The sequence below is a fragment of the Vicia villosa genome, unplaced genomic scaffold (assembly GCF_029867415.1).
Source record: "Vicia villosa cultivar HV-30 ecotype Madison, WI unplaced genomic scaffold, Vvil1.0 ctg.000109F_1_1, whole genome shotgun sequence".
NCBI classification, from domain to species: domain Eukaryota; kingdom Viridiplantae; phylum Streptophyta; class Magnoliopsida; order Fabales; family Fabaceae; genus Vicia; species Vicia villosa.
The window spans coordinates 1,008,713-1,080,801 of NW_026705020.1; the positions used below are offsets into that span (position 1 = coordinate 1,008,713).

At 36.7% G+C, this 72,089-nt stretch overlaps 1 protein-coding gene across 1 annotated transcript; it reads right to left on the minus strand.

The window, feature by feature from the left end:
• Window positions 1–23,337: 23,337 nt before the first annotated feature.
• LOC131624239 (uncharacterized) lies at window positions 23,338–24,801 on the minus strand. The gene is made up of 3 exons (XM_058895192.1): window positions 24,315–24,801; window positions 23,942–24,160; window positions 23,338–23,858 (listed from the first exon to the last, which is right to left on the minus strand). Exons 1-3 carry the CDS (start codon window positions 24,799–24,801, stop codon window positions 23,338–23,340), a joined length of 1,227 nt encoding a protein of 408 aa, XP_058751175.1.
• Window positions 24,802–72,089: the final 47,288 nt, after the last annotated feature.

Consider the following 72,089-nt stretch of genomic DNA (forward strand, 5'->3'; position numbering starts at 1 on the left):
CATGCAGCGACACCTTAAATGATATTTCCAAAACTCCTCAAATGGTACACTTAATTCTAAAAATTGCTTCTCAACAAACCTTTTAATTATTCCTTCAATCCGTTCAACTCTGACACTGACATCCCGTGCCGTATCAACAAACAAGTCTAGTTCTAAGAGCACGCGTAACCGTAACTTCACCTCTTTCCAACATCATCCTGTCACAATTAAAAATGTTTCAACTACTGCAACCATTTTTATAACGAAGTTCATCTCTTTAGCTTTCCGACGCTTCAAACGGAACTTAAATCGGATGTCCAGAACTCCAGTTATGAATTTTCGAAGTTCTGCAGCTATTCAGCAATTTTCCTGCGTTTTGCTTACGAAAATTTCACTCCAAAACTCATTCTCTTCAACTCGATCATATTCCAAACGGCCCCTTATCATATCTCTTCACTTCCAAACATTCTTATAACTCGAGCAACACATCCCATCGCCGAAGTGCGATTTCTGAAACATTACGACAACAATCCTCTTTGCAAACTTGCAACTGAACCTCTTCCGAGACGCACGGCTACTCAACTGACAACTTCGCAGCCCATCAGCAGAGCTGATACATTACAACTTCTTAATTTCCCTCTCCTACAAATAATCATCAATTACCTCTAATCATTTTCCTTCTAGATGTTCCAACTTAACTACCAGTCAAGCCCTAATTCTAAATCACCTTCAATTCAGAAAACAACAAACTCCAACAACGCTTGCACTGTTGCCAACAACAGCCGACTGAACCAATCATCTTACAACTGAACATAACCGAGAAGCAAAGCTTCTCCTCCACTTCGCTCAAACCAACCCCTGCAACAAAACAAACAAGTACCGACAGTGATCCACTCACATGTCGCGTACCAAGGGCTAATACGCCGACAATATTCAACTGTCGTGCAACTCAACAGACTCAACAATTGGCCGAACGGACCGACCTGCTCTGATACCACTATTGTAACACCCTTCTAAAACCCCGTGAAAAATATAATAATGATCAGAGTAACTATACAACAAGGATGCTACAATTAATAAAATAAACAAAATACCAAGTCATTTGTCATGCTTTATTAGGAATAATCCAAAATTATCTAAACATATGTTCAGCACAGCGGAAATTTATTCAACAACATTATAAAACATCTCCAATAAAATCTACAATACATAATCCAATAATCGGCAAAACAGTGTATCACAAGTAACTCTAAGACTATCGATCCCAATGTTACAAATCAGAGCATGACCGAGACGACTCGACATAACCGGATAAACTCTATGAGTCATCCTCACCGATCTCTTAAGCCGCTACTTCAATCTGAAATCATCAAAGTAAGGGTGAGACTACATCATAATTAAATAGCATTATAAGTTATCAGATATAGAATTTCATAAGCAATTATCCACCCTACATAGCATATTCAGATCATCAATTCATACCAATCACAAGCACAAGTCAAAAGTATGCATCAATAACACCACACAATCATAACACCGGATTTCATCTTGACATGTCACAATTTATACAAAGACCATGCAGACTCTTATGCATGTGGTACCAAAATTCGTGAATCACATTCACAGGACTTCTCTCTTTGATACTGCCCTTTAGTCGCTCACACCCCACATGGGCACACGACTACTGCCTCATCGCTCACACCCCACATGGGCACACGATGACTGCCTGCTAATCTCCGCACAATGGGAATCAGCCTTCCAATGCAAATGATTTATGAATGAATGCACACATGTCACATACTTATATCATCATCAATCCGATGCTTAACATCGCTTTATCACATCTTACCAATAACGTCACAACAAGTATGTACATGTATCATACATCATTCAAAACAAATCAATCATCATCATTCATCAAAACACATGATAACAACATTTACCATGAATAACATCCATCTGCATCATCATTCATCAAAACACATGATAACCATATTTACCAAGAACAACATCCATTTGCATAACAAGCAAAAGCAATCAAATTATAACAACACACATCATTGCACATATTCAATTATGCAAACAACAATTCATTGCACCTCATCAACTATGCAAAACAAGAATAAACCACATTTGAAGAAAACGATGCTTTTCAAAATAAAATCAAGTTATTATTGTTTTCTTTATTTCATATGGTAAAGCATTCAATTTAAGGAACAACGCCAAAAACGGCATATAAAACGGACTTACGGTTTGAAAATTAGAAGCTTTTAAAGTTAGAACAGTTTTCAAAACGTGCTGCTGGAATTTGTACTGGAACCCGGTTCGTCCCACATGGGAACCGGTTCCTGGAACCAAAAATGCCATTTTTAACGTTCTAACACAGTGGAACCCGGTTCCTCCCACATGGGAACCGGTTCCCACGAACCTAGTAGCTGAAAAACATGATTTTTAAGACTTTTATGCATCCCAAACACATACCAATTCGTACCATTACGGAATTGATCATCGATAACATCAAAATACTCCAATTACATGATTCTAATACACAAACAACAAACCATAACACCATGTAACAATACTACATCATCAATTGCAAGCAATTCATCAAATCATACATGTCAGTGTTGGTATTTCACAAAACCTAACATCCCAAATAGAGATTCTAATTCCTTAATTCAATCCTATCATCATCAAAATCATAATACCATATAATTAGAGCAATCACCCCTTACCTTAGCCAAATTCTTGATTGGTCTTCTCCCTCTTTGTTCCTCTTCACGTATCAGCTTCCCAATCTCTCGTCTCTTCTGCTATACTTTTCACGTTCCTTTTTCCTTTCTTCCAATTCCTTATTATTTTATAAAAATAACATTAAATTAGTAATGGGCTTTACTAACTTAACACCTCCTTCTTACTAACATCACACATGGCCCAATAACTATTTTCCAATATTTCTCAATGTTCCTCATAAAATCAATTATTCCAATTAAATAATTTTCCTACTTAAATTAAATAATTAGAAATAATTTTCAGGGTGTTACATGAAATCAGAACCCGTATTGGAGAATGAAGATAATGCGGGAAACGACAAAGGAGGTTTGATCGGTGACAAGTCTGTAGAAGGGACTACAAAAGGGAACGTGAAACAGACCAGTCGAGGTGTTGCTGGTGGTGCTGGCCACAAAAGTTATCATGCGTCGGTGTATCGATCATCTTACCGTCCTCGTGAATCAAGAAGGTATTTATGTTGTGGTTTATACCAATAAGAACATGTATTTTACCTTAAAAGATACGGTAGAATATTTACCCAATAGGATTAACGTACTATGTTATTGATTGGACTATATGTAGGTGTAATCAACGTAACACAGATGCGGCAAAACAGAAGTCAAAGGCAGTAGGAGTGGATCACAATGATGATGCGGGAAGAAGGCGTGATGCCAGAAAAGGCCCCACTCGTGGAAAGGCTGTAGGGGTTGTCATGGGTGAATACATGGGACAAAGGCGCGAGAACCACAAGGGGAAACAAAAGGTCGCTGTACTGGAAGTTGGTGCTGCCTGGCGTAATCGTCGGGACCATGTTTACTTCCCAAAATATCCCGCAAGGTAATTGACATTCATGTTCTTGCATATGTGGTAATGTATTTCAACTTTGCGTAAAGGTTGGTGGATTTCTGTCATACCCCAAAATTTGCCCTCCTCTTTTCATCTTCAATGACTCAAGGTTCAAGGGTATTCTCAAGTCACTCTCTCCTATCCTAAATTAGGGTTTTTTATAGGAGAAAGTCAACCCATCTTTGACCGGTCATAACTCTCGCATGGTTTGTCAGAAATTCTCCAACCAAAGCCTATTCTCAAGGAAATTTCATCCTCTACAACTTTTATAATGGGCCCAAGATCAAGAAATACACCATTTGGGAGATATGGACAAAAACATTACAGGTCCTTTTAAAAGTCAATAAAAACACCATTAGAGTCAAAGAGCATAACTTGAGTATGGAAGCTTCAATTGAGATGAAACAAAAAGGGTCATTTAGAGGACACTCTGGGCTTTCTAAAATGATAAAGAACATCTTCATAGGACCAAAATTGAGAGAGATACACATGGTTGAAGTTGAGCAATTTTCAAGGGATGCATGAAATTCTAATTGACTAAAACTTGGTTTTTGGGCTAATGGGCCTAGAATTTTGATTCCAAACACACCCATGGCCCAATAAGAAACTATAACTCCATTCATTTATTTTTGTAACCTTTATTCATATTTATTTGGATTTTATCCAAATAAAAGCTAAATAAATTAATTAAAATTACAAAGCATATGAATTAATTTTCATGGCTTGGTTACTAATCCTATAAAGGCCCATATAATATCAAAAAATAGTCACAATTTCGTTTGCATGGTCCATGAGGTAGATTTTCCAAATTTGGAAAGGATTAAGTTGATTTTTCAATCAAATTTCACTCTCTCTAGAAACTTAATATCCAAGCCCAAAGAAACCCTAATGAGCCCATATATATTCTAAAAATATTCATTAAAGAGGGGGAGGACGAAAATAGGAGGCACAAGGGCTAAGGTTCAACAAGAGAAAAATCAAGAATACTAGTAATTCCATGCTTGAATTCTAGTCACTTGCAAGGCCAAATATCCATCCCACGTTGTCCCTGAGGTAAGAACAGGTGAGTTTGGTTCAATCTTGAGCTTCTATAACGCCCATAACGCGCATAATAAATTTCACATAAACATGTTGGTTTTTGATTTTCGATTTCGTTCATTCATGATGTCTACATGCGATTTAGCGATTGGGATAAGCTTGTGTGTTGATTTAGAACAGGTTTAACGTGCTAGACTGAAGCTTTGAGCCCTAAACAAGGATCCACCATTGTTAGGGCAAGTAGACTATCAAGCTTCGAAACCATGCTTACCGACTGTACCAGACCGTGAGAGCATTACCAGTGGACTCAGAATGTTATAATAAAGTGATCTGGGTTGTTAGTGTTTTGGTTTCGTTGTTGTTTGCAGGTGTAAGATCATGGCCATGGCTGGTTGCGAATTCAAGGAAAATCCGCAGGTATATGTGCAACAAAAATCGTGGTTGATTCCGCAGGTGCATGGGGTGGAAAAAGATGAATAGTGCCCATGGACGAGGGCTACGCGTGGAGCTTTCTATTTGGGTGGTCCACTTTTCCAATTATCTCTCTCCACTGCCATCACGCGTATCACGAATCTATTGGGGAGTCAACAATTAAACCCCTTCTCTCCCATTGCTATTGGTTCGTGCGTAAATTAATGGGTCCCACGTCTGTAATTCTTTGACTAATCCAACAATCCACCCAGGTTCCTTTTTTATTTTATTCAATGCATTGTTATAATGACTTAAATGTGCAGCCTGGTTGGTAAAAGGGATCTTCATGTCACTATTAAGACCTGGGTTCGATCCCTGGGTCCATATTATATTTTGGTCATTATTCCCTTCATGTTCCAGCGTGTTGCTTCAACACAAGACTGTGATACATCCTCAGCTATGCACCATTGGATCTCCTATGGTCCAAATCTAACGTACGCCAGCATGCATGTCCACCATGCACCTTCCAAAGCTCCCACACAGGATTGAAGCCAGGTTCTTCTATATTAGTTATCTATTTTATTTTTATATTTAGATTAAATATTAAATGTTAGTTTTTTTTAATTAATTTGCTTAAATTAGGATTAAGATAATAAAATAGGATTAGGCTAATGACTAGGGTTGAGGGTTTCTCCCGATTATTCAATTATTTCGACTATTCGATTTAATTGATTTAATTATTTTAATTACAAAAATCACAAAAAACCTAGAAAGGTTATATGCATTAGGGTTTGCCCAATCCACTGCCCATTTGGCGAAAACATTAACATTAATTCTCTCCTCGACCCGACTAAATCTATTAGTCGCAATGACGAGAGATAAAATAATAAAACGTAAATAATTGAATTCGTTGTCATGTACTAACCAAATCTATTGGTTACGAGAGGCAATGATGAACTCATAATTTAATTAACATTAAAACACTCTATTTGCTGCCCGCGGCGATCGAATCTATCGGTCAGAGTAACCAGCAATACATTACTTAATCCGTTAACTATAATGATCAAATTTATTGATCATCGCACCTAACGGTAACATATCCAAATCACGGTTGTACGCCATCTAAAACACACTAAACCACGGAACTACAAAGTTCATCTCTTCAACACTGCGATGTTCAAAACTACGATAAGGTAATTCAAAATACCTTCGAACTTCGCATTTCAAAAACTACGATAAGGCCATTCAAAAAGCCTTCAAACCATATCATATCAAATTCAAAGGCGTACAACCCTGTGCCCGAACTACGTTGACTCTGATTCTCCCTAAGGAGATACGTAGGCACTTGGTAACAAGGCGAGTCCCCTTCCCTAAAACCTCAATTCATCCAAATCTCACTTTTCGCCCTATTCATTTCCTTAGCTATTAAACCTGAATATTTTAGCCATAAACCGTTACCATAGAACAAACCTTAGGAAAGGGTTAAGGGTGCCTAACACCTTCCCTCGACCTGATTATAATAACTCACCCTGAATCTCTTAACTGCGTAAGGTTTCCTATTCACCTTGGTAGAATAGGTGGCGACTCTAAATTTAATTTTTAGGGCAGGTTGCTACAGCTGGCGACTCTGCTGGGGATAAGTGATAACAAAATTGTAAATTATTATGCTCCTATAGGTTTAGGCAAGGTTTAGGATTTTGGCAAACTTTTAGGTTTTTGGCGAACTTTTTTAGGGTTTGGCTAATTCGCCATTTTTGGGGTTTATTTATTTTTATAAATATTTAAATTTTTATTTTATTTATTTATTTATATTTTCATCTATTTACGTCAGTTTAAATAAATATCTATTTATTTGAATATTTGCTGTTAATGCATCTTCTGAATCATAAGCAGCCGGATTTTGAGGTTAGTTTTTTTAAATATTTAAATTTAATTTAATTTATTTATTTGCAGCCTTAAATTACCGCAACGTTTTTCCAGTAATTTAAATATTTATTTAATTGCTGTTTTACTGTATATTTGGGATATATAATTTGCTGTTAAGCCTAAGCGTGGGAATTATATTTAAGACCAGAGGGGAATTACATCGCCTACGAGTCTTATTATAATTCCACCCAGAGTGGGTTGAATATCCGGAAATGTCTGATACGAGGCTTGACCTTGTTGAGGGCAAGACTTGGTATTTGGCTGATCTCTCTGAGAATCTACCCCTAAAATTCAAACCTCATGGATAAAATGAGATGTTCTAAAAACCAAAGAGACAAAAAGTCTCGGCGGCTATGAACGACCCCATGAGACCTTCTAGAACTTACCAATGGGAAGGGTAGGCACCCTAAGCCGTTACGTCGAACCTATGAACCTAGGACTTATATGCTTATTGTAGCGGGGAAAATCTGAGATCTAAGCCATAGGATTGACTCGACTCAGTATTTCGTTTGAAATCGCCACCGTGCTTTATTGTTTCCAAAGGAAAAGGGAAAAGAACGTAAAACCCAAAGTTTGTTTTTTAAAACAAAAGAGAACTCAGGTTCGGGTGTTCATTATACAAGGGGAAGGTTTTAAGCACCCCTCATATCTGTGGTACTCCACAGGAACCGTTTTGAAAATCTGTGTCGTGTGTGCTAAAAAGGGTTTGTTTTATTTTTTAAAATAAACTCGGCAAGACATTAAACCTTGTGCCTACATACCTCCTCGGTGCAATGGAGAAGTCAGAGCTAATGTAGTTCCGCTTAAAGGGAAACATTTTAAAAAAACGAATAAACACTGTATCGTCGTCGGAGAGAAATACTCAGCCATTGATCTTGAGCATGAGAACAAATGAGTTCTTTGCATCGCAAATGAAAGAAGGGCTCCAACTCAGATAAAATCAACAAGTATGCCACTAGCTCTCTCACGCGGAAAAGATCTCATTATATCAATCAATTTCAAAATCGTGGGGTATAACCACTCGTTTCGACAATTAACAGTGTCTAAACTTTTGAAGAAAAGCCACTAAGGGCAAAAGATGTTTTAAAAGAAAAGGTTTTGAAAAGGTTGCAAACATAAGAAGGTTTTTGAAAAAGGAAGAAGATTTTGAAAATTTAAGAATGGGAGGAGATGAAGAGGCTATCCTATTGCGTAAAATAAAAGCTAAGGAAAGAAACGGTCTAACCGAAGAAGAAGCCAGCACTTGACATTATGAGTCAAGGTAGATTTCCCATCCTTTGGACTATTAATACCAACACATTACCACTTGGGGATCCAGATGAACTTATTATCTTAGCACCACTTTGCATTAAGCACATTAAAATTCTGACGAAAATCGGGCAGAGTAACGGCTGTTTTCGGGTAAAATCCTTATATCAATGCCTTGGAATTAACCATCAAGGACTTTCAAGGAAATACCTGCATACACAAACAGACAGCAGCCCAATGCCAGACAGACAGAATAACAACAGGGTAACAACAGAATAAGGGTCCAGAGGCACTAAGTCTATAAGTCCGAATCTCCAAAATGCTCGGGATAGTAACCAACAGTCCGAAAGAGAGCCTTAAGTGTTTTTTAGATTTTTTGTTGATTATTAGTGTTTTAGCATAAAAGTAAAGTATGGTCCAAGTGGACAAAAAGAAACCAGCGGAAACATAAACATAGCATCCAAATGGACAAAGAGAAAATAGCGAAATGTAAACGTCCAAATGGACAAAGAGAAAATGGCGGAAACATAAACATAATGAAATGATAAAAAAAGCAATAAAGCGAAAAATAAAGAGCGATATAATAAAATGCGGAAATTAAAGTCAATTGTTAGATGTTAAAGATAACCATCTTGAAACTTGTCAAGTATGTTATCAAAGTTAGTAATAAAGATCGATGGTGAGTGAAGGATGTTGTCGGATTTAAATTCAATGGACATTTATCAGAAGCTTGATAAAATCATAGCGACTACATGATAAACTTCCATAAGTCTTAAATCAACCGCATACAATTCTCTTCCATATTTGATCTTTTTGATTCGCGACACGAAATATTGCGCTATGTTAAGGAGATCGCCAAGTGATTTATGAAGAAATCACCCTACAACGAGGCCGGTCAAAACTTTATGTGCTAATGCATGCGAGAGAAGCGATATGTAGATCACTCTCCGAAAGCAATACCGCACGAAAAGAAAATAGGTAACGATCTAGTCTTTACCAAGAATCCATGAGAATTTTCAAGGTGTTAAGACTTTCATCGATCAAAAGAAAAAAGGAGAAGAAGAATAAAATCATAAAAGATAATCAACTCACACTATCATTAATATCATTCATCTAATATTATGGATTTGGTCATTTCAAACCTATCAACATCCTAGATCCAATGATATTAATGAAGTGGAGGAAGAAGGAAGCCAAAACAAGCATAAAAAGGCAAAAAAAAGTATTCTGCCTCACTGGAAATCGATTTACCTCTGTAGAAAATCGATTTCCTGAGTGCAGAGTTAAATTCTGGCGCAAAAAAAAGAGTGGAAATCGATTTCCCTCTGTAGGAAATCGATTTCCTACGCACAGTTTTAAAAAAAACAGCATTATGAACCATAAAACTTGATTTAGACAAACATACAAACACCTTATGATCACATATCCATTGGAGCACGAATTTTCTACCAAATCACCATCAAATAGGACCAATATAGCATCAAAGATGCATTGAACACAAGCAACAAAGATCGACATCTTAGAATTTAGGAATTTACCAATTCTTGAATCAAAATGTTGAAGTAGCTTCAAGAACAAGCACAAAGTGTGTAGATCTTTCACAATTGGAGATGAACAACCAAAGAAAAGAGAGAAATGTAGGTGGCTTAGTTCAAAATTAGTAAGATTCAATGTGAATCTCACTAATTCTATGAAAATGAACTTTGGGTGAGGGTTTTGGAAAGGGTGAGAAATGAATTGGCAAGCAATTTTTTGGCTCTCCAAGCTTGAGAAATGAGAGAGTAGAGACCTCTATTTATAGGATGAGAGAAAGAGTAGTGGAAATTTGGTCATTTTCCCTTGGTTAATTAACTTGTGTTTAATTGGTACTTAAATGGCATTTAAATGGTAAAAATGGTAAAATGAGGTTTAAGTGGTTTTAATGAAGGGATTAATTTTGGTGAGGTGGAAAATTGGTAAAGTGATCAAATAAAAAAGGTGCCAAAGTGATGTCAAGCTTCCTTCCTTATATTTTTTGAATTTTGCGCACAGGAAATCGATTTCCCATAGGGGTAAATCGATTTCTACCTTCAATTTTCAAAAAATTTTCTTCTTGCACTGTTTTGATTTTTGCCCGATCTTTTACCTGTAAAACATAAACAAGAGAAACAAAACACATATTTTTTTGTATTTTGGTTAGTATTAAATAAATAAAAGCTAAAAGTGCTTGATGATTCCCCTCAGAGACAATTACAGTATCAAAGATAGAGCCTCACAATGGTGCTCTTGATTAATGATTAATATGCAATTGATGTATGATTTTAGGGTCAAAAATTGGGGTATGACACTTATGTGCTTATTATGTGGTTGCAATTTATATGCTGCGAACGTCTTGCATTTTAATTTTGCAGGTATTCTCACGCGTTCCCTGGCCTGCAGGGACTCTATTTCCAAGACCATGTCCTTCCCACGAAGGACACCTCTATTTATGCACGTTGATTGGCCTCTCGATGGCCATGAGACTTGGTGACTGTCATGAACAGTCACCCCGCGCCTGCATTTACGCACTCCCTAGCCTGTAGGGATTTCCTTCTATATCTTCGTATTTTACAACTACGCGTCCTTCCCACGAAGGACATCCTCGTTTATACACGTCGATTGGCCTCTCGATGGCCATGAGATCTAGTGACTGTCTTGAACGGTCACCCCGTGCTTACATCTACGCATTCCCTAGCCTATAGGGATTCTATTTCTAAAAAAATTGCATCCTTCGCACGAAGGACATCTTCGGTAGCATACGTCAATTGGCCTCTCGATGGCCATGAGATATAGTGATTGTCTCGAACGGTCACTCTATGCTTGCTCGTACGAACTCCCTAGCCTGTAGGGATTTTCTTTTACGTCTTTGTAATTTTACAACTACGTGTCCTTCCCACAAAGGACATCCTCATCAACGCATGTCGATTGGCCTCTCGATGGCCATGAGATTTAGTGACTATCTCGAACGGTCACCCCATGCTTATTCCCGCGCACCCTCTAACTTGTAGGGTTCTGGATTCCCATCTATACATCTTTCATCCCTAGCCTCTAGGGATTTCACTTCATCCGATATCATCCTTAGATAGGTTGTGTTCCGCATAGAGAACCTTCCCACAAGGGACAACTTCATTGGCATACATCGAATGGCCTCTCGATGGCCATGAGATTTGGTGACTGTCTTGAACGGTCACCAGCCGCTACCTTCTGCATACTCCTTAATCTAAGGGATTTCCAATGGCGTGTCATAACATCTATCTTGCAAGGATTTTGCTAGGGTCTAATGTCACCTCTAAAGCTATCCCTTGTGTTATATGTCACACGTCTGCATTGCATATAAGCAGTCATAGCGTACAAAAAAAAGGGAGTCTTTTGCATACGCATGCATTCGCATCTTCATGCATTCATACATTTACATTTGCATCTTCACCCGCATCCACACTTACCGTGCTAGCCGATTTCCTAAGACTCACGAAGATAATCAAAGGATCGCAAACTATGGAGAAAGGAAGATAAACTATTGGGGATGAGCTTGGTCATACAAATGGAAAAAAGGAATGCTTTTCACCACGCCCTCCGCATGTCCATGCCTTTCCGTAACAGGTTTATAAATACAACGAAGGTTATTATCGAGCAAGGATTAGTTCAACAAAAGAGTTCCCTCATAGATACACTCAAGGGGTAACTAGTTATAAAGGGGTTCGTCTTAGAACATATCAAATTTATAAGGACGCTTTACGATAACCTAGGGGCAAGGATTTAGTCCAACTGGGGCAAGATCCTAAACGAAGATGCGTAACTACAATGGAGGGAAGGCGGCATATGTTAACTCCACACCAAGGGGCAAAAGGGCCTTGGGTCTTCTTTATCAACCTACAAACTCTGAAGGTTGCGAATGGTGTAGCACTATCCTTAGAAAAAGCAAAAGAGGTTCAGTCAAAGGAAACTCATGAAGTTCCGATACGACGAAAACCCACCGCTGACAATTTATCCCCTACAGGTTTGACGTGCCCAAGGAGAATTCGATGTTGCCCTTTTCTTCTACAAGTATTAGAACTAAGGAGTAAAACAAGGTCAACAGATCCGCAAAAGAGATTGTCCCTAGGATCAATAGGTTTTGTTATGCTCATAATCTCAACCCCTATTATCGCTAAGTGTTATTCAGGATAGAAGTTGTGCTTTCGGATTAGCAATTCTAAGGGGATGACCATGCAGGTTTTGGAATCAATTTATTCACTTCATTCGCTCACTACTACGATTTTCCACTCGCACACTTCTATGCTATTTTCAATATCAGATTTAGGATTATCAACAAACTTAAGGGAGAATGACGAATACAAATAACTAAGTCCCGCTAAACGTATGCTTTCGAGGTAAGACCGAACCGACGATGTACAGGCATTGTTTCAATTCCCAAACAGTGGAGATAAAAGGATGTTAATCCCTCGTTACCCCCTCGAGCCAGGAGTTGGAGTTTGTTTCTACTTTTCAACTAAACCTTGATTTCAACCAAGGGCATGGTAGATTTCGACTAATGCAATGGTGTATTTTAGTTGTCAAGAGAATCAGTCAATCCAAGCAAGGATTCAGGAAAAGGGTCAAGCAAAGGGTCAAGCAAAGGATCAAGCAAAGGTTCAAGCATATCTTCTCCCTCGCGTTCATCCAAGATTGAGGAAGCAATGGAGATAACATTCACAACATCTTCTTCCTCAACACATCATTCAAGATCGAGGACGTATCAAAGTCGAAACTTACAAATCAAAGTCAACATGGCAGTCACAACAGTCAATATCCAAGGATCAATATTTCAAAAGGAGCATGCAAAAAAAAGGAGGAAAGCACTCGCTAAGTCAAAACGGAAACTTCCATAAAAGGAAATAAATATGACTTAGGAAAAAATTGGGGCATCCCGATGGGTCAAATTCAAAGGAATTGGCTCACGCAAAAATAAGGGATAGAAAAAACAAAGGCGAAATACAAAGGATAATCTTGTGACTGCTAAATCATCAAAGCTTCTCATCAATGCTTGGATCTCTACAACGCTTTTCATCGGTGCTTGGATCTCTGCTAAGGCTTCTGCTCAACATCAAAACTGAAACGATTCTCTTACATACAAAACACGCTCATTGGATTAGGCGAATTTTTAGGATTTGGAGAACATCCAGGAGAAAGGGGTGGGTTAAATAAATTTTGAGCCTTATATCCATTGTTTCTTAAAACCGTGAACCAGGCCAAGTTACAACATGCAAAAGTCCTAATTGAGGCAAGGTTAACTACGAAAGCATATTAAGCAAGATTTTGTTATACTGACTCCTAGGTTTATTAAAACTATTTCTAACCAATACGCTTCTTCAAGCATTCATTTCTAATCATCCAGTCCTAATTCATAACGGACTTCGATTTCAAAACTTGCATACGCATCGCATTGGAGTTACTTCTCAAAGGGTACAACATCATCTACGAATATACACTTAGCATCAAGGAAATCTCGAAATTGGTTAACCAAGGGAGACCACTTCTAATAAAGACCTGTGCATGGGGGAACCACATCTAGAGGGTTTTCCTAAATAGGGGCAAAAATTTCAAGGATCACAGGTGCATGCAATCAAACATCCTATTCACTAGGGGCTTTTCTTCCTAAGGTTCAATCGACTTGGGGGCACATCTCGAAGCAGTAGCAAACAGGGGCATGTCAAACATGGGAAGAATTCAAACTCAAAAGGATAGAACACTATGGATAGCCCTCCATATCTTGGAGATCAAGGGAATACCCTTCAATCTAAACGCTGGAGTACATTGGTACGACAAGGTTATTTCTCGGGGCACTTCCTTCGTGGCTTGAAGATCATAGGCATATTTTCCACTAAGCATTGGGGCATTGGATATCAAATCCATAAGGTAAACAACTCAAAGGGTTAAAGGCGTGGAGAACCTCAAAAGGTTAAAGGTGTGGAGTATTTCAAAAAGCCAAACTGGGGCAAGGCGCACAGCAAAAAGAAAAGACATCTTCATACTTTACAACATCGAACAAATCTTCCTCCTAACTACGATCTTCAAAATAAGGGATTAGGAAGTCGCGCTAGCATCACATCCCACCTTATCAAACAAACCTATAACTCCAGCGAGCTATATACGCTTTTTTTATCAACAACCTATCATTGGAGCATCATGCAAATACATATAAGTCATGCATTACATACATTGGTTGATACATTACACCATACCTTTTAGGTAGTCTTCTTTAAGATAAATCTTACGATCCTCTCTAGGAACCTTTTCAGGTAGTCTTCTTTAAGACGAATTGTCATCCTTTCTAGGAACCTCTTCAGGTAGTCTTATTTAAGACATTATTTTTCTAAGAACCTTTCTAGGTAGTCTTCTTTAAGACAATCATCGTCATTCCCAATAACCTTTTTAGGTAGTCTTTTGTAAGACATTCTTTTTCTAAGAACCTTTTTAGGTAGTCCTTTCAGACATCTTTCAGCCTTTCCAGGCAGTCTTCTTTAAGACATCCCTTATCCTCTGCTAAAAAAAAACCTTTTCAAGTAGTCTTCTTTAAGACAAATTTTATCCTTTCTATGAACCTCTTCAGGTAGTCTTCTTTAAGACAAATTTTCATATCCATTCCAGAAACTTTTTCAGGTAGTCTTATAGAAGACATTATTTCGTTCCACTCATTACATCAATCAACATATACAGGAGCATAAGCATTATCCACATACATAAACATTACCAAGTCGGCATAAGCATAGCCGTGGTGTAGGTGCAAATACGATTTAAATAGGTTCAATAAGGAGATAAAATCTTAGGATTGACATCAGCATCAGCATACATACATACACATTAGCATATGCATGTCATCTAGTGCATTCACATACTACAAAAGCCCAGTTTCCAACCCTCGTGTTGTGATAGGTGTGTTTTCCGACCCTCGAGTCGTGAGTTTCCAACCCTCGTGTTGCGATAGGTGTGTTTTCCGACCCTCGAGTCGTGAGTTTCCAACCCTCGTGTTGTGATTGATCTGTTTTCCGACCCACGTGTCGTGAGTTTCCAACCCTCGTGTTGTGTTTGAGGTGTTTTCCGACCCTCGAGTCGTGAATGTCCGACCCTCGAGTCGTGAGTTTCTAAATATATCGTTTCCTTTCCGACCCTCGAGTCGTGAATATTTGACATGCTATTTTCTCCGAACCTCGAGTCGTGAGTCTCCAAACAGGTGAATCTTTTTCATGCAGGTACGCTTGTCAGAACCATGGCAGGCAATTCCTTTGATACAGGTAAGTTTGCTAGAACTATAGCAAATGATCTCTTCTTATGCAGGTACGCTTGTCAGAACCATGGTAGGTAATTCCTGTGGTGCAGGTAAACTTGTCCGAACCAGGGCAAGTGACTCCTAATGGTGTAGGTGAAATTTGTCCGAACCAGGGCAAATGATCCAAATGGTGTAGGTGAAATTTGTCCGAACCAGGGCAAATGATCCAAATGGTGTAGGTGAAATTTGTCCGAATCAGGGCAAATGATCCAAATGGTGCAGATGAAATTTGTTCGAACCAGGGCAAATGATCCAAATGGTACAGGTTAAATTTGTCCGAACCAGGGCAAATGATCCAAATGGTGCAGGTGAAATTTGTCCGAACCAGGGCAAATGATCCAAATGGTGTAGGTGAAATTTATCCGAACCAGGGCAAATGATCCAAATGGTGCAGGTGAAATTTGTCTCAGCCAGGGCAAATGATCCAAATGGTGCAGGTGAAATTTGTCCGAACCAGGGCAAATGATCCAAATGGTGTAGCTGAAATTTGTCCGAACCAGGGCAAATAATCCAAATGGTGTAGGTGAAATTTGTCCGAACCAGGGCAAATGATCCAAATGGTGCAGGTGAAATTTGTCCGGACCAGGGCAAATGATCCAAATGGTGTAGGTGAAATTTGTCCGAGCCAGGGCAAATGATCCAAATGGTGCAGGTGAAATTTGTCCGAACAAGGGCAGATGATCCAAATGGTGCAGGTGAGCTTGTTAGAACTATGACAAGTAATCCTATTGGTGCAGGTGAACTTGCTAGTACTATAGCAAGTGATCCTTTTGGGGGTTCACAAACTACGGAAACTTACTAGAACCATAGTAAGTGGGGTTCACAAACTACGGAAACTTACTAGAACTATAGTAAGTGGGGTTCACAAATTGTGAAAGTTTGCTAGCAATATAGCAAGCTAATCAAGTCCTCGCTATGTAAGACTCAGGCTTTAGCAAGACGATTCTTTTCTCTCACACTCGAGCACAAGGTTTTACAAAGGGTTCCTCAATTGGGTTTATCACGTTAGTCCCTCGGCAGTGATCTTCTCCAAAACATCATCAATAACAAACAAGGGTTTTATTTTTCTTTTTCAAAATTACTAACATACTTCAACTAACATAACTAACAGTCATGCATCATTCAATTACACACCTCATTCATACATACTGCACATACATACATTGCTTTCATTTATTTTGAGAAGCTCACTGCATCATGCATCGCATGCATCATAACATTGCATAAAATTCAGGTCGCCTTTTTAGGCCATACTACAATCAAAGCAAGTGGTTCCTTTCGAAAGCATCTGCTTCGCATTAAAAAAAAAAAAGAAGAGGGGGGTATTTACCTTGGGTGGCATCTGCAAGCCCATCTCCCACGGAGTTTCTTCCTGACTAGTGCAAATTTCAGGGCATTTCAGTGTTCAATCATCTTCTACCTTTAGATCACGATAAGCAGACGTGTCTATCTGACTCTTCAGGTTTAAGAAGATTGAACAGGGGCAGCTGTCATACCCCAAAATTTTCCCTCCTCTTTTCATCTTCGATGACTCAAGGTTCAAGGGTATTCTCAAGTCACTCTCTCCTATCCTAAATTAGGGTTTTTTATAGGAGAAAGTCAACTCAACTTTGACCGGTCATAAATCTCGCATGGTTTGTCACAAATTCTCCAACCAAAGCCTATTCTCAAGGAAATTTCATCCTCTACAACTTTTATGTTGGGCCCAAGATCAAGAAATACACCATTTGGGAGATATGGACAAAAACATTACAGGTCCTTCTAAAAGTCAATAAAAATACCTTTTGAGTCAAAGCACATAACTTGAGCATGGAAGCTTCAATTGAGATGAAACAAAAAGGGTCATTTAGAGGACACTCTAGGCTTTCTAAAATGATAAAGAACATCTTCATAGGACCAAAATTGAGAGAGATACGCATGGTTGAAGTTGAGCAATTTTCAAGGGATGCATGAAATTCTAATTGACCAAAACTTGGTTTTTGGGCTAATGGGCCTAGAATTTTGATTCCAAACACACCCATGGCCCTAATAAGAACCTATAAATTCATTCATTTATTTTTGTAACCTTTATTCATATTTATTTGGATTTTATGCAAATAAAAGCTAAATAAATTAATTAAAATTACAAAGCATATGAATTAATTTTCATGGCTTGGTTACTAATCCTATAAAGGCCCATATAATATCAAAAAATAGTCACAATTTCGTTTGCATGGTCCATGAGGTAGATTTTCCAAATTTGGAAAGGATTAAGTTGATTTTTCAATCAAATTTCACTCTCTCTATAAACTTAATATCCAAGCCCAAAGAAACCCTAATGAGCCCTCATATATTCTAAAAATATTCATTAAAGAGGGGGAGGACGAAAATAGGAGGCACCAGGGCTAAGGTTCAACAAGAGAAAAATCAAGAATAGGAATAATTAGATGCTTGAATTCTAGTTACTTGCAAGGCCAAATATCCATCCCACGTTGTCCCTGAGGTAAGAACAGGTGAGTTTGGTTCGATGTTGAGCTTCTATAACGCCCATAACGCGCATAATAAATTTCACATAAACATGTTGGTTTTTGATTTTCGATTTCGTTCATACATGATGTCTACATGCGATTTAGCGATTGGGATAAGCTTGTGTGTTGATCTAGAACAGGTTTGACGTGTTAGACTGAAGCTTTGAGCCCTAAATAGGATCCACCATTGATAGGGCAAGTAAACTATCAAGCTTCGAAACCATGCTTACTGACTGTACCAGACCGTGAGAGTATTACCAATGGACTCAGAATGTTATAATAAAGTGATATGGGTTGTTAATGTTTTGGTTTCGTCGTTGTTTGCAGGTGTAAGATCATGGGCATGGCTGGTTGCGAATTCAAGGAAAATCCGCAGGTATATGTGCAACAAAAATCGTGGCTGATTCCGCAGGTGCATGGGGTGGAAGAAGATGAATAGTACCCATGGATGAGGGGTACGCGTGGAGCTTTCTATTTGCGTGGTCCACTTTTCCAATTATCTCTCTCCACTGCCATCACGCGTGTCACGAATCTATTGGGGAGTCAACAATTCAACCCCTTCTCTCCCATTGCTATTGGTTCGTGCGTAAATTAATGGGTCCCACGTCTGTAATTCTTTGACTAATCCAGCAATCCACCCAGGTTCCTTTTTTATTTTATTCAATGCATTGTTATAATGACTTAAATGCGCAGCCTGGTTGGTAAAAGGGATCTTCATGTCACTATTAAGACCTGGGTTCGATCCCTTGGTCCATATTATATTTTGGTCATTATTCCCTTCATGTTCCAGCGTGTTGCTTCAACACAAGACTGTGATACATCCTCAACTATGCACCATTTGATCTCCTATGGTCCAAATCTAACGTACGCCAGCATGCATGTCCACCATGCACCTTCCAAAGCTCCCACACAGGATTGAAGCCAGGTTCTTCTATATTATTTATCTATTTTATTTTTATATTTAGATTAAATAATAAATGTTAGTTTTTTTTAATTAATTTGCTTAAATTAGGATTAAGATGATAAAATAGGATTAGGCTAATGACTAGGGTTGAGGGTTTCTCCCGATTATTCGATTATTTCGACTATTTGATTTAATTGATTTAATTATTTTAATTACAAAAATCACAAAAAACCAAAGTTATATGCATTAGGTTTTGCCCAATCCACTGCCCATTTGGCGAAAACATTAACATTAATTCTCTCTTCGACCCGACTAAATCTATTAGTCGCAATGACGAGAGATAAAACGTAAATAATTGAATTCGTTGTCATGTACTAACCAAATCTATTGGTTACGAGAGGCAATGATGAAGGTAATTCAAAACTACGATAAGGTAATTCAAAATACCTTCGAACTTCGCATTTCAAAAACTACGATAAGGCCATTCAAAAAGTCTTCAAACCATATCATATCCAATTCAAAGGCGTACAACCCTGTGCCCGAACTACGTTGACTCTGATTCTCCCTAAGGAGATACGTAGGCACTTGGTAACAAGGCGAGTCCCCTTCCCTAAAACCTCAATTCATCCAAATCTCACTTTTCGCCCTATTCATTGCTTTAGCTATTAAACCCGAATGTTTTGGCCATAAACCTTTACCTTAGAACAAACCTTAGGAAAGGGTTAAGGGTGCCTAACACCTTCCCTCGACCTGATTATAATAACTTACCCCGAATCTCTTAACTGCGTAAGGTTTCCTATTCGCCTTGGTAGAATAGGTGGCGACTCTAAATTTAATTTTTAGGGCAGGTTGCTACAATTACCAATGACTATTTCACTCTTAATATTTTTTGTGTTGCATCTATGTAGCAATCGAGCAGGTATGTCGAAGTCAGCTAAATTGAATGGCAAGGGAAAAGTCGTTGAAGTCACTAATGATACTGCAAGATTGCGTAAGAAAGGCAACGGCAAAGGCCAGCATTCTGGAAGTGTACTCCACAAAAAGCGAGAAGAAATTTGGTACAAGGTTGTGGAGAACCCGAAAAAATTGAGAGACAACGTGCTGGTAAGTCATTACTCAACCGTGTTGTATTTCCCATTTGGTTTGCAATTTTTACTTTGTGCCATTTATTTAGAAGGGTTGTATCATTTTTGCAGCAAATTCCTGCAGCTGTTATACATGCATGCATGACTGGTGGATCTCGACCAATACGTTTGCTTGACTACGAAAAGGGTGTCCCCTATTACTGTGAGCTCAGAAAGAGGAAAGACAACATCGAGAGGTTTCTTTGTGGAGCATGGAGTGATTTCTGCAAGGACAGAGACCTTAAGAAGGGTGACGCGTTGCATTTCTGTATTAAATATTCACCAGTGGATGAAATTATGGTGCTGGTGGAGCGTGCAAGCGCGAAGTGACGTAGCACTCGATGTGGTTCTGGTGTCCTGTGTGGCTTTCTGATTATTTTTGTTTTGTGTAGTTGACTAGGTCATCCTTGATGTTTCTGTAATGTTAGCAGCAGATTTGTGGTTGTAATATTTTGTGTACTCCCTTAGACAAATGTTGGTTTAAGTTTGCTGTGGTTTTTTTAACTATTATGTACATTGTTTGTAATGAATGTTTGGACAACGTTATTAAGTTTGGTATTTTGATTATAATATATGGGGTTGTATGGTGTAGGTCTGATATATACATTTGGTGGAAAGCTCATAGTTTACGTACACTTATAAACTACACGCACAAAACTGTGTAGCTAGATTAATAACAATATCAAGTGGGGTCCGCTTGTTGTAAAATACTCCACAACTTGTGTTTTTCGGCAGGTGGGTTACTAAATGGAATCATGTTCTACTGTTAACATGTGACTCTTTTTTTTAAATAATATTCTTCACAAACCCAATACTCTTTGTCAACACCTACTTTCACCACTACCACCATTAGAACAATAGTGAACTTGGGAGAACCAGTCATCTCAAACATAGATCTCCTAGGCAGTAACTTCTCCTCCATGGTAGGAAGCGTTGTAAAGCCAATGTTAGAGCTGGTAGATACTCTGGTCATTGCTAAGGTATCATTCCAAGTAAGTATGGTTTCAAGTTATACATCCTAGTACAATAATTAAAGTATAGTGTGTTTGTTCGTAAATTGTAAGGTAACTCTTGCTAAAGGTCATAGTACATCCATTGCAGCCATATGCAGAGGTTGAGCCATTGTTTGTAAGAACAAACTTTATAGATTTGAGTTTAACATGGAGGGTATTGGACAAAGACGGTACCGAAAACCACATAGAGGTGAACAAAAATGAGGATTTTCCGGTAGTTGTCGGAGGTTGGGCAGAGTTGGAGTCACAATACAAACTTTCGGCCGATGTGGTCATTTATCTTGGATATTACGGGAACAACATATTTGAGATTGCGGGTGTTCTGGATCTCCAAGCGCACGAAGACTTACCAACCTTTCACAGCAGGTTCACGAACCGACCAGGAATACAAGTGTTTGATGTGATACTGTCATCTAATATGGTGTCAACCCGCAAGCTAGTTGAGTAATGATAATGTTAAGTTCCACAACGTACGATCATTTATTTAACGATTTTTGATCTTAAACTGAGCAAGCTATATAATATGTCAATTGTAGAAATTGGTTCCCGCGTTTGGCCGCATACTGCGAGAGCATAACTATGAGGTGCTGACATTGTGTGGCGACAGCGGAAGCACAACCATTTTGCTAATTCTCAACGTAGACGACAGCAACCGCACAAAATTAGGATATGAATGGGGTGATTTTTGCGCTTCCAACGATCTGAGAGCTGGTGACACGATCAGGATGAGGCTTGACATACACGACGCAAACAAAACTTGGCACCTATACAAGGTTTTTATGTTTCCATATTACATGATCTATAAAAGGTTTGAATGGAAATGGTAAGATGTTGCTGCTCAAAATATGAATATAGATTCACATAACAGGCATGTATACTTAAGTTATTCATTTAAGTAGTATGCAAAAGCTCAAAATATTATAACTATTATTATGAATCTAGATTCACATAACAAGCCTGTTAGAAGACTCTATCATAATTCTTCACTTGATGCAACTGCCCAAAACGGTCTGTACTAAGCACAAAAATTTAATAACATCAATGTTGGTAATAGAGTCATAATGTAACGCGAATCAGCAGTATAACATATAGTTTCACTAATCCTGTTGCAGCCTTTCCACCATAAAGAACACAGGTCACGACATTGGCCATGGTTTAACAAAGGAAACAACACAAAAAAAACAATAGCAAGGAATGTAAGCACTGCCTTGAGTTTGAATTAGTAATCGAAAAACAGAAATATGACCTCAAACATTGTTGAAAACCTCCTTGTATACAACATTTGTTGTAGTCTCTTTCGCAATGTTTTTGTCATCGTGTATAAACACCTTTATTCCTTTCTTGCTCGTAACCCTTGAAAGTGCGACATATATTTGTCCATGAGTAAAAACGTCTCGGGGTATATAAAGCCCAACCAATCCAAGGATTGTCCTTGCGACTTGTTTATAATCATCGCGTAGGAGACAATGATGGGAAATTGTCGACGACTTAGCTTGAAAGGCCAGGGCGACTGCGAAGGGGACATATTCATCCTGGGGATATAGACGATGTTCCCATGTTTTTCCCGCCCATTATATGAGCCTCAAGAACGTGCGTAGCCAGCTTTGTAACAATTAGACATGTACCGTTACACAAACCTTTGGACTGGTCGATGTTCCTCATTAACATAATCAGAGTCCTGGCCTTAAGTTTGATGTGATGGTTAGGCAATACGGAAGTTTTCAAAGAGCTTAGAAACTCAGGACTGAGGACATCAAGAATATCCCTGTCATGTATCTCAGGCCGATCAATAGAGTTATAGCTAAACTAATCCTTCAAGTCACCTACAATAGAAAAATTAGAGTCATTAAACACAAGACATAGAAACCTGGAAGAAGTGCTGCACGATGTTTGGGATAGCATAATTACCAGGCATCATACCCGAAACATGGTCATTAATTTTGTCTACCATTTCAATGGTTGACGCCAAAATAGCCCTACTTTTAAGGTAGTTGTAGTCCTGATAACGGAGAAGAAAATCTAGATAGATACTCGTCACTATTGCTACAAGGGGATCTTCGAATTCAGTAATCAGCATCTCTTTGGGGAATGAAATTTTGGCAGTACCGTCATTTGGTTCTCCAATTCTACCTTCTCCAATTTTGAGGAGCCAATCAGAGAATTCAAAAATTTCTGCACGGTCTTGTTTGTTTGGTCCAGAGGTCAGTCTCATGTTCTTGGGTAAGGTCAACACCTCGACGGAATGCTAGAGATACGACGCATTGATGGTTGCATGCATAATGTCCGAACGACTTCCTCTTGGTACTACTGGCAAAATTTGTCTAAAATCCCCACCAAATACGACAACTTTTCCACCAAAAACCTTATCGGAGTTCCCATGGACACTCATAAGGTCCCTTAAAGTTTTGTCAAGTGCTTCAAAACACCACTTGTTTGCCATAGGGGCCTCATCCCAAAAGATTAACTCCGCCTCCCACAGTAGATTTGCAGACTCTTCAAGGTAAGTAATGTTGCAAGTTGAGTTATCTAGAGTAGGAACGGGTATTTTAAACCTCGAGTGAGATGTTCTCCCACCAGGAAACAATAGGGATGCAATGCCACTTGTTGCAACGGTTAGACAGATGTTGTATTTGGACCTGATAGCACTTGCGAGTGTCCTCCACATGTATGTTTTACTGGTTCCGCCATAACCATGGAGGAAAAAAATGCCGCCATTCTGAGTTGTAAAAACCTTCATTATCTTGTGATATATCCCCCGTTGTTCATCTTTATGGAAAAAACACATAAAAATATAGCAACAACACATAGAATCGGATACTAAGACGTATGACCTGACTTTTGTTACATACCTGTTAGTGCAGCATGCAGTGCAACAAAGTCATCTTTCATTGTGTGAATGTCGTAACTGCGTTCTTCGTAAATAAGCCTATTTCCAAGTTGCTCTAACACGTAACTGTCAGGATATGGAATAGGATAAAAGTCTCTAAGGCTTCTTCTATTGGACTGCAGCAGAATCTCAATTTCAATCAAAGTGAGATTTTGAAGTTGTTCCTCATTTAATACCAGTTCTGCATAACACATAAGAATTTGATCATGAAACATGTAATTATATAAGGTCTTACAGTATACCTCAAGTTCACAATGTATAAGTACGGTGCAGTTAAAGTGAAAATCCCTCTTAACCTTTGTCTTTGACCAAAATCCGTTAATTGTGCAAGATACCATCCGACAGTAGAACCCATGACTCAGACCACACATGGGAAGACCTGTTTCCATCTCCAGAAAAAAGCATAACAACAAAATTTTTTCGTAGGTAATGACTCGAACCCCATTCACTCGCCTCTTTAATGGCTCCGATATAATCTCTATCATATTCGAGGAAACCCATAGCGAAACACGCATCCCTAAATGTCTCGCATTGTGCATCCCCGGCCTTTCTAATATCCTCATAAGACATTGGACCCTTTGCAATAGTAAGCATCATGCGAAGATAAAACAACTCTCTGGTAGTAGGCGGGACCCAAATAAGTCGTCTAATGGTGTAACCCTTCTTCCTTGGCTTCCACATACGCGTTCGTTTGTGGTACACAAACTTTGTGACAAATTGCCCATAAGTTAATTGTCTTGCCCCTTCATAAGTCTCATTTGCAACTAACCAAGAAGAAAACATAGATTCCGTTACACTCGCTTTCTCTAAAACGTTTTCCATATGGGCACGATCGGGGTAGTAAACAGACTTTTTGCCAATTAGATGAAAAAACATGCGTTCAACTGCGGGTTTCTGTCCATGAATGTTGTAAGAGAATATTCTCTAGCTTGCTTCGCAAGGAGAGGCGTACCTACAGTCAAGATACTGTTTAATCTCATCAACTGGTTCGTTACAATTTGATTGTTGTCTCGAGTTATGAACGAACGATGCGGTAATTCTGTCATGTCCTTTGTGTATGTATTTGAAAAGATACTTGATTGATGTACTTTGATTACACCACTCCACATTGATGTGAGCCTGGTACTTCATAAGCAATTTTTTGTTGTAGGGACGACATGCATGTTGTCCAAAGGGATGTCATAGAGGATCTTCATCTGTAAAGAGGGTACCCATCGGAATCTACGACACTGACCTCCATGTAATTTTCCAGAAAGAACTTAGTGCACTTGCTGTTCTGCATACATGGAGATCTTGGTCTAGCTAAGCCACATGGACCATGGATCATATGTGACCTAACCAAGTTGTACAAAGTAGGATGCCGCTTGGGGTTCGATATTTCTGCGCAAATGATTTGATAGATGTCAGTAGGGGTAGGATATTTACTTTGAGGATGTATAAAAATCAAAATGTGAGCGTGTGGGAGGCCTCTTTTTTGAAATTCGATGGTGTACATGTCTGCAAACACAAAAAGGTGAATCAGTCATAATTGTCGGTAATATAAAAAACGGCAAAGTGTTGACAAAAATTAGGTAAGATAGAAAGTCTGGCATGCCAAAACGCGACCCAGAAAATGTTTCCTTGTCAAATCACGAAGAATTTCATTGAATTTAATTTTGAATACTTTTGCTACAATATCGGGACGGTCCTGTGGGTTTAGGTTTACTAGAGAAAGCTGACGTTTGATCTCAGGACAATTCGGGTTGCAGGTGAAGGTTATGAAAAGGTCAGGGAACCCCAACTTACTTGAAATAGCCATTCCGTCAAAATACAGCTGGTCCATATAGAGTTTGCTCCCAACAAACGTAGAAGGCAACACCACTCGTTTTCCCTGTTTTGTACTTTGGTTGGAAGGACCTGCATCAACTTGTTGTTGTAAGTTGTTGTATTTACCAACCCTTAACTTTGTCTGGTTTTTCCTCAACCAGTTTAGTCGTTCCGACTCCATCATAACGTAACCGTCTACCAGGAACTGTTGGAACAACCGTCGAGAATGAAGTAACGTTTTGGGTTCATACTTGCGCTCTTGTAGCCTGAAACATAGCCAATCTTTTATACTTTGACGGTTTTTTTTTGGTTTGTTGTGTTTCATGTTTGTATTTGTGGAGAATATCGTCTCGGTAACCATCTTCGCCATACACAAATATCAAGGGGTATTGATAGGCAAGGTAGGTTGGATGGAACTCATCTATCCGTTGCAATCCACCACCCCGTTCATGGATAATGATGTCCCGACTTTCCGCAGAGTCAATATCACCGACAATAAATGCAGGAACTTCAGAAACATTGGGCATGTTATACGTGCGACCGTCGCTAGGACGGCTTGATATCAGCTTCAACTTCAAGTCTTGGAATGGATTAGCCTTCAAGACATCCCTTGCACTTTTGAATGCTCTAGCATGGACGTTGTTTTCATCCAACATATGCTTCAAATTACTGACTATATCCCTCTCAATCTTTGTATTGTCATTGCATTACGAATTAAAAAAACAATAATGATAATGCGATATCAAGTTATAGTGCAGGCAGAAAGTCGGTTAAATGTAAAGCACGAAAATGGATGTGCAGTAACTTGAAACATTTCATTCTATTTTAACCTTATTATCGGTGTCGAAAATGTATAGCTGAGCATATTGAGGCCGTTGTCCAACTTCAGGAAGCATGATTCCTATCCGGTGACATGTTTGACCATGTAGTCGTAAAGTAGGAGGACCGTGGCCATCGGTAATTGTCGTGTCTAACTTCATACCGGGAGAAGTGAAGGAGAACATGGCATTGTAGGTCAGAATGCTCTCCTGGAAATTTTTACTATGTTGAGATGTTCTATTGAAAAGTAGTTTTTGTAATAACGGCGGTGGCTGCTTCATGAGAGGGAGCACTACTTTGCCACTTTGGCAACAGATATGAAACTTAGCGTGGGTAGTGTGTTTGTTCTTGGCCTTACGCTCCTGGTACCACATACTCGAATTGCAACGCTCACATTTCCAAACAGGATTTCTGATATCAGAGTATTCTGGGTAAATAATACGTATTAGAAAACACTTAAGTTAAAAGATATGGCCTAATATAATTGAGTAAGTGAGAGTAACCTTGTAGGTGATCATCTTCTGCCTCGTAAAAGGGTTCAATATCGGAGTTGGACAAATCATCCAGGCCACTATCAGAATCAGAATCATCATTTCCATCTGTTGAAGAACTGTTAGAGCCAACATGTGAGGCAACGTTCGAGACCTGAACGTTTGTAAATGGAGTCTGATAATTACTCTTGACATCCCTACGAACGCGGCGTCCATAGTTCGGTCTTGACGTAGTTGCGGTTGTGTGAGGAGTTGGCCGTATATTTCTTGAAGTAGACGACACCGCCTATGGAGTAGTAGATGTAGGTATCTCATTAGTTCCAGTGCTTCCACTAGCAAACTCATCCAAAGGTGTTGGAAGAAAGTTGGGTTGTTGGTTATCACCAATAACTGGAGTACGTAGTTGACTGCTCACTGGCCAACATCTTGTTAGACCTTGATTCCCTGTTGTAACCATTGTTGGGGTATGCGTGGAAGTTGACGCAAAATGGCTCTGTGGCGACGAAACCTCATGGGAATTGAAAGAAGTAAACAAATTAATCCCAGGAGTCGTTTCGAATCGCCTCTTCTTGATATGTGTTGGTGTCTGCAAATGTGGAGCAGTACATCGTAGCGACACCGTGTTTAGCATATCCGTCAAGGGGCTTGTGGGATGTAAATGGTTGAATGCATTCAGTTGCATAGCCGGTGTGGACGGGCCTCCAACCATGTTTTCCTTGTTGCCTGTGTTAATGTGTTGTTTCTTGTCCTTCAATAGTAATCTTCTTCTCTTTCTTGCAATTGAACTTGGTGTGTTGTTGTTATCTTCCATATTATGTTGGACAAATATTTTGAGTGTCACTGCTCAAATAACATTAGATGAGTTTATTGATTCATAAGGACTGGTTCCATTAAACATGTGTTGGAGAAAGAGGAAGTATAAACATCCAGAATGGATAGGAATGATTCCAAGGGTTTGTATACTATTATTTCTGGAATTTGGAGTTGACTTTTTGCTGTTAGATAGGAAGCATTTGTTGATACAGAGTGTGGAGAGATTTCAGACCACAAAGACAACTGTATTAATTTTTTTTGTCACTCCATAAACAAATAAATTTGTAGCAGTATCTTGTAAAAGGTTGAAAAGGTACTTTTAGAAATCATTTCAATAATAAAACACTGTGCCCCTTTATACTGCAGGTACGCAACATAGGAAGCAGTTCCCAACATAGTGTGTAAGGCATGAACCGTAGCCTGGAAAATGCAATTAGTAATGGATAGGTTATGTAAGAGATGTATTCACGCAACCATTTGTGACTGATGGACAAAGTAAGTAGACTTTGTAGACTTTATTTTTTTAACAAGCCTTAACTATATTACATTTAAGATATGTTATATGGAGGTAAAATCTTTCCGTAACATCCATATTGTTTGATTGTTGTTCATATATATTAACGTGAGCCTGGAATTATGGTTTTATATTATAGTTTTATTTTATGTAAGTCATATGCTTACGTTTCAACCAAGAGTGGTAGTGGATGGTAAGGATGTCGATAGCAATTTAAGATGTTACTATGTCATAACATTTCCAATTATCTTATACGATTGCATTGGAACGGTTCAAATAAGCAACTTTATAAAGATCCAAAAAGACCGAACGACGAATTCATAATATTAAAACACAATTTGTCTAGTAGCGACGTGGTTGTTCTAATTTTGATAACAGAAAAATTAAAACACGTTAGGTTTCATACATTAGTTGGCATACAAAAAATTGATCCGGTAACTCTTCGGATTCTTAAACACGATAGGTACAACAAAGCGGTCTTTGTGACTGACATCAATATCTGTTTCCTGCATGAAACTTGAGTTGTAGAATGATGGTAGTCCAAATGACCCAAAAAATATGCATTGGTTGTTCCTAACAACCGACGCTTTTCTTCCCACGTTTGGCCGTTTTCTTAACCTTGGTGCTGGAAATATCACCTTCCAGTTGAGGCTGGATGATAATCTCTATGGGCCCTGTGATACCCCAAAATTTTCCCAACATATTTATTCATATTTCAGTCCATCTGACTTTCAAATGCTCAAAGATATACAAGAAGAAAGCATGCAGTCTCTCTCCTAAACAACAGCCTCTAAATAAGGGTTTCTGATTTAATCAAGAAATTTGAACTTCTGATATCCCAAAGTGGTTCCATGATCTCTCATATGATTCAAAGTGCCCTCATGCCAAGTTTCAAGACCTGATTCAAAAGATTGCTCACTCAATGGCCCAAACGACCAATAATCGACTAGTTGACCTAAAAGTCAAACTATGGTCAAACCACAGTCAAAACTCCTGATTTTTTTGTCAAAATCCTCATATTAAAGTACCATTCACCATTTGATCAATAATTGATCATGGTTCATCAAGGGAAGATCAGAAATCAACCATTCCAAAAGTTTCTAAATTAGGGTTTTTAGACTAAAAGTCAACTGAACTTTGACCAGCCATAACTTTCACATGGAATATCAGAAATTTTCCATCCAAAGCTCATGTTGAAGGAAATTAAATTCTCTACAACTTTGTCTCTCACATGCCAAGGATAAAAATGCTTCATTTGAGAGATATAAGTCAAAACATTATAGGTCCTTTCCAAAAGACAACAAAAAGACATCTTTTTCAAAAGCGCACACAAGGAGTATGGAAAATTATTTTGACATGAGACCAAAAAAAGCTGCTTAGAGGACTCTTCAAGGTTTCTAAAAAGTCCTAGAACTCCTCCATACCTCAAAAATTGAGGGAGATATGCCTTGTCAAAGTTGACTAATTTTGAAGGGAAAAATGTGAAAAAAGGTGGTTCAAAATGGATTTTATTTCAAACAAGTCCAATCTCTATTGCCAATCTTGATCCACAAGGCATCCAAGATATCAAATTCAATTGCCAAGAATTTATGAGATTTATTTGATTTTTTATGAATTTTTTATTCATTTAAAATTAACATAATTCAAGTAATTCAAACAAAAATCAAAAGATTTGATTGGAGAGATTTTTTTAACCAAATAAAATCACCAACTGGACATTATATATGATCAATTTTCGTGGAGATTGAGATTGGAGAGAGAAGATCAAAATTAGGCTAAATTTAGAAAGCTTTTAACAAAATTCTCCAATCAAATTTCCAAGATTGAAAGCTTTGGATTCAATGGGATTCTATTAGAATTTGTAACCCTAATACTTGCTAATATATATAGACAACAAGAGCAAAGGTTTTGGGGACGAAAAATCAAGAGGGAGCAGCCAAGCAATTAGGGTTCTCCATCAAAAAATTTCTAAGAAGCTTGCACCATCGAATTTCAAGTCCCAGACCTTCATGGTCGATTCTAAGCATTCCATCATCCTACTGGATCACTCAGGACCTCATAACAATTGTTATTGAAGCTCGAGACTGTCTGGATCGTCCCTCATCGTCCTCACCGGTTGGTGTACTTTTGAATTTTTGAAATCTTTAATTCGTACGTTCTTGATTGATTCTACGTGCATACATGCCTTCATGATAATGTTTAGGGTGGTTTTGAATCATTTTTTGGAAGTTCTAACGCAGGATTGAGGATATGCCATTGTTAGGGCATAAACCTTAAACCTGTTCGTATCGCTGTTTACAGGATGTTTCAGGCTAAACGGTTACCTCCATCGGATTCGCAACTACCGATTTAGGGGGGGTAGGTTGAATCTTTTGTTTCGATTCACGTTATTTCGCAGGTTCAGTATGCATGGAGATCGGAGGAGATGACCGGGAGAGCGTTTCCGGCGGCTCTGTGACTTGGTGACCGGCAGATGCATGCGTGGCGGCGTACGGTTGGACATTCAAGTTCTTCTTGGACTCAGTCAAAAGGCTGAACAATTTCCCTGCATGCGTGGCTTCTCTCTCCCACCTGACTGGCTACACTCGCGCTATCTGGGACCCACAATAGTCTGGTGTTTGACTTAACCCATTAATCTTGTTGCTTGTTTTTATTATATTTCAGGTATTATTTAATTGGCAAACAACGAACATCACAGTGGTAAAGACTAGAAGCATGTGAGAAACAAAGCGTGGGTTCGATTCCCACCAGGGGCACCTATTTTTAATGTTTCGTTTGTAATGTATATATTCTTGATTCAGCGCAGCATCTGCACACTAGACCATCGTACGCCCTCAATCATCAACCGTCAGATCACAACTCTATCAGATCCAACACTCAAGAAAATGCTGATGTACCATGATCCTTCAGAGTCCAACCACACAGAATCCCAGCTAAGTTTCTCTAAATTTTATTTTATTTTTAATTACATAAATACCTTTTATTTTTTATTTTTTATTTTTTTATTTTTTATTATCATTCTTTTATTATTTATTTGTTTTACTATAAATTATTTATATAAATAATAGTTTTATAATTATCTATTTTTAATCGAAAACTAGATTTTCTTTACAATCCTTTAATTTTAATTTTTATTTATACGCTTAATTAATTAAAATATTAGGTTTAACCTTATAATTATTATATTCTATTCTGGTTCATCTAGCTATCTCATCGAACTTTCGATTCCATTAGCCTTTTAGGGTTTGTTCAATCCCATTTATTTATTTTATTTGCCTTTTGGGGATAAAATAGGGTTTATACCCATAGTTAACGAATCTTAAATGCACTAACACTTTTCTTCTTCGCGCCTACTTTTCAGGGTTAGCCAAGATCTTCCGACTACGCGCCATGGCAATCAAAAAGCTGAGTTCTGATCCCTCTTTTTTATTATTTAAATTATTTTACCTTTTATTTTAATTTTTGCCTTATGGCTTAAATTATGATTGGTTTCAACTGTCAATGAATTACTCCTACACTCACCACTATCATTTTCCGTCTAAATTCTCAGATGATCAGAGTCAATCAAGGGTTCAAGGAAGATCAAGGCAAGGCATTCAGGATGTGGAAATCAATTTTTGCCTTTATTTTTCTGCTACCCTATAAGGGTTTTCGCTTTTTAATTTCCCCCATCCCCGCAGGTGTTTATTGTAATAGTGTAGGTTTTAATTTCTGCCTTTAATTTCTGCCATTTTAAAACTACGTGGTTAGTAAAATAGGGAGTGCAAGATTATTAACTGAACTTAGATCACTAACTTATAAGATAAATGTCATTGAAGTTAACCACATGATTGTTGTACCCACACACCTTTAGGGTAATCCCTCTGGTTGCCTTTGTTGCCTTATTACTGTTGCCTTGTTGCCTCTAAATATACTAAATAGTCAAGTCCCTCGATTCCAAGGATACCTAAAGCAATGTTGCCTTAAAGTTATTGAAACTCCCTCGAAGTTGCCTCGGTAAAAGATGATTGTCTCAATTGCTAAGGTATCCTCGCATGATGCCTAAAAAGATAAAATGACTATTATATCCTTCCCTTAGACTACCTGCCCTCTTTATGGCATGGGACAGTCTTATGGCGAACGATAATTTTGATGACCCGTCCATCCAATTGAAAGACTTCCTGCCCTCTCATGGTATGGATAGACTCTTTCGCTCGAAAAGCTAAAAGAACGATCTTTCAAACTTAGGGTAGTTGCTACTAATTGCTTGCTCTGAATTCAAAACCTTTTTCCATTCTTTTCAAAATCAAATTCAAAAAGACTACGCTTATTTACAAGCTAAAGTTCTTCTTCAAAATCTTTTCTTATTCACACACGACATTTCAAACAATTCAAACAAACAAGTGAGCTAAGCAATTAAGAGCCCATGGAAAACCATGGATGCAAAGGGTGCCTTACACTTTCCCTTTGTATAACTTACCTCCCGAACTCAAAATCTTTTCAAAAGGTCTTTCCTGTTCTTTTAGCCTTTCCAATTGGATAAAATAAAAGTCGGTGGCGACTCTTGCTATCCGCACATTTCTTTAAAAGTCAGTTCACCGTATTACAGAACTGGCGACTCTACTGGGGATGCTTTCGAATAAAATAGGGGTTACCTTAGAGCTAGGATCACTTTAAATTTGTTTGACTTGTTTGCTTTATCTTTAAAGGCTGTCTTGGGTATTCTGCTGTGTGAAAGATCCTACACCCGGATCTAGTGTACTTTAGGTATGTAGAATTAGACCAGGGAGGTTGTACGACATGTATCGTTATGGTTGAACTGGTGGCCGCCGTTAGTGCGACGCTTTGGTTTGTCCTGATGGCCCTTGAATATGATCGAGGAGACATTTGGCTACCGTGTGGTGTCATAAGCACTAATTCGCCCTTAGAACCCTAGTTGAACTTGACTTTGGCCTATAGGAAGTAGCGAGATAGCTGGCTTTGGATTCCTGACTGAAGCCGGTTGATACTCGATGCTACACTCATTGAGATTGGACTCTAGGGATGCTTTTGGCTGGCCGATCGAGTGCCATGTTGAGACAATGCCCGCGAGAAAGATTAGTGATATGAGCACCATAGAACCTGGTTACTATTCTAGGACAGGTTGAACCAACTAAACTTCAGTGGGGAGGGTACTTACCTATGAACTTCATGCAAGCCCCTAAACCTAAGGACACTTGTGTGACTTGCTTGTGTGTGTTATCTAACCCTCCGATTTCCTTGCAGGTTTTGCTTGTAGGACATTTCGTCCTTATTACCTTATGCTTTACTTAATGCATTACATGTGCATGACATCATGACATCATAACACATCGTGTTAACTAACCCTTACGAGGATCTTAGGAATTTAGGGCGCACAGTTTCAGGTGCTCTTATTAAAGACATCATACCTATCAAGGGGCAAGAGGATTTATTTTCCTCTAGCCATGTACCTTCAAATTCAGAGATATCCCGAATCAGAGGTGATGACCCACTCGATATGGTGAGCATGATTCTCAAAAAAGGATGTTCCAAGACGAAAGTCAGAGTTCTTCAGACAGGGCTGCGACCAATTTAACTTCTATATGTCGTGAAATAAATTTCCTAAAGAACCTTGAAAGCATTGCATTTGCATTCATAACATCGCATAACAGGTTTCTCGCAAAAGGTATCTCATCCTCTCTTGCTGTTTACTTCAGCACAAATGGATTTCGAGCAATCAGTTAAACACCTTCGAGCTCAGAACATTCGATCCCAAACTTTGATTCTGAACTCAGCCAAGGGGCAAGAAGAATTGAAGGCACTCCTATTCCTGGGTACAATTACAATGCGAGATGTGCTTATTGTTCGAACAATCTTGGTCATGACACTAAGGATTATGGACCATTGAAGCATAAGATTCAAGACTTAATCGATGACAAGATCATTGATTTCATTTCACCTGAGGAACCTCATATAGCTGATGTTGTGTACAACCAGAAAGGCCGTAATGAACGCAACCAATCTGTTGGGCAGTTCTGATCTCTACACCAGCTCCACAACAACGACGCAAGCCAGATGCACATAAGCGTCAATTCACCAAAATTAATATGACATTGGCTCAAGCATTACAACATCTGTTGAAGATAGAATTGATTACTCTGAGGGACCCTCCTAAGAATCCTAACACCTTCACTCCTGGCTATAAACTCAATGCGAAGTGCGCGTACCATTCCAACAGTCCCGGACATTACATAAACAATTGTCGGACGTTGAAGGATAAGACTCAAGATCTGATTGATGACGGGGAAATCAAATTCAACCTTCCTGAAAACTCCTATGGTGATCACCGCTCCTATGCCTAGTCATGACAAGACTGATTGACGTCTAGACGGATGAACTTTTGGATCATTATATCTACTTTCATTTGCAAGTTTCTTTTCTGTTTGTTTAAACATTTAACTCATGATAGACATTATCTGTTTTAATAATCATCATCAGTGCATTGCATATGTTTGTCTTGAATAAATTATTTCGCTATCACTCATTTTAAGTTATGTCTTTACCTTGCATATGTTTTGTGATATTCAACTCCTGCTAAGCCGTAAGCCTTTAAAGGGAGGATGACGAAAATGATTCCGCAACCCCATACAAGTATGCTTTTGAGCGGACTATGCTGACGATGTACAGGCATTGTTTCAATTCCTAAACAGTGGAGATATAAGGATGTTAATCCCTCGTCAACCCCTTTGAGCCTAAGAAGTAGAAGTCTCTTTCTTGTACTAATTAAAACCCTTGATCATAACCTGGGGCAGGGTAGTTCTCAGTTAATTTGGCTGTGCATTCTATTTTAAGAGAATCGTTCAGTACACCTTTCAACAAAGGTTTCAATCACAAGCGTTCATCCGCACACATCAAAGAAGTGTTGGAGATGTCAATCAAAAGCCAATGATGGTTCATCAATCATTAAGCAAGGCAGTCAATATCTTTCAAAAAATAAAAAAAAAATAAAAAAAAAAAATAAAAAAAATAAAAAAAAATGAAAAAACATATATACAAAGAAAAGCCTGCTAAGTCAAAAATCCCAAAGAAGACTTAGGCAAAAATCAAGGCATCCCGCTGACTGTAAGCTCAAAATAGACAGTTCAGGCAAAAGTTAGGGATATCAAAAGATGAAAAAAGAGAAGTCAATAAATTCCTGAACAACACAATGTTGTGACTACCAAAAGAAAGAAGTGACTGCCATCTCAAAAATTCTCCCTGCTTGTGAACCATCATCATTATCAAAGGTGCAAATCCAAAAGTCTATTAGAACCTGAATGCATAAGTTGAATTAACTGTGCTTAGGACTGAAGATCATCACGAAGAGGGGTGGGTACAACCAAAATTTGAGCCTTTATCCTTTTGTTTCTTAAACAGTGAACCAAGCCACGTTACAACCCTTGAAAGTCCTAACTGAAGCATGGTTAGTTCGAAAACATATTGTCACAACAAAGGTATCCCGACTCCTTAAGGTTTACCACAAATTCTAAGTTGATATCTCGTTTTTACAAACGTCACGTTTTTATAAACATCATGCTTTTACATCTCCAGTTTTAATGTTTTTCAAAAAAACTCAAGACAGACGTATGCATTGCATCTCATGAATTCATTATTAAACATATTCTGCTACATAATTTCAAATGTTAGCATCAGAAAGAATTTGCACATGGTACAACTAATGACTGAAAGTTATCCCGACAGACAAAACCACTCCAGAAGCAATGTCTCTTAGGTATACAAGGGGCATGACATGGTTTATCCAATCAATCCGGGCAATCAAGTCAAGATTCGAAGAATCTCTCAAATGCCAAAAAGTCAAAGGCATACATTCCAAGTGGATTTCAAATTATTTCCCGATCAATCTGGGGCAATCAAGTCAAGATTCTGAGAATCTCTCAAGGGTGCGAAAACAATCAGGGGCATGCATCCAAGTAGATCTGAAGCTACTTTTCAACCAACATAGGAAATTGTCTTGAGCCTATGATTACTAGGGGGCATGTCGCCCATAATGCACATCTCATAAAGTCCTCGCAAGGCGAATCTTTTCAAAATTCCTACTAACAGGGGCAAATCTATGCAAGTCCAGTTTGACATCTAGATCAAAACTCAGTGGTATGTCCTAAATCAAATCCAGGAATGGTAGTTACTGTAATACTGGGGGCAACTTTCAAGACACTCATGTCTCCCCACAGAGCCGGGTTCACAAGATCATATCCCCACAGAGTAATCATTAACAAGATATCTTCAAATGGCTCCCTAACAGAGTTTACATCTTCAGCACTACTGGTTCTCCAACACGTTGCTCTTCTCCAACATGGTTTACTAATATCATTTATCCCCAGTCAGGGTACATCAATTTATTTTTCATCCCCAAGCAAAAATCATAAATCTCCAGCTGAGCATCTTCAAGACAAGATCAGACAATAAAATCACAAGGATATAGAGATTTATCTTCTCATTCAAGACAACATAAATCATATTCACATATCACATGTCATAAACATATTCATACATCGCATACATTACCTCATAATGAGCTCATGCATATCGTACAAGTTTCTCATTTATTTTGAGGGACTCATTACATAATACATGCATCATGACATTGCATAAAAATTGCTATACCTATTGCAGAATACAAGTACAGACAAATGAACGAAATCTCCAACTTTCAAATATCTAATTCAGCTACTACGAACGGTACTGACACGATCATCTTCCAAGATCTAATTCATTTACCACGAACGGTGGTGACACGATCATTTTCAAAGATCTAATTCAGTTACTACGAACGGTACTGACACGGTTAGAGATCTAATTCCATCATCACGAACGGTGTGGACACGATCAATTACCTCTTCAGTCTAATTCAGTTACTACGAACGGTACTGACACGACAAAAGGATCTAATTCCATCATCACGAACGGTGTGGACACGAGCAATTATCCCCTAAAGTCTAATTCAGTTACTACGAATGGTGCTGACACGACAAGAGATCTAATTCTATCATCACGAACGGTGTAGACACGATCATCTTTCCAAGATCTAATTCAGTTGCTACAAACGGTACTGACACGATCAACATTCGAAGATCTAATTCAGTCATCACGAACGGTGTAGACACGATCATCCTTTCAAGATCTAATTCAGTTGCTACGAACGGTACTGACACGATCAACCTTTAGAGATCTAATTCTATCATCACGAACGGTGTAGACACGATCATCTTTCCAAGATCTAATTCAGTTGCTACGAACGGTACTGACACGATCAACATTCGAAGATCTAATTCTATCATCACGAACGGTGTAGACACGATCACATTTCCAAGATCTAATTCAAGTATTACGAATGGTACTGACACGATCAACTCTCAAAGATCTAATTCAGTTACTACGAACGGTGCTGACACGATCAATCTTCAACAAACACTTCTCAACATACTAAGCTCAGATTCAGCCTAACGCACGGTTTTCCAGACATCTACGGATGCAAATTGGGTAGTCTAACACACGACTTATCCTTCAACCTAACGCACGGTTTTCCAGACGTCTACGGATGCAAATTGGATTTAGTCTAACGCAGGACTCATCCTTTGACCTAACGCACGATTTTCCAGACATCTACGGATGCAAATTAGATATAGTCTAACGCACGACTCGTCCTTCAGCCTAACGCACGGTTTTCCAGACATCTGCGGATGCAATTTTGATTTAGTCTAATGCACGACTCGTCCTTCCACCTAACGCACGGTTTTTTAGACATCTGCGGATGCAATTTAAGTCTAACGTACGACTCAACCTAAGTCTATACCTCAGAAACGGCCTAACGTACGACGTATTCTGACTCTCAAGTCTATCAAGCTGGATGGCATCTATAAGCCCATCTCCAATAAACTTTCTCTCAAGGCCAGGATGGCATCTTCAAGCCCATCTCCGACAAAAGTCCCTACTTCAGCTAGGGCAAATTCCTGGGTATTCTAGTGTTCAATCCTCTTCTATCTTCAAATTCCGACAGGCACTACATCTTCAGATATAAGAAAATTGAACAGGGGCAGCTGTCATACCCCAAAATTTTCCCAACATATTTATTCATAATTCAGTCCATCTGACTTTCAAATGCTCAAAGATATACAAGAAGAAAGCATGCAGTCTCTCTCCTAAACAACATCCTCTAAATTAGGGTTTCTGATTTAATCAAGAAATTTGAACTTCTGATATCCCAAAGTGGATTCCATGATCTCTCATATGCTTCAAAGTTCCCTCATGCCAAGTTTCAAGCCCTGATTCAAAAGATTGCTCACTCAATGGCCCAAACGATCAATAATCGACTAGTTGACCTACAAGTCAAACTATGGTCAAACCACAGTCAAAACTCCTGATTTTTTGCAAACATCCTCATATTAAAGTATCATTCACCATTTGATCAATAATTGATCATGGTTCATCAAGGGAAGATCAGAAATCAACCATTCCAAAAGTTTCTAAATTAGGGTTTTTGGACTAAAAGTCAGCTGAACTTTGACCAGCCATAACTTTCACATGGAATATCAGAAATTTTCCATCCAAAGCTCATGTTGAAGGAAATTGAATTCTCTACAACTTTGTCTCTCACATGCCAAGGCTAAAAATGCTTCATTTGAGAGATATAAGTCAAAACATTATATGTCCTTTCCAAAAGACAACAAAAAGACATCTTTTTCAAAAGCGCACACAAGGAGCATTGAAAATTATTTTGACATGAGACCATAAAAGCTGCTTAGAGGACTCATCAAGGTTTCTAAAAAGTCCTAGAGCTCCTCCATAACTCAAAAATTGAGGGAGATATGCCTTGTCAAAGTTGACTAATTTTGAAGGGAAAAATGTGAAAAAAGGTGGTTCAAAATGGATTTTATTTCAAACAAGTCCAATCTCTTTTGGCCCAATCTTGATCCACAAGGCATCCAAGATATCAAATTCAATTGCCACGAATTTATGAGATTTATTTGATTTTTTATGAATTTTTTATTCATTTAAAATTAACATAATTCAAGTAATTCAAACAAAAATCAAAAGATTTGATTGGAGAGATTTTTTTAACCAAATAAAATCACCAACTGGACATTATATATGATCAATTTTCGTGGAAATTGAGATCAGAAAGAAAAGATCAAAATTAGGCTAAATTTAGAAAGCTTTTAACAAAATTCTCCAATCAAATTTCCAAGATTGAAAGCTTTGGATTCAATGGGATTTTATTAGAATTTGTAACCCTAATACATGCTAATATATATAGACAACAAGAGCAAAGGTTTGGGGGACGAAAAATCAAGAGGGAGCAGCCAAGCAATTAGGGTTCTCCATCCAAAAATTTCTAAGAAGCTTGCACCATCGAATTTCAAGTCCCAGCCTTTCATGATCGATTCTAAGCATTCCATCATCCTACTGGATCACTCAGGACCTCATAACAATTGTTATTGAAGCTCGAGACTGTCTGGATCGTCCCTCATCGTCCTCACCGGTTGGTGTACTTTTGAATTTTTGAAATCTTTAATTCGTACGTTCTTGATGGATTCTACGTGCATACATGCCTTCATGATAATGTTTAGGGTGGTTTTGAATCATTTTTTGGAAGTTCTAACGCAGGATTGAGGATATGCCATTGTTAGGGCATAAACCTTAAACCTATTTGTATCACTTCTTACAGGATGTTTCAGGCCAAACGGTTACCTCCATCGGATTCGCAGCTACTGATTTAGGGGGGGTAGGTTGAATCTTTTGTTTCGATTCACGTTATTTCGCAGGTTCAGTATGCATGGAGATCGGAGGCGATGACCGGGAGAGCGTTTCCGACGGCTCTGTGACTTGGTATCCGGAAGATGCATGCGTGGCGGCGTACGGTTGGACATTCAAGTTCTTCTTGGACTCAGTCAAAAGGCTGAATAATTTCCCTGCATGCGTGGCTTCTCTCTCCCACCTGACTGGCTACACTCGCGCTATTTGGGACCCACAATAGTCTGGTGTTTGACTTAACCCATTAATCTTGTTGCTTGTTTATATTATATTTCAGGTATTATTTAATTGACAAACAACGAACAGCACAGTGGTAAAGACTAGAAGCATGTGAGAAACAAAGCGTGGGTTCGATTCCCACCATGGGCACCTATTTTTAATGTTTCGTTTGTAATGTATATATTCTTGATTCAGCGCAGCATCTGCACACTAGACCATCGTACACCCTCAATCATCAACCGTTAGATCACAACTCTATCAGATCCAACACTCAAGAAAATGCTGATGTACCATGATCCTTCAGAGTCCAACCACACAGAATCCCAGCTAAGTTTCTCTAAATTTTATTTTATTTTTAGTTACATAAATACCTTTTATTTTTTATTTTTTATTTTTTTATTTTTTATTATCATTATTTTATTATTTATTTGTTTTACTATAAATTATTTATATAAATAATAGTTTTATAATTATCTATTTTTAATCGAAAACTCGATTTTCTTTACAATCCTTTAATTTTAATTTTTATTTATACGCTTAATTAATTAAAATATTAGGTTTAACCTTATAACTATTATATTCTATTCTGGTTCATCTAGCTATTTCATCGAACTTTCGATTCCATTAGCCTTTTAGGGTTTGTTCAATCCCATTTATTTATTTTATTTTCCTTTTGGGGATAAAATAGGGTTTATACCCATAGTTAACGAATCTTAAATGCACTAACACTTCTCTTCTTCGCGCCTACTTTTCAGGGTTAGCCAAGATCTTCCGACTACGCGCCATGGCAAACAAAAAGCTGAGTTCTGGTCCCTCTTTTTTATTATTTAAATTATTTTACCTTTTATTTTAATTTTTGCCTTATGGCTTAAATTATGATTGGTTTCAACTGTCAATGAATTACTCCTACACTCACCACTATCATTTTCCGTCTAAATTCTCAGATGATCAGAGTCAATCAAGGGTTCAAGGAAGATCAAGGCAAGGCATTCAGGATGTGGAATTCAATTTTTGCCTTTATTTTTCTGTTACCCTATAAGGGTTTTCGCTTTTTAATTTCCCCCATCCCCGCAAGTGTTTATTGTAATAGTGTAGGTTTTAATTCCTGCCTTTAATTTCTGCCATTTTAAAACTGCGTAGTTAGTAAAATAGGGAGTGCAAGATTATTAACTGAACTTAGATCACTAACTTATAAGATAAATGTCATTGAAGTTAACCACATGATTGTTGTACCCACACACCTTTAGGGTAATCCCTCTGGTTGCCTTTGTTGCCTTATTACTATTGCCTTGTTGCCTCTAAATATACTAAATAGTCAAGTCCCTCGATTCCGAGGATACCTAAAGCAATGTTGCCTTAAAGTTATTGAAACTCCCTCGAAGTTGCCTCGGTAAAAGATGATTGTCTCAATTGCTAAGGTATCCTCGCATGATGCCTAAAAAGATAAAATGACTATTATATCCTTCCCTTAGACTACCTGCCCTCTTTATGGCATGGGACAGTCTTATGGAGAATGATAATTTCGATGACCCGTCCATCCAATTGAAAGACTTCCTGCCCTCTCATGGTATGGATAGACTCTTTCGCTCGAAAAGCTAAAAGAACGATCTTTCAAACTTAGGGTAGTTGCTACTAATTGCTTGCTCTGAATTCAAAACCTTTTTCCATTCTTTTCAAAATCAAATTCAAAAAGACTACGCTTATTTACAAGCTAAAGTTCTTCTTCAAAATATTTTCTTATTCACACACGACATTTCAAACAATTCAAACAAACAAGTGAGCTAAGCAATTAAGAGCCCATGGAAAACCATGGATGCAAAGGGTGACTTACACCTTCCCTTTGTATAACTTACCCCCCGAACTCAAAATCTTTTCAAAAGGTCTTTCCTGTTCTTTTAGCCTTTCCAATTGGATAAAATAAAAGTCGGTGGCGACTCTTGCTATCCGCACATTTCTTTAAAAGTCAGTTCACCGTATTACAGGCCCTTCTGGGGTAATTCTTTTTGCAGTGTTTGTAGGTGTTGTCGGATCATCAACAATGGTCGATGTGATTTCTCCATCCTTCGGTAATGAAAATAAACAAATATTTTGAATATACAGCATATTATATCAACAATACATGGAAAAAGTATTTGGAAGGTTACCACAACGTGGTTTAGATTTTTGGTGTTTACGTCCTCTCCAACATTTTCCATTAGCTATTTCAGAAGTAATGCAGCAACAGTAATGCAGAAGTAATTATACCCTTAAGGGGGAAAATAGACAGCATGTGTAAAATAGGTTTAAGTAACATTTAAACAAACCTAGATTGAGATGGAGTCATGGGGCACATCTTGGATTGGCTTTACTTCGTCAATTGGATTCTCAATTGTCTGTACAATAAAAAAACCAGGATTAATTCAAGAAGTATAACAACTATTGATTACGGTTTTCACGTAGAAGAAGAAGACCTGAGGCGATTGAATTGGTCCTTCAAGTTGATTGATAAGTTGTTCATCCTTCGGAAACTGCACGACGAAACAACTCTTTCATCTAGGCTGCCACTTAACTTTGAAGGCAAATGTATTTCCCAACATTTTGCCAAGCACAAGAAGGAACTCAAGGGGATCAGTGAATAGTGATTCCAGCCTGAAGTCAGATACCACGTCAGTAACAACATCAAATAACTAACACATCCATAATCTTACCAACAAACAATTCATTTTAGAAACAAAAATCAGCATTGTTACATCGATCATTATTGCACGGAGCCGTGCAGCTGATGTTTCCAACAATTCCGCTGCTTCTCTATCCCAAAAGATGAAGGTCGCTTGGTTTCCTTGATGTAGAACCTCATCCAAGATCTTATACCTAAACATAGGGAAGTGTAAAATGGGACCTTACAAATGATCCAAAATATAACAAAAAGTACATAAGGATATAAGGTAAACTCAACCTCCAAATATCAGCTTCTGTCCGGTGGCCATCCCTACAAAAGAAAGGCGCCTTATCGCCCTTTGAATGTTGGGGACACTGGTGGCATTTCCTGTAGCACCAGCCATTCTCATCTGCAATAAGCTTGTCTGTTGTGGCAACAGTAACGCATACTGTCCCCTGTATATAAATAGTAGTATAAGTAAAATGTATTCATGAAAAGTATAATATTGGCTACGCTATGCAGTGAACCTCGGACAGGCTGACGATTTTGGAAAGCTGCACAGTAATAGCTTTGTCCATAAATTTCTCAGTCGGAGTCATTTGCAAAGAAGCAGACTGCTGTGACCATTGTCGGGAGTTACTGGTTGCGTTGCTCAATGTTTTTGTATCCTTAGGCAAGCTGTATACGCAAACTAGGTAAAACACATCACAAAATTATAAATAAGCTATTTTCTACGATAAAAACATCCAGAAGTAAGGAAAAAATGTGATTGGTTAGCAAGTACCGAAGTAGGAAATCATTGATTTCAGGGAGGTCTTCGTTGATATGAATCTTAGTGACATTGTTTGTGTTGGTCACCGCCAGTGGAAATTTTCCGACAATAGAAGTGGTTTTACAAACATAGGAGCAAATAACATTCTATCCAAGTGCTACTGCGATGTTCAAGAATATTACCTGGCTCCTTCACCTTAGCATATTTGATGTAAATGACCGTTGGTATTTTAGGATCAAGCCTTTTCTGTTTGTATTCGAAGAATTCAATTGCGTAGTCTTCCCACAGCGTACAGTAGTTAAGAGTGTTATCCCTAAACGTCGGATAAACCATATGTTAGAGATTACATAGTAAATAAAATACAGGGGAGTATAAATAAAACAACATACCCCAAATCTCTTAAAACCTGGTTGACCTGAGGCTTTTTAACCTCCAGCGTGAGACTGTGTGTAACCTATGTCATCGACGACACCAAGCACATCTAAGAGAAACATAGGTATAAGTATAGTACAAATAAAAACTAACAACATACACAGAGCACGTAGATAGCAGAGAGTTCAAATACATACCATAAAGTACATTCCGTTTCCATTTCCCCGACATTATATCTGCAAACGGGGTTAAGACGTTAACCTTAGCCGGGATGTCGTGCTTCCCTACATCTCCAATAGTTGTACCTCCCATGAATTTCAAAACAAACTTATGGTTGGTTACTTTAAACTTCAGGTCATTGGGCTGTACGCGGAAGTTGGACAATGTACAGGTCGTATGAACATCTAAGTCGTCGTCAAACGCTTGCTTGTACGCAGTTGGAACAATGACGTGAATGTCACTACCCTGAAAATGAGCAAAAGTACTAAAATTTTTAGCATGGACTCATATGAGAAGAAAATGCCATGTAAGGTACAAATCTCAAATGAAAAAGTAAAGAAAAACACATCAAAACCAGAGAGACCATAAAACCACAAAGATGTTCAAATCAACAGAGAACTAAAGAAAAACAACTGAAGCACTAAAAAATGTAAAAGGATAATTTTTACGCATACGTTTGTGGTAAGAATACAAACGTCCACGTCACTAAACCGAATCAAAACGAAGGTTGCCAAAAAAGAAAATGATAAAAGCACTGAAAAAACCAAAAGAGGACGACAAACTCATGCTTTTGTCAACTACCACCATATCAAAATGCTCTTTGTTAGCCGTAGTGACTTTCCATTTGTGATGAACTCTCACAGCAATATTCCACAGGTCCTTGCGGTCGCTGATGTCGCCGATCTTCTCAAATGGTCTAGCCATTGATTTGTTCGCGACAGCCAAAAGGGGTGGAAGCCAGAAGTTTGCGAGGAGAGGAATGAGGAATGAGGAAAATGGTTTCAGAAAGAGTGTGTTGTTGACATGCTGAGAAGTAGGTTTGAGAAAATGTGTGTGGTACGCATAACCTGTATTGATAGACATTGCATAGGAAACCGGGAAAGAGGGAAAATTTTGAAAAGAAGTATGATGAATTCAGTTGAGAATGAAAGGAAAAAGCATAATAGTTATGAATGTTGGTACCAATGTAGAGCAAAATAGGTAATATGTGTTGTTAGAAAGTAACTATTAGTTCCATAATTAAGGTAAGGGCATGAAAAGACCAAATAAGTGGGAAAAGTTCTTATGTGGAGGGATTTGGTAAAAGGTTAGAAAAGGTATTTCCAGATCCATAGATCTTCTTATATGGTAGATTTGAGTGTGTAAACTTCATCTACTCGATTTTCTATTGGGTTAATGAATTTTTTGGTCCCTCTAAATATTTCAGATTTTATTTTTAGTCCCTCTAAATATTTTTTTCAAAGAATAGTCCCTCTAAAATTTTTCATCCACAATTTTAGTCCCTTTTGCTAACGTCCGTTAACAGAGCTAACATGGCACTGCCAACGTGGAAAAGATGCTGACATGGATCCCACATGGCATTTGGTTCCCATTTTATATTTTTTATATAAATTTTATTTTTAGCGACAAATATTCTGTCGAAAATTAACATCATATAAAAGCCCATAATTTGTAGCTAATCCGTAGCTAAGTTGTAACTAATTACTAGCCAATTCAAAATCATCATTTTTATGACCTAGAATTTGTTTTTTTTCATGATTTTTTACAAGAAATTATATCATATTACAAAGATATAACTCACAAAAATTTAATTTTTTTTAGTTGAGATAAATTAAATATGATTTTTTTACGAGTCAAATTTTCTTTAAACTGGAAACACAAACGTTAGCAAATGATTGATTTTTAGGCTATTATTTTTCAAGGAGTTATATCATAACATATTTAAAATATCTGCAAATTTTCATGGCATTTCGAATAAGTCTCAATTTATTTTGATTTTCTAATCGAAACACATATATGTGTTTTGATCTAAATATCAAAACAAATCGAGACGTATTAAAAATGCCATAAAAATTTGCAGATAGTTTATATATATGTTATGATATAACTCCCTTAAAAATAATAGCCTAAAAATCATTCATATGCTAACGTTTTCCTTGTTTTCGTTTTAAAGAAAATTGACTCGTAAAAAAAATCATATTTAATTCATCTCAAGTAAAAAAAAGTTAAAATTTTGCAAGAGATATCTTTGTAATATGATAGAATTTCTTGTAAAAAATCATGAAAAAAAATTCTAGGTCATAAAAATGATGATTTTGAATTAGCTAAGAGTTAGTTACAAATTAGCTACGTATTAGCTACAAGTTCGGGGCTTTTATATGATGTTCATGTTAGCGACGGATTTTGCGACGAAATTTATATCACTAAAAATAAAATTTATATAAAAAATATAAAATGGGGACAAATGCCACGTGGCATCCATGTCAGCATCTTTGCCACGCTGGTAGTGCCACGTCAACTCAGTTACGGACGTTAGCAGGAGGGACTAAAAGTGTGGATGAAAATTTTTAGAGGGACTATTCTTTGAAGGAAATATTTAGAGGGACTAAAAATGAAATCTGAAATATTTAGAGGGACCAAAAAGTTCATTAACCATTTTCTATTTATGAATTAATCCCACGCTATGAGACTAAGATAGAGAAAACTGTCAAATTAATCTCTAACTCAGTAGAATATTTTTTCAATAGGTCATTGATCTATTAATATATCAAAAATATTAATGTTTCTATTAAAGTATTACCTTGATCCTTGTTTTAAACCATTTTTTATTGACTGTAAAACTTTTCATTTTCAACCCATGAACTCGATAGATCAATCTGAAGTTCTCTTAAAATTTTATTGAATTTTTAGACTTAGTTGATTGTTTTACGTGTCTAAAGTCTTATGTAATGTTTGAATAGCAAAATCAAAAGAAAAGTAGTAAAAATGATGTAAATGAAATTCACGAAGAAAACAAGATAAATGATCTAATTGTTGGAGCACAAAATTGAAGATGGAGATGAAGAAGAGCGAGAAAAGATAGAAACTGTAACTAACTTTTACTCAATTGAAAAACAGTTACAATGAACTATTCTACTATATCATTACAAAGCAAAAAATGAAATATATACTAAACTCATATTGGACCAACTAGCTAAAGTCCAACACACGACCCAAAACAAACTAACAGCAAACACTGAATGTGCAATTACACTTCAATGCAATCCATTAATTCACATTCAGAGGTAAAATCAACAACACCAATTTTATTTCTTAAATTGATGAAGTGTCAAGTCTTGACAGCTTTAGTTTGCACATCTGCAAGTTGTCTCTGGGTGCTACAGTGCACAACTTCTAGCACTCTATTTTGAACTTGATTCCTCAGATAGTGAAACTTCGTGTCAACGTGCTTGCTTCTCCTATGTAACACTATGTTCTTGAAAAGGCTTATAGATGACTTGTTGTTAATCATTAGCTTCGCAGGCTTGCTCACCTTGATCTTCAAATCTTGCAACAAATTCATCAGCTAAACAGCTTGACATGCAAACAAAGCACCAGCAATGTACTCAATATTACAAACTGACAAGACAACCACATGTTACTTCTTGGAGCACCAAGAAATGGGACTTCCCAGACATTTGAATATCCAAAAGTAATTCTTCTGTAAACTCTATCACTACACCAGTCAGAGTCTGAGTAACACATAAGTTCTGACTCACATTCAACTTCAGAAGGAAACACAACTCCAAACTTTAGATTCCCCTTAATATACCTCAAAATCCTAACTACGGCTTGGTAATATGACCACTTTGGTTTGTTCAGAAACCTACTAATAATTCCAACTGCATATCAAATGTCAAGTATGGTATTACCGATATATCTTAGTGATCCAATCAACCGTTTAAAAGTTGTAGCATCTACATCATCATCCTCAGCATCAAAATCCAGCTTGTGATTCGTCTCAGCAGGTGTGATTACAGACTTGTAATTTGTTAACTCAAATCTCTTCAGATGTTCAAGTTCATACTTTAGCTAATGCAAAATGATATCCTTCTCAGCGTACAAAATCTCGATCCCTAAAAAATATACCACATTTCCCAGATCACTCATCTCAAACTCATTCATCATCACCTTCTTGAACTTGACTATCTTATCAAAACAATTTTCAGTCGGTAATATGTCATCAACATAGAGACATACCAGAATCATATTGCATTCAGAAGTATGTTGAACATAAACACCATTTTCCATCTCACATTTCTAAAACCCCTACTTCTTAAAAAATAAGTCAATCTTCAAATTTTAAGCTCTTGGAGCTTGCTTCAATTAATACAAGCCTTCATGCAACCTGTACACCATCCTTTCTTGATTTTTTCACAAATCCAGGAGGTTGTGGCACATAAACTTCTTGTAAAAGACCGTTCATAAATGAATATTTAACATCCGGATGTATCATATTAGCAACTATATCACTCACCAACTTGATTGTTTCATGTCTAGCATAGGTGCAAATACCTCAAAGTAATCTAGCCCAGGTTTATGAAGAAAACCTCTAGCTACTAATGTTGCTTTGTGTTTTCCAATTGATTCATTTGGCATCAACTTCACCTTGAAAACCCATCTGACACTGATGACTTTCTTGTCCTTTGGAAGCTCAGTCAACTCTCAAGTCTTGTTTCTTTATATGGCCTCAAGTTATTCTTTCATGACCTTTAGCCAGACTTCTTCTTGAGTGCTTCTTCTGTATTCATAGGTTCAAAGTCTACTAACATGTTACACCGAATGAATTCTCCTTTAGAGTCTATTTCAATAGTGCGTAACATGTCAAACTCTACAAACCTTCTAGGTATTTGTCTCATTCTCTGTGGTCTTTGAACTTGTTCTGAATCTTCTATGGAATCTGGAACAGTATCAACTTCTGAACCTCCTCCAGAAGTTTGACCCCCAGAGTTTAGAACACCTTCAAAATCTAGATCACCTTTAGAGTCTCCATCAGAGTCACCTTCAGAGTCGCCTTTAGACTCTGATTCACCTTCAGAGTCGCCTTCTGACTCTAATTCACCTTCAGAATTATAATCATTTTCAACTTCAGAGTCATCTTCAGATTCTGACTCATCATCAGAAACAACTTTCAAACTTCCTTCAGAAGCACCTCCAACACCAGAGGCAGGATTAGATGTGTTTCAATCCCAAGTTTATGAATCTTTCACTATGAAATCTCTGCTGAATTCCACCTTCTTAGCGATTAAAAAATAAATCTTATAAGCACATGTATTATGGTACCCGATTAATAACATCATTTTTCTTCTATCATACACCTTATTTCTAGTAGCACCTGAAACATGTTTATAGCAAACAGAACCAAATACCCTAAGGTGACTCACACTTTGCTTATCTCTATTCCGCTTCTCAAAAGGAACAACTTCCTTCAGCTTCTTAGTTGGACACCTGTTGAGCACATACGCTGCAGTGGCAACAACTTCTCCCCACAATGAGTGAGGTAGCTTCTTCTCCTTTAGCATTCTCCTTGTCATATAAATCAAAGTAAGATTTCTTATTTCACTAATACCATTGTGTTTTGGAGTATACAGAGTAGTCACTTCATGCTCAATTCCATTTTCTTCATAAAACTGTCTGAACTCTATAAAGTTATACTCACCTTCACCATTAGTTCTAAGAATCTTCAGCTTCTGACCACTCTGTCTTTCTGCCTTCACCTTGAACTTCTGAAACTCAGTAAACACCTCATGCTTAAACTTGATGAGTGCTACCTATGTCATTCTTGTGAACTCATCCATAAATGACATAATACTTGTTTCCTCCAAGTTAAGGTTCTGGGAATGGCCCACAAACATCAGAGTGCACAATTTCCAAAGCATGCTTTGTTCCTGGAAACTTATTATGCAAATGGAAATCTAGGTTGCTTAATTTGCATGCATATATCACATGAATGCTTAGGCTTCACAATCTTTGCAATGTCATGTACCAGTTTCTTAGAATTTAGATGCCCCAAGCTTTTGAAATTCAGATGCCTCAACCTCGGATGCCAAAGCTCACTGTCCCCTTCCGTTCCTTCTTCACTTAGGCATTTAGTTTCAGTTGTCTCCATATCCACCTTGAATGTTCTGTTAATTCCCTTCTTAGATTGCATAATCAGCTTCTAATCATAATTATAAAGCTTCAATATATTTTCCTTCATAAAAACTGAGAAACCTTTCTCAATTAGTTGACCTACACTCATTATATTTCTCTTTATGTCTGGAACATACCTAACATCTTTGATCATAACAATTTTACCATTCTTCACTTATATTCTGGCATTTCCATTCCTTAGGCATTAAGGAACCTATCATTAACACATTTAATCTTTGTCCTCTTTCTAGAGTCAGAGTCTATCAACCATTGTTTGTTTCTAGTTATGTGATTTGAGCAGTCAGTATCCATATACCATCTTTCATACTCTAATTTTTAACCCCTTGAGATGTCACATCTCAACTACTTCATCAACTCAAAGCAGATACCCAGAGCAGTCACTTGTTCACCAAGTACTCAGTCTAGGGTTTCAAGCCAGGAAGTTTAGGCAAAGGATCAATCAAAGATGGAAATGATCCTCAACACAATCATAGGCCTCAAGATGTTCTATTCATCTACATATAATCTCCAATCTCAAGGCATCAAACCTCAAATCCATCAAGGTCACCAGATTAGGGTTTTGAGCTTATCAGGGACTGATATCAGGGCTTTCACTTGGGAAGACCCATAAAGCTTAAAAGCATGATCCAAAGAGCTCAAGTATCTTCAAATTATCCCTACATAAATATCCAATGCAAGATGTACTTCAATTCAAGTTCAACAACCCTCAATTTCATTTGGCCTATAATTAGGGTTTTTGACCTAATTCACCTAGGGAGTTGACTTTTGACCAGGACAAAATCACATGGCTCAAATCATAGCTCAAGGACCTCTAATGCTTCAATATAATCCACTCCCATCATTAATTTAAATAGGAGAGCTTGATTCATTTGAAATCTCCAAGAATGCAATTCATTTGGAAAAGTCAACTGTACAAGTTTGACTTTGACTTTTGAGAAATTTGGTCAACCATTGACTTTTGAAGATCAAAATCATCAACATATGATCATCAAAGTCATTTGATCAAGAAAAATCAAGGAGATTAATCAAGATTCAAAAAGTCAACAAAAAGTCAAAGATAAAATAATTAGAAATTTTTCAAGTATTTAGGCTATAACTTCATGTGCAAGCAACTTCAATTTTCAAGTACAAACTCAAAAATCTCCCATCATGAAAGTTGTAGATCTTGATCAAACAAACAACTTTGTCACTTTTAAAATTTTCTCAAAAGATGAAGCATTTGGAAGATAGGAGCTTACCAACTTTCAAGCCAAAAACACTTAGAAAATTTCTAAGTGTTTAACCCTAGTTTTTTCTTAACTTCATGGCCAATTTTCACCAAGTTCCCAAATGATTTTGAGGAAACCCCAAACAAGTGAATTGAATTACATCATCTAAGCTTTCCAAAAAGTATTAGATCATCTCTTAATTCAATTTGAGAAAAGATTTATGCATGGTGGAAGTAAGGCCCTTAAAGTTGGATTTTAGGCATGACCAACCTTGCATTTTACCAATTTTGTGCAAGTACCTCCACAAATTTGTGCATCTCATTTAAATAATATCATAATAGATCAAGAGGAATCAATTGTATCATTGCATCAAATTTGCAAGTTACAAGAATTTTCAAATCCCATGTGGTTATGTAATGATTACAAAATGGAATTTTTGGCAAAATTGGTGAATCATCAAAGGAATCTTTCCAAGGCCAATTGGATACTCCAACACATCAGAAATGAGATATAGTATATGATAGAATCAAGGGCTAGGGCTTGATCAAGTAGAATCAAAAATTCATTATTGCATTTCCAAAGATATTTCCCATTTTTTTCTTCACTCCTAAGCTTCTCTCCAAGTGACCACACTATGCCTACCTCACTCTCTTACTATCTCAATCCAATTGCCTATAAATATGAGGCTCTTTCTCATTCAAATTCACTCCAAAGCAACTTTAATTCTTACTTTCCTCAAATTCTCTCCTTTTGCTCATTTTTCAAAAGTTCCATGAGTGAAGAAGTGAATTCTTCAAACCAGAACTCTTCCCTTGAAAATGAGCATTCACACACCTCAAACACATCATTTATGAGCTATCCAAACACTCATCCATGATCTGTAACATCATAATCACAAAGTTCCACATCACACTCAAGCAAGATGTAGATGGTCAAGTGAAGGTGTCCAGATTCATCAAAAAACTTCAGCAACATCTCTAATTCAAAATTCGATACTCACTTTGAAGGTAAGCCTTGAACTCTAAAATCTTTGGTTCATGCATTTTAAACATTCAAACAAGTTACCATCATGTTTCTGCACATATATAGATCATTTACCCTCAATCAGTTGAACAAAATCATGCATATCCAGAATTTCATGTTGAATTTTTATTTCTAGGGTTCTTAGTGTTCATACGATAAATCTTGAATTACACTGAAAATAAATGAAATTTAAGACCACCATTAGATTCCTTGTTAAAAAACGAGCAAAATTCATGTTTACATCATCACATTTCTTTAAGAAACAATGAAGTTAGGAATTCAAATATTTGAATGTTGAAGATGATGATGAACATGGTGGCGCGAAGTTAGACATATGGGGACAAGTTTTTATATTTAATTAATTAGGCGCATTAATTCGACAAACCAAACGGGTCCAGATGGTGAGTGTTTTGTGTAGTAACATGAAGGGTGTGGGTTCAAGCCCTTACAAGGCCAAACCTAACTTTTTAACACTAAATTCTTTCATTTTTTTACAACTTGACACAATTATTTAACCTATCAAAATTAATCATTTTTAATTGATTTTTTGCACACTCCTCATTTAATATATATATATATATATATGATTAAATGCACTTTTGGTCCCTGTAAGTTAGCGAGTTTTGATTTTCGTCCCTGTAAGTTTTTTTTGTATGAGTCCCTATATTTCACTTTCGCATTCGTTTTAGACCCTAAAATCAAAATCCGCAGGAAAATTCGCTAGAAAATCCGCAAGAAACTTGCAGATTTTCCTGCAAATTTTAGCTTTAGGGACTAAACCTCAAGCAAAAAGTAAGATATAGGGACTCAAACAAAAAAAAATAACTTACAAGGACGAAAATCAAAAATTGGCTAACTTACAGGGAATAAAAGTGCATTTAAGCCATATATATATATATATATATATATATATATATATATATATATATATATATATATATATATATATATATATATATATATATATATATATTGTGAATATCCAAAAAAATCACAAAAAAAAATATTTATTTGATGTATTTTTAATTAGTTGAAAAAGTCATATTTTTAAGTATTTTAATACTTATAAAAAACATAGGTTTTGATTTCTTTTCTCATCTAATCATTTTCAAACCTCTATGTGATTAAATATTTTTGTTTTAAACAATGTTTGATGTGCATACCATGTTCACCTTGATTTAAATGTCTTTACACCTTAAAATCAAACTGTTTGTTAGTATCGATCGATCGAACGCTCAGGGTTTTCAATCAACAAAACTCTTCATGTTTAAACTACTAACAAACTTTTGGCCTCTTGATTTTTAAAGAGTGTAAGACCCAACCCTTTTTATTTTTAACTTTTAAATACATACAATTTTCATTTTAAATACAATTTGGCATCTCCTTTAGTATAAGCCATCCTTTGTACATATTTTGTCTGTTTAAAGAACCTTGTTTTTTTGTAAAACCTTCTCATCTCTTTTTAATCTCTGGTACTAAGAGGAGAATTATTCCCGGTGAAACTGCTCTTAGACCTTTGGGATTCTCTTCTAAGTTATAAGCCCCAAGACTTCTCTTCTTCTATTTTCATCTGTTTTTCAAAACAAAACTCTGGTACTAAGAGGAGCATTATTCCCGGTGAAACTGCTCTTAGAACTTTGGGCCTCTCTTATGAGTTACAAGCCCCAAACTTCAATTCTTCTTTTTTTTAAACTATTTTCAATTAAACTTCAAACTGTTTTCAATCAAACTTCAAAATGTTTTCAATTCAAACCTTTCACTGTTTTCAAGTCAACTTCTCATATGTTTTCAATTCAAATCTTCTGGGCATCTCCTTGAGTATAAGCCCCATTCTTTATAAATATTTCATTGGGCTTCTCCTTGAGTATAAGTCCCATCCCTTCTTTCTCATCTCAGATTATTGGGCCTCCATTACAATATAAGACCCAACACCTTTTGTTCATACAGTAAATAAATCTTTTGGGCTTCTCTTTGAGTTATAAGACCCAACACCTTTTATTTTCAATAAAACACTTCATTGTTATCATCAAAACATTCAATGTTAATAAGGCTCTATACACACATCAGTCCTGAGCCTCCTCTTCATATTATGAGTTTTTATAGCTTTCATTTACTACTTTAAATACCTTGTCAAATATGAATTGTGTATATACTGCTTAGATCTCTGTCAGAGAAAAACCTAAGATAGATAAATTGTATATATATTATATGACTATGACCAGGATTGAGGATTACTTCCCAGTGAAGCCTCTCCTAATTAGACAACATAGATTCTTGCCATAAGATGAATTATTCCTGGTGAAACATCTTGAAACCCTTAGATCAACAATAGAGCACATCCACCTGAAGAGGATTAATTCCCGGTGAAACCTCTTACCCTTTTGCTTAAAGCCAAATTAGGCAAGCCAACATATCTTTCTCTTGTGCTACAACAAGGACCCTCGATGACCCTCGATTAGCCTCCTCTTGGGCTCCCAATACAAGGACCCACAGGCTTCTTCTAAGCATTTCCCTTCAACTTCCTCTTGAGCTTGTATACAATGACTCTCAGGCTTCTTAAAAGCTTAGGACAGGTCTTTAGTCACCTTTATCCAAACTCCTGTGAGAATCCAAATCCTTCAAATACACAATCACAATCATTTAAGTATTCAAAACCCTCTCACTGTATCAACTCTTGGGACTAAGAGATATGGAAAATCTCAGTCATCCATCTTCCCTCAATAGAGTCAGCCTCAATCTTGGGCTTTGTACAAGACATAAAAACATTATCTTCCAACAGTCAAAAGATTCAAACCTCTGGATTTTTCCCCAAAAGAGTCAGCCTCAATCTTGGCTTTGTACAAGACACCAAAACAAACTGTCATACAGCTTTTCAAAAATATAGTCTTTCAAAACTCCTTTCTCACAGAGTCGGCCTCAATCTTGGGCTTTGTACAAGACACAAACTACCACACAGTCTTCCAAATATACTCCCCATTTGAGTTAGCTTTAATCTTAGGCTTTAAGCAAGAAGTATTCCATTCCCCTCAGAATTAACCTCAATTATGGACTTCATACAAAAAAGAGATAAATCAAAGTCCATTCCTCAGTGAGACAACCTCAATTATGGGCTTAATACATAATAGACAAAATTCACCAGTCTCCACTCAATAGAGTATACCCTCTGAGTCAGCCTTAATTTTGGGCTTAGTACATAACACACAAAATTCTTCAATCAAAACATTCCCTAGTGGAGATAACTCCAACAAAGTCAGTTTCAAACTGCCATTTAAGCCTCAATCTTGGGCCTTGTACAAGACAGTAAAAATCCATATCTTTTATAAAAAAGTGAGACATGATTCATCTCTACAGAAGAGACATTTCTTCTATTACACTTCATTCAAACATACAAACACTATCAATCATTATCAAATCATTTTCCCGTTTAGGTGATGTAAGTGGCATGTTCTGTTGATTCAAAAATCCAGACTTGTTGTCCTTCCCCAATGGTTGAAAAAATTGTTCTTTCATTCAAGAGATTGTGACTGACATGTTTGTTTCTTCCAAGTAAGGTCCCTCTCTTATGAAAAGAACCTCCATTCTGTCACTTTCAAAAATATTTGTGGTGGAATAGTAAAGATTTCTCTTTGTTAAGATGATGACTTGTCTTTTTTCTATAAATAGAGATAATTTTTCAGCTTCAACCTTAAGCTTTGAACAAGGCATACAAATTCAATCCACTTCCCTATTAGTTCCCCGGACTACAAAAGCTCTGACTTCCATTAGGGATATGTAGGCATGAAATTCACAAGGAATCTTTGTGAACAAACAAAACACCAAAAATAGTCAATTTATCTATCTTTCTTCAATTCATTCTCTCTCATATCACAAAGGAGAAACTTTCCCAGTAAACAAATAGTTAACAACCCAAAAGTCAAACATAAACAGCAAAGGGCTCCTGTAGAGTACCACAGATACTTAGGGTGCTAATACCTTCCCTCTATATAACCAACCTCCTGAACCCTAGATCTCTATTTAGGTGATATCCCCACACCTAAGCAACACACCCAGGGTTTGTTTTAGATTTTCCCCTTCATACGCCCTAGGATAAATTAAAAGTTCTATTGTAACCACTCAAACGAAGGATCCCTGAGGTCCTAAAATTTGGCACGAACACCACCATTCTGACAATTCACTATTATCAAACTCATAATCCATAAATATCAAAGGTTCATCATTAGACTCTCAGGATATGTTTCCTTCGCCTGTCATCTTTTCTTTATTTGATCAATGTAACACCTCATTTTCTACCCGACGTTTATTATAAAAATTAGAGTTATAAAATTTCAACACATAAACATGATGCTACATTTTCAACTGAAAACAACAGCTTTTTATTAATAAGGTAGCGGAATTACAATTATTCAACTTCAAATCATTTATCATTTTTATTCAAATAAATAACTTCAATACAACAACTATTTAAGGAAGGTAGACAAGTAAAAAATAAACGAAGGTAGACAAAAATCAACATAAAACAAGTCAAAAATAAACAATAATCGTTCATCCCTCCGAGTGCTACGTATCAGAGCGACCAATCGACTTTGAACTAACGAAGGTAGACAGCCTTCACATCTTGAATACCTGCACATTACCCACGTAGAGGAAACATCACAGCATAAGGGGTGAGATTCTCAAACCATATAATTGAGTTTATGATAAATAATATATTTGACTCAAATTATATAAAATTATTACATCACAACCATTCATACAACATTTACAACAATTATGTCATCAAAATATTATAACAACTTTTTCATTAACATGCAATAACAACTTTATATAAAAAATTATTAATATAATGGAAATAAAAAAACAATATATATTAGAACCGGTTCATATGAAAATCACGCCTCACAATATTTTAGGGCAATATTATTCACCACATAATCATCAACATAATATAACAACAACTCATCAGCACATCAACTCAAATACGCATCAACTCAAATACACATCTATTCAAATACACAATAATGAACGTGACTCAACAAATGCACATGCATGTGGTACCATTGGAGCAGAACTCCCAACTTAGAAACGAAGCAGAACTCCAAACTTAATAATTGCCAATATCCGAGGCGTCAACAAGGCATAAGCCTTCAACTTCAACGTGGTGCCAATCCAGGCCAACTTGTAGAGCATAAGCCCCAAACAATGATATGCTATGTATGCAAACAACTTAAGACACACACCAAAGCAACAGTACAACATTAACAACACAACCACAACGTCATAACAACAATAGTAACAGAAACAACAACTAAATATCAACTCAACAACTTAGCCAACCTTGTACCCATAAATAGAGGCACTCATCACATTTAAACATTTGCCATAGGCCTGCAACTTTATATCAACATGGCAACAACAACATATTCAACAACAACATTAATCAACAACACTTATTTCAACAACATTAATCAACAACAAACAACATAAATAATTTATCGAAATATATTTAAGGTCTACTTAATTATTCGGGTAAAATCAACTAAATTCGGTTAATTAAATTCTTCTATTAAACTATGAATATTCATCAAATTAATTAAAATCACTATTGCTATCAACCTGTTAATTTTCTACTATTTTATTTAACCTACTAATTCTTGCTGTTATACAAAATATAATGCTATTATATCCTCATGTAACCTACTATTAATTTACTAGTACTGTCATATCCCAAAATTTGCCCATCACATTTGTTATACCCCAAAATTTGCCCGGATCTTTTTCAAAAAAGAAGGCAACAAACTTTTGTCTAAAAATTGAGAGTTTCATATAATCTTGGATTTTATTTCATAAATATCCTGATTTTATGAATACTCGGTTTTTAGAATTTTTATTATACGGTATTTTGGCTCGCTGTTGAATTTATTCTTACACAAACGCCAATTACTGTTTATCACTTCACACACGCTGTTTATTTGAGATTTATTTACAGATAAATAGTGCTGACGCAATTGGTACATAATTAAATTTTTTGCAGGCGCAAAGTCCGGGGATTCAGACTGTACTGGTAACGAGTAAATTATTATTAGTTTTTTGTTTCCCACTAATTTTTGTACTATATTCTATTATTTTCAAAATCTTTTCCTTTCTTTTCAAATCTCTTTCTTTCAAAATCAAATCCTAACTTTATTCTATACAACTTTCTTTCAAATCCTACTACCACTCAAATTTTCCTTTTTTGTACGGAATCACTTCATTCCCCAACGTCTCTATCCTTCTTTTCACTCTATAAATACCTCTCATTTTTTCCATAAATACTCACATCAAATTTCAACTCATCTCTCAAATTTCTACCTCATATTTATTTTCTCTTCTTCCCCGGCAAAAATGGCGAAGTGGATGGATACGTGTTTTCTTATGGTCATCACTATTTTAGTGGTGATCATGTCCTTTTTCTGTCTGCATAGCCCTGAAAAATGCGGACCTGGGTTGTTTACACTCCCGATCATCTATATGTTGTTATTTATAGCATGGGTTTTTAATCGTCATTTTTAAAGTTTATCGTATCTTTTGTTTTCAAATAATGTACCATTTATTTGTCGTACTGTTCATTATATTATGTAATATTTGTACTGTCAGTATTAAATGTCGTACTATCTGTCGTACTGTAGTTTAATTATCTAGATAATATTTTGTGTGTTTTCTGCCAGTTAAATATTTATTTTTCTGCGCCTTAAATATTTTTCAAGGTTATAATCGGTAATTTCGTTCGCGTACAGTATATTTTATTTATTTATTATGTCTGTGTTTTTCTAACAACTCATGTAAATAAATTTTCACCATTAACACAACAAAAAAAACAAAAAGAAAAAAATTAACTTTAACTGTTGAATTTTCACTTTAACTGTTACGTTAATGCCCGAACAGCCAGTTGACAGTCAAACCCGCTGACAGCATAATTCTCCGTGTTTTGTACCATCAATCAAATCAATCTTTTGCATTTCAAAATTCCAAGATTTTTGTTCTAGAAGTCTTTTGAACATCACATGATCAGCAGAGACTCAGCACTGCACAAAAATCAGGTACGCTTAACTGTCTCCTACACAAACAATCCCTAACTAGGGTTTTTGTTTTTTTCAGGAGAACAAGTTTTTGGAGACCTCAAATGGATTTCATGGACCTCCATATATCTCAAAGTACCACCATACAAATTTTCAAACTTCAGTTCGCTCAGACGCGCAGTCAGCAGCTCAAACAGTCAACAGACGACCAGTTTGACCGAAAAGTCAACAGACAGTCAAAAATGAAATTTTTTGTCAACATCCATATTTTGTCAAAAGATTCATCATTTGATCATTGGTTGATCATAATTCATCAAGGAAAGATCAAAAATCAACAAAACCCTAAGTTTCAAAATTAGGGTTTTCTCCTAAAAAGTCAACTGAACTTTGACCGGCCATAACTCTCTCCTCGTTCATTCAAAAAATTCCAACCCAAGCTTGTTTTGAAGGAAATTCAATTATCTTTCAAATGAAATTGATCCTATGGTCACTGGATTCACCATTTGGAAAATATGAGCCAAGACATTACAGGTCATTATCAAAGTCAACAAAAAGTGGTTTTTTGTCAAAGGCCATAACATCAAGATAACTTCTCCAAATGAAAAAAATTTCCATAGTATCTTGTAGAGGACATATTGAGGTTTCTAAAAAGTACAAGAACTCCTTCATATGATCAAAATTGAGGGATTTATGCCTTGTTAAAGTTGGCTATTTTTTGGGAAAATGCATGAAATCAACATTTATCAAAAATGTTTTTTTTTCCAAAAGGGGCCAAGTTTTCATGATCCAAACATGTTCCCAATAATGTTAAGGGCCTCCCACGACCAACTTAAGGCCCATAACATTTTTATTTCTTTTTTGGTTTAATTTTATTACATTTAAAGTTAAATTGAAAAAGAAATGGTGAAGGATAATGATACATAGCTTTGATCTTAAGCTAAAGTCATCAAGAATTGATTCCACTCTGCAGCATGAAGGTACATAGCAGGCCTAGGGCAAGAGGGTGAAGAAAAATCAAGCCATGGTTGCTTGAATTCAAAGCTTTATATTATTTAAAAAGTCAAAAATTCAAAGGCACTTAATGCTTGTTAGCTTAAGATTTAAGTACCTCCATGGCCTATAAATGGAGTAGAACACTTCAGTAACAAAGAGACACAAGTTCAGAACCAATACTATGCATATACCACTCTTGTAACAACTTGTAATTTTGAAGAAAATTTAGAATTCGAATTTTAAATTTCAGCTAGTTTCAATCCAAACCAAGTATTCAAACATCATCTCTGAACTTCATTGAACCTATCCAAATAAATTCTAAGCATCAAAACCTCACAAATTGAGCTACACAAGCCACAGGTTGTTCAAACAAAAATCAACTCGTATCTGATCATTCATGCATGTTTAATAAGATGTAGACATATATTTGTGTTTAGATTGGTGCTCTGGTCGTTTCTGGAGCTCTAATTGAGTTTTAATGGCCGTTTGTAGAATATACCATTTTAGGGTTCTTAAGCTAAAATTTGGGATTTTTCGACTAGAGGCAAAATTAGACAAAACTAATGGCATATTTGAACTCAGTGGATCAAGGCTAGTTGACTTCATAGGTCGCAAATTTTTTTTGCATGAGTTTACCCCTATTCGCTATTTTGCAGGTTTGAGAATCACTTATTACAGCGTTGTTCTCACAAAAGCGCTGTTAAAAGTGGTGGCGAGAGGTTGAAGATGATGAGGTGTCCTCACCTGAGTGGCCAGTGTGCGCGCGCGTTTTAATTTAATTTTTCTCTAATTCAGTGCTTTGCAGGTGATACACGTGCCATGCTCCTTCGCTTCCAGGCCATCTGATCTCATTAATTCCCCCATCCAACGTGCCTGAACGCTCATCCTTACCATAGACCTTCCTATTAACCACACTAGATCATCAATTAATATATTTTTCTATTTTATTTTATTTACTTCTAAAATTAATTTTAAATAGTTTAAAAAATCAAAAAAATATAATAAAAATATTTTTAGGTTTATAAAATAATCTATTAATTTTTGACACAAAAATATTTTATTTTTCTTAATAATTGAAATATTTTGTTTAATTAATTAGTATATATTTATATATTTGCTTTTTAATTATTTCAACCAATCACAAAATCAGAAAAAAATTGTTCTTTTTATTAAATTAAGTTTATATACTATAGACTAATTTTGTACATATTTAGATTATTTTTCTCTTTAAGTTTTAATTATGTGTGTAATTATTTGTATAATTATATGTTAATTTAACTTAATAATTTCCAAAACAACTTCAAAAAATAAAAAAAAATTAGTTTTATTTTAAAATTAATTAACAAACAATATGAATATATTTTAGACTTAATTTTTAGGTTTAAATTTTATTTCTACCTTTTTCTCATTTTAATTAAATTAATTATGCATTAATTCTAATTAAAATCAACCATACAAAAAATCCAAAAATATTTCTTTTATCTTATTGCAATTTAAATTCATAGATAAGTGTATAGGTTGTCAAAATCATGTAAATAGCGTAGTTTATATTTCCCGCACAATCGATGTAATAGCGTAGATTTACTTTCCGCATTTTACATTCCCGCACTTTAAATTCTGTACATATAAAACTGCGTGTATGTCAAAGATAAAAACTAAAGCGTTAGATCACTAACTTCAAAGACAAAAATATCTGAATCAGAACACAATCACACTTGCACCTCTTAGGGTAATCCCTCTGTTACTCTTTTCAAAAAAAAATCAAATTCTACTGTTTCAAATACAAATTCAAACTTTTGTTTACATCCGGTAAAAGAGAATTTTTCTAAAAGAAATAGGAAAGGACCTTATAAACTTAGGGTAGATCTCCTAATTGCTTGCTCAAATCAAAACAAATAAATGTCTCATATATCATTGTTTTTTTTAAAATAAAACTTTCAAAAAAGACAATACTTGGTATATATCCAAATAAGGATCATTACGAAGTTAAAGCTCTTTTTTCAAAACATCTTTCGAAAGATAAAACACTTTGTATACATCCGCACAAGGATCATTACAAAGCCAATTTACAAAGGTATCTTAAAACCACATACAAGCATTTCAAGGCAAGACAAATGATTCAAACAAGTGAGCTAAGCAATTAAGAGCCCATGGATAACCATGGATACAAAGGGTGCTAACACCTTCCCTTTGTATAACCTACCTCCTTACCTAAAATCTCTTAAAGGTCTTTTTCTGTTTCTTTTATAAACCTTTCCTTAATTGGATAAAATAAAAGTCGGTGGCGACTCTCTGATTTTCAAAACTCAAAAACAAAAGAAGAGTCAATTCGTATCTCTCTCACGAGATATAAAAACCGAGGGTGACAACATTTCATCATACTTTGACTCAAAGATCTCCAATTGCTCAAAGCTACACAAGAAGGAAGCATGCATATCTTCTCCTAAACAAGTACCTCTAAATTAGGGTTTTGTCTATCTCCAACTAAAATCAGGTTCTGATACCTCAAGTGGATTTCATGGCCTCTCATATGCTTCAAAGTATCCTCATGCCAAGTTTCAAGCTCTGATTCATAAGATGTGGTCAAAATACAGTCAAAATTCCTGATTTTTTAGTCAACATCCTTATTTTGAAGCAACATTCATCATTTGATCAAGGGTTGATCATGATTCATCAAGGAAAGTTCAGAAATCAACAAAACTCAAAGTTTCTAAATTAGGGTTTTTGACCTAAAAGTCAACTGAACTTTGACCAGCCATAACTTTCACATGGAACATCAGAAATTTCCCAACCAAAGCCTATTTTGAAGGAAATTGAATTCTCTACAACTTTGTCTCTCAAAAACCAAGGCCAAAAAAGCTTCATTTGAGAGATATAAGCTAAAACATTACAGGTCCTTCTAGAAGATCGCAAAAAGCTATTTTTTGTCAGGAGCAATATCATCAAGATAAAATCTCCAAATGAAAAATATGTTCCAAAGTGACTTGTAGAAGACACCTTGGGCTTTCCAAAAAGTTATAGAACACATTCATATGATAAATATTGAAAGAGTTATAATTGGTAGAAGTTAGCTAAAATTCAAGAAAGGTGTGAAACCCTAATCGATGAAATGTATACTTTTGAGTATTGGGCCCATAAACTTGAGTTGGCCACGTAATTCCAAGCCCATAAGAGGTCCATGAGTCATAAAACTTATTTCATGATTTTTTTTTTTATATTTGATTTTATTTATTTAAAATCAAATTAAATCAAATAAAATCACATTTGAGTGAAATAAATTTTGTGATTTATTCTCCAAATATTTTCATCAATCCAAAACAATATGGAAAGCCAAGAAAAAAACGTGAAAAAGATTGCATGCAACATTGAGCCAAAATTGGAATATTTTTATGCAAGACTCCAATCAATTTTTTTTCATTAAATGACAAATATTTCCTCACAAATTATGACCTAATGAACTCCTTATATATTCAACATAATTATTTTCTTAAGGGAGGACGAAAAATTGGAGGCTGAGCAAGAACCCTAACCAAAAACACGAATTCTTAAGGTACTAAAAGATCGAGAAAGTGGAGGTTTCGTTTGCGTCCTTACAGCCACTCTCAAGGCCTCTCTTTCGTTCCAATCTATTTCTAAGCCATTAAAGAGTAAGGCTGGTTCAATGCACAGGTTTTGTAACACATAAAACTCCCCCTGTACTTTCACCATGTTCATGCACGTTATGATTTCATGTACTACCTTTTTATCATGTTTAAATCATTATTAACCCTATGATTAAGTTTGTAGTGATATTTAAAAGTGATTGGGACTATTGGTTCGAAGCTTTGACGCAGATATCACAAACCCCCATGGCTAGGGCAAAAGAGAGCTTCAATTCATTTTCTGTGTTCCATGTGTTCTTAAGCCAAATAAATGCCGCTACTGCACTCAGGAGAAAATTTGCAACCGAACCATGCCCATGGGGGAAGCTAACTGATCGTATTTTTTGAGTTTGATTTTCGCAAGTTATTAGCTACGAAGATGTCGTAGCAAGCTCGCAGCAAATCTGTAGCTAATTAATTTGCAGGTTTTATCATGGAAGAAGATGATGGCGTGGCATGGAGGAAAATTCTGATTGGTGGGTCAAACCTTCTCTCCCTCTCTCATTAGACGTCAGCGATAGTAGTGGGCCCGGTATGAATTGTTGATGACTTCCATTATTAAAAATAGTTTTCTATATATTGGTTTCGTTGATTTTTTAAATACAACAAATTGAATGCAGCACAGTCGTCCGTAACGTCTTGATGGTACGCCTAAGGGAGTGGGTTCGATCCCTACCCTCAACGCTTTATTTTTCACGATTTGTGTGTTATAAGTTGCTTGCAGATTCCACGCAGCGCTTCTATGAATGACCACCATATACCATCGCCTCTCCACCACTGGATTTACAGAAGGAGCAATCCAAGGATTCAGAATACGCTCCCCCAGGGTGCACCAGCGGAGCCTCTCCACACTAGATCACACGCCCCCATTTGTTGGTTTTATTCCTTTTATTTTGTTCTTTTTTTTTTGTTTTGTTGTTTGTTCTTTTTCTTACCTATTAAATCATAATTTAAATTAGTAATTAGGATTAGGGTTAATTTTAATCATTAGATTTAGTTTTTTTTTTAAATAAGTTTCATTTAATTAGGGTTAACATTTTTTTTATTAATTAATCTAGTAATTAGGATTTAATTTTAGGTTAAATAATTTTAAGTAATTTTAATATTTAGGTTAATTTTAATATTAATTCCCCTTATTTGATTAATTAGGTTAATTAGTCTAACCATCTTAGAAATTAGGATTAATATTTTAGGTTAGATAATATTTAGATTAATTAGGTTAGATAGTATTTAGGTTAATTAGTTTAATCAATTTAGGCTTATTTTTGAATTAATCAGGTTTAACCTTTAATCAAAGACTATCCATAATGTAAGGTTTGTCTATTAAACAGTAGGCTTAGGTTTTTACCCTCAAAGTTTGTCATCAGGTTTTTTTGCCGCGAGGCTTTTTACCCTTAGATTTTTACCGTAGGTTTTTTAAACCCTAATTTTCTTAACTGTATTTTTATTCGCGATTTTCTCTTCTCACCTCATATTCTGTGATTGTCGTATGCTTGTGCTAATTCCCGGATTGTGGGTAAAACTTGTTTATTTATTTAAATTCTGTCATTTCAATTCTAGAAAATGCGTATAGGTTTGCAAAAGGTTTTTTGTAATAGTTTAGGTTTCTAATTTCCGCCTTTAATTTCTGCCTTTTATCTTTTCTGCATTCACGGGTTTTGGCTATGTAATCCCCCTCCCGAAGCCTTGTAATAGCTTAGGATTTACTTTTTCGCATTATAATTTCTGTACATTATAACTGTGTGGTTAGTAACCCTAGGGAGTGATAAGATTGTTAATTAATTTAGATCACTAATTTTACAAGATAAAAATATCCAAACTGAATCACTTGATTGTGGCACACATCCACCTCTAGGGTAACTCCTCTTCTGCTGCCTTTTCGATCAAATAGTCAAGTCCCCTCGGATGTAGGGATACCTTAGCCTGCTATCTACGATTCTAAATCATCATGGTCCCTCCGATAAAAGATCATAGTCCGTTCGAGTTGCCTACGATAAAAATGATCTAGTCCCTCGAGTTACCTTCGATAAATGATGATAGTCCCTTCGATTGCTAAGGTATCCTTACTTGTTGCCTTTTATGACTATTACTTAGCATATGACTTCCTACCCTCTTTATGGTATGGATAGCCCATATGACTATACGATGACCCTCGATGTCCCTAAAATCCAATGAAAAGAATACCTACCCTTCTTATGGTATGGATAGCCCTTTCAAACAAAAATCTTAAAGAACAAGAAAGACAATTTTAAGGTAGGTGCTCTTAAATGCTAGTTCCACATTCAAACTTTCAAATTACTTTTCACACCTCTATTCAAAACAATTTCCAAAAGGCTACACTTATTTACAAGTTAAAGTCCTTATTCGAAAATCTTTTCTATACACACACTACAGTTTTTTCAAACAAACAAAGTGAGCTAAGAAATTAAGAGCCCATGGATAACCATGGATACAAAGAGTGCTTACACCTTCCCTTTGTATAACTTACCCCCCGAACTCAACGTCTTTTAAAAGGTCTTTTTCTATTCTTTTAGCCTTTCTAATTGGATAAAATAAAAGTCGGTGGCAACTCTTGCTATCCGCAACATTTTTTAAAAGTCAGTTCTCCCACTGTATTACAGAACTGAGGACTCTGTTGGGGTTAAATAAAAAGAGGGGTTACCTTAGATCTAATTCACTTTAATAATTGTTTGTTTGCTTGCTTTATTTTTCAAGGTTTTTCTGGGTATTGAATGAAAGATGAATCCTATACCCGGATTCGAGTGCACCTTAAGATAGGAGTGGCATAGTCATGGCGACCTCCCTTGTGCATGCTTGGGATTGGTCAATATGAGAGTTCACGCTTAAGTTAGGCATTTATCGATGTTTGCATGCTTCTCTTGTATGAGGGAGGTTCGTGTGGATATCTGTGGGTGAGTCGGAGCTTAAGGACCTTTAGTCACGTTTAACCCATCTTGGCCTTTAAGAATATAGTGGGGGGACTACCCTTAATGTATGTTGAGGGACATAGTCGCTACCTGATACTACAACTCAGATAGGTTCTTTCTTAAAGTATCATTGCATGGTATGTATGTATCATGTCCAAGGGTTCTTTAGAGGGACTGACAATTCTGAGTAACTGGTAGAACCTGGTTACTAATTTCATCTTGATCCTTAGAAGTACCTATTGGGGAAGGGTAGTTACCTAGTCAGACTTCATACAAGCCTTTAAACCTAAGGACACTTGTGTGACTTGCTTGTGTGTGCTACTAACCCTTTGGTTTCCTTGCAGGTTTTTCTTGTAGGGCTTGCTTGTCCTAATTACCTTATGTTTTGCTCGATGCATTACATTCGCATGACATAATAACATCATAACATAGCATATTGATTAACCCTTTCAAGGATCTTAAGGATTTAGGGCGCACAATTTCAGGTGCTCTTATCAAGGACTGAATTCCTATCTAGGGGCAAAAGGATTTATTTTCCCCTGGCCATTTGTCTTCCAGTTCAGAGGCACAGTACTTATCAAGGGGCAAGAGGATGTATTTTCCTTTACCCATGTACCTTCAAATTCAGAAGTATCCCGAATCAGAGGCTATGACCCACTGGATATGGTGAGCTTGATTCCCACAAAAGAACATCCAAGAATCAGAGTTCTTCTAGTGAAGATGCGACCAAATCATTCTCTAATATTGCTAACTAAATCCCTTAAAGATCATTGAAAACATTGCATTTGCATTCATAACATCGCATAACAGGTTTCCTACGACGGGCTTCTCATCCTTTCTCGCTGTTTATTTCAGCATCATGAATCTCAAGCAATCTGTTAGAAATCTTCAAGTCCAGAATGCCCAGTTCCAAGAGATGATCCTTAACTTGGCCAAGGGGCAGAAGAATTAAAGGCACTGCTGATCAATGTTAGACGATAGGGATGGTCTAGAGGGGGGGTGAATAGACCACCTTTTTTCGACTTAAGAAAATTTTAGCTTTTGAAACATGATTCCCCGGGATCAACTTTATCGTCTTTGAACGATCGAGTTATCGGGGACCGGATATGTGCAATAACCAAATCGGATGAAAAAACGGCGAAATATGAATTACGTTATAACGAATTTATCAATTAACTCAAATACACACTTAATAAAATCTTACTCGCAATGAACTGTTTTACCAAAATTGACCAAAAATTGAATGAGTAATTTTATCGAACACTTGGTGAGCGATCTTCACCAAACTTCAATTTTTGCTCAACAATGGATATTTAACAAAAACGAATATTGAAAAGATAAAAATAAGAACGATAAAGAACAAGAGATTTGTTAAGGCAGTTCCTCTATCATCCTCGCAAGAGTACGTCTTCCCCTAATTTCAAATGAAATTAGGAAAGTTTTATTTGATTGCAAAATGTTTAACAAGGAAAGAGTTTACCAATCACCAACTACACACATGCAGTAAAATTGAATACAATTCTTTCCTCCCCTTGATTCAAGTAGAACCAAGTCAATGTCAATGATCTTCACCGATCAAGACCCCGATCCTTCCTTTTCAATCCTCCGGTTGTAGCAAATTTGATGAGCGAATCTTCAATCCCTCAATTCCTTATGCTCGGCTGAATTGATTCCTAAAGCGAAGCGATCGTCAAAAACCTTAAAATCAAACCCTTGATGTAGAAGGAAAAACCCTAAGGTTTTATACAAGAAACAACCTCAACAATCTTCACTCGAACAAGACAATTGTCTATCGTCAAACCTTATCAACGCATGTTCCTTACTCCTATCGAAAAAGATGATTATGTGTGATTTTCGATCAATAAGCGAAAGGTTGAAGATGAGAAGAAGCTTGAGTATATCTTTCACGTTTCTTGTTAATTTGCTTGAGAATGATCAATTGCTATATATACCACACCCTTTGCATTAGCCAATTAAACACAGCAAAAAATCAGTAAAAATAGCGATAGGTCGACCTGTTCCTCTGTGTATGTCGACCTATTGAAGTTCTGCACTTGTTGAAGCAAACATGACACATGCGTTGACCTGAAGGGTCAGCGTGTGCATACCCAAGGTTTCCCCAAAATTCCATGCGTCGACCTGTAGGGTCGGCGTGCGCATACCCGAGGTTTCCTCAAAATGCCATGCGTCAAGCTGAGGTAGCAGTGCGTCGACGCATTCGGCTCCTACACAGCTTTTTACTTAAGTCCACCAAATAGGTCGACCTATAGCATGTGTGCGTTGACCTGTTGACTGAAATTTGCCAAAATTACCTATCCTTAATGCATCCATTTGATTCCTTTGTTTCCACATCAATTGTATCAAGTTCACAATGTTTTGACATCATGAAAATACACATTTGCCCTCACATACTCCCCCTTTTTGATGATGGCAAAACTTGTGAATTTTGTCGAGTGCACTAAGCATATTTTCTTTTTTTTACAATGCTTGCTCCCCCTATCTTGGTGCATATATTTGTTGCAGTGTCTGTGCTAATCCAATACCTTCTCCCCCTTTGACAACATCAAAAAGAGACAAGCAATATTATGCATATATGGTGGGATAATATCATTCAATGTTGATCATAACCAAACCCTTTTGCAATCATAGTCACAAAGCAATCATTCACATAAAATGATACTTAACGACAATATAAAGAAGGCAACAATAACATAAATAACCAAACAAGCAACGAGCACATAGCTCAATGTATCAATCTTACACAAACACATAGTATAGGTGAGAATTGTTCAGAAAATACATTAAAATAAAGTACAGAAAACACTTAAATTGTTCATAGAATATGCATAAAACATACACACTTATGAACAAGTAGCAAGTTTACCATGTTGATGCATTATCATGAGAAGAGTCTAAGGTTGAAACGATATTACCTTTACACATGGGAGATAGAGAAAAATGCCCTCACATATCTTGAATAAACACTTTAACACATTTATGAGAGCATAGATAATAATAATGATAATAAATAGAGCACATGCAACTACTCATAGTTGCAACCTATCCGATATATCAAGGACACCAAGTTCCCTACGAATGTGAAAGAAAGGCTTGGTAGCTAGTGGTTTTGTAAAGATGTCGGCGAGTTGATTTTTGCTATCAACATGCTCAAACACTACATCACCTTTCTCCACGTGATCTCTAAGAAAATGGTGTCGAATTTCTATGTGTTTAGTGCGAGAGTGAAAGACCGGATTTTTGGTTAAATTTATAGCACTTGTGTTGTCACAAAATATGGGAATATGATCAAGCTTGACATTGAAGTAAAGTAATTGTTGCTTGAGCCATAAGATTTGAGCACAAAAATTACCGGCCGCCACATATTCCGCCTCGACGGTTGACAAAGAAACGGGAACCTGTTTCTTGCTATGCCAACTCACTAAGGAGTTTGAGAAGAAGTGACATATACCACGAGTTCTTTTCCTATCCAATTTGTAACCGGCAAAGTCGGAATCGGAAAACCCAACCAAAGAGCAATCACTACCTTTGGAGAACCATAAGCCATACTTAGTTGTACCAACAAGATACCTAATTATGCGCTTAACGGCCTTTAAGTGAAATTCCTTAGGACATGATTGGTATCTTGCACACATGCAAACACTAAACATAATATCGAGACGAGAAGCGGTAAGGTAAAGTAGGGAACCGATCATACCTCTATACCTTTTTACATCAACCGGTTTACCATGTTCATCCCGATCAAGATTTACCGCGGTAGGCATAGGTGTGTCAATGGCCTTTGACTTTGCCATGTCAAAGCATTTTATAAGCTCTTGACAATACTTAGTTTGAATCACAAATTTGCCTTCCTTTCGTTGCTTGATTTGGAGTCCAAGAAAGTAGTTTAGTTCACCCATCATGTTCATCTCAAATTCACCCTGCATAAGCTTAGAAAACTCCTTGACAAGAGTCATGTTAGTAGACCCAAAAATAATATCATCAACATACACTTGAACCAATATAGAATGCTTTTCATGTCTTTTAATGAATAGAGTGGTATCTACCTTCCCTCTTGAGAAAACTTGATTTATCAAAAAGTTACTAAGCCGCTCGTGCCAAGCTCTTGGAGCTTGTTTAAGACCGTACAAGGCACGCTTATGTTTATAAACATAATTGGGATAATCAACGTTTTCAAAGCCGGGAGGTTGAGATACATAGACCTCTTCATTAATAAACCCATTTAGAAAAGCACTCTTAACATCCATTTGATATAGCTTAAAGTTTTGTGAACATGCAAATGCAATTAACAAGCGTATTGCCTCGAGTTGGGCGACCGGAGCATAAGTCTTCTCATAATCGATCCCTTCCTCTTGGGTATACCCTTGAGCAACAAGACTAGCCTTGTTGCGAGTAATAATCCCGTTTTCGTCTAGTTTGCTCCTAAACACCCATTTAGTGCCAATTACTCGATGGTCTCGCGGAGGAGGGACAAGGCCCCAAACCTCATTTCTCTTAAATTGGTTTAAATCTTCTTGCATAGCTAAATACCAATGCTCATCGACTAATGCATCTTTGGAGTTTTTAGGCTCAATTTGAGAGATGAAAGAATAATAAAAACAAAAGTTACTTATCCTTGACCGTGTTGTTACTCCTTTTGATATGTCTCCTATAATGTTCTCCATAGGATGGTCCTTAGAAGATTTCCATTCAAGAGGAAGATCACTTTTGTCACTTGGTTTGTCTTCCACTTTCTCTTTAGGTGTTTGATCCACTTCCTCTTTAATATTCTCGGTGAGAGGCAATCTTTATCTTTCTCAAGCTTAGCATATGGATCCTT

What these genes read in the sequence shown, in the direction of transcription:
- LOC131624239 (XM_058895192.1), bottom strand. Translation starts at nt 24,801, where the DNA reads ATGGAAAACGTTTTAGAGAAAGCGAGTGTAACGGAATCTATGTTTTCT. An exon ending in ATGGGTTCTACTGTCGGATG is followed by an intron (nt 24,161 to 24,314) that starts GTATCTTGCACA and finishes TGTGTTATGCAG; the next exon opens with AACTGGTATTAAATGAGGAA. An exon ending in ACTGCATGCTGCACTAACAG is followed by an intron (nt 23,859 to 23,941) that starts GTATGTAACAAA and finishes TTTTCCATAAAG; the next exon opens with ATGAACAACGGGGGATATAT.